This window comes from Peromyscus maniculatus, chromosome 11, assembly GCF_049852395.1.
Source record: "Peromyscus maniculatus bairdii isolate BWxNUB_F1_BW_parent chromosome 11, HU_Pman_BW_mat_3.1, whole genome shotgun sequence".
In the NCBI taxonomy this organism is placed as follows: domain Eukaryota; kingdom Metazoa; phylum Chordata; class Mammalia; order Rodentia; family Cricetidae; genus Peromyscus; species Peromyscus maniculatus.
The window spans coordinates 89,206,402-89,267,349 of record NC_134862.1 but is presented as its reverse complement, the minus strand read 5'-3'; the positions used below and the strand labels follow the sequence as shown (position 1 = coordinate 89,267,349).

General features: G+C 48.8%; 1 protein-coding gene across 1 annotated transcript; it reads right to left on the bottom strand.

Moving 5' to 3' along the window:
* Positions 1 to 2,887: 2,887 nt before the first annotated feature.
* Parp1 (poly(ADP-ribose) polymerase 1) lies at positions 2,888 to 39,222 on the bottom strand. The gene is made up of 23 exons (XM_006974189.4): positions 38,954 to 39,222; positions 34,446 to 34,611; positions 30,673 to 30,788; positions 29,009 to 29,223; positions 27,525 to 27,624; positions 23,810 to 23,926; positions 23,113 to 23,289; positions 20,330 to 20,477; positions 19,174 to 19,314; positions 18,452 to 18,691; positions 17,969 to 18,037; positions 17,595 to 17,727; positions 16,323 to 16,518; positions 12,626 to 12,754; positions 11,013 to 11,096; positions 9,990 to 10,112; positions 9,442 to 9,570; positions 6,755 to 6,853; positions 5,722 to 5,874; positions 4,969 to 5,096; positions 4,315 to 4,376; positions 3,691 to 3,805; positions 2,888 to 3,436 (listed from the first exon to the last, which is right to left on the bottom strand). Exons 1-23 carry the CDS (start codon positions 39,071 to 39,073, stop codon positions 3,355 to 3,357), a joined length of 3,042 nt encoding a protein of 1,013 aa, XP_006974251.1. The 5' UTR covers positions 39,074 to 39,222; the 3' UTR covers positions 2,888 to 3,354.
* Between the last annotated feature and the right edge of the window lie 21,726 nt (positions 39,223 to 60,948).

Here is a 60,948-nt window from a genome sequence, read left to right as displayed (position 1 = left end):
TGACATGCATGTGTGGTGTTGGAGCCCACTAGGTTTCCTCATGGCCATACCCAGCAGGACTGCCTAAGAGGATGATTGGACCACGGGCCTGGGTACCAGGTGACTGACTATATCTAGCAAGGGCGAGGTCTTTTGCTCCACCCCTTGGCATTGTTATAAACAGACCTTTGGAATAAAGTTCTGGGCCGGTGGATAAGGATGCAGGCCCACCCGAGTCTATCCTGTGTCTTCTCCGTTTCTCTCGTAACTTAAGTCTCTTATCCCTCATTCCTCAGGAGATCCTAGGGTAAATATGTGTGGGGGCTGGTTCCCTACAGTGCAGCACTTTCCCATGAAGTCATTGCCCCAGCCCCAAATCAGCTTTTTCATGAGACAAGTGTCTCAATAACTTAGTCCAGGTTGGCCCTGAGAAACAAAGCCCACTGCCTGTGTCCAGTGCTGGAATTATAGGCACCAGCTAACCGCCAATAAAGTCACTGCTAATGTGCACACTCTAATAGAGGAGACCCAGCTTTTGTAGGCTAGGAAGTCACCCCACAAAAGCTCAATGTGACTAGCTTATTTTATTTTTAAATTAAAGAAAAACTGAGACCAACTCATGTAGCCCTGACACTTCCAAGTGCTAGGATTACAGGCATGTGCCACCAGTGTACCCTGTGCACACATCCGGGCCCGTGTCACCCCTGTACCTCAGCTGTCCTAACCTCATTCCTAAAACCCAGGTCATAATGTTTACACCAAAATCAAGTTCCAGGCAGACGACTCTACAGCAGCTCTGAAGTGTGCTGTGGGATGTTAGAGCTGTTCTCACCTCCCCAAGAGTATAGGTAGACAACAGAAGCCTGCTGGCCAACAGTACACTGGAGGACTGGACAGCGCCTCTCAGGCCCTCTGAACACAGGCGTGTGCTGCACTGCAACAGTGTGGTCTGACACAGCTAAGGGATGGTGCTGAACGGATACCGTCCATGGGATGCTCATCAGACACAGGCTGCGGGCAGCTCACCAGGGAGGCAGGGTGCGCCTCTTTTGTGGAGCACTCAGTTTTGGAGCAAGGTTGTTGTTGGTTCTGTGGACACACAAGCATGTGCCCTACAACTGAGCTGGGCCTGCGCCCTGACTTTTAATTTATAGACCGGCTGATCGCTTCTTTGGTTGCTGTGGGAGTCTACCACGGCCCCGTAGGCTCACTGGGAGTGGCACTGTGAGGAGTCTGGCTTTGCTGGAGGAAGTGTGTCACGGGGGTGGGCTAGCCAGGTCTAGTGGCTCATTGTCCCCTCCTGCTGCCTGATGATCAGGATGCAGAACTCTCAGCTACCTCTCCAGTACCATGTGTACCCGCACGCCGCCATGCTAGTTAACGGAATAAACCCCTCAACCTGTAGACCAGCCCATTATTAAATGTTTTCTTTTATAAAAGCAGCTGTGGTGGCACAAGCCTTTAATGCCAGTACTGAGGAGGCAGAGCTGGTCTAAGGGCGAGTTCCAAGACAGCCAGGGGTACACAGAGAAACCCTGTCTGGAAAAAGCAGGCAAAGAAACAAACAATAGAGTTGCTATGGTTACGGTGTCACTTCACAGTGGTAGAAACCCTAAGACAGTTGTTCTCAGGTAAGACTTGAATTTCTTCCCTTCGCCCCATTCCCCCAAGACAGGGTTTCTGTGTAGCCCGGATGTCCTAGAACTCAGAGATCCGCCTGCCTCTGCCTCTGAGTGCTGGGATTAAAGGTGTGTCACCACCAACCGGTCAGACTTGACTTTCTTAAACATGGAGAACAGTAGCAAGTGAACACTGCAACGTGTCATGAATGCCCCTTCTTGAAATAAAATAGAAATGGGACTCTGGGCTTTAGAAACCAGTCTTGATTACAGGGAATCCATTAAGCACCATCCCCAAATTAAAAATACCGTGTCTAGTCAGGGACTGGAGGGTAACTGCTTTTCTCTGCCGTTAAGGGTGACTGGTAGCTGATGAGCTTTACCGAGTGACGTGGGTGCAGATACAGCAAAGGCAAGAACTTCCCTGCCATGCAACCAATCCCCGTGTTCTCACCAGACACCTGACACCTCCCCACGCCCCTGGGCTCCCCAGGACACAACTGCAGATCACAATGGACACTAACTGCTCAAGTCAGAAAATTTTAAGTCCCCCGCCCCCATCCTGCCTTGAGTAAGTTCTGCTTTTTGTTTTTCTCACCAAAAATAAAACCATCACCACCACCACCAAAACAACTCCAAGTTTGAAGTCCTTGGGGTTGGGGGATGCTGGGAGTCCTCTCAGCCTCTGGTGGCTATGATATTGGGCCTGTGCCTCCTGCCTTTGGCCTGCCAGTCCTGGCCCCTCTGTAAAGGATCAAAAGAAGTTCTGACTTTCAGAGTTGAATGTAACATTCAACTATGACTTTCAAATTCCAGAAAGCTCTAGGATGGACGCCCTGTGGCTTTGGGACAGTATAGTGAGACATACTGCCTTGCCAAGTTTTAGTAATTTGAAGGGATCCTTCCCTATGGGTATGACAGTCTTAGGGTTCAGGGCCTCTGTAGATCTCTCACCGTGAAGATAACCATATCCCTGTCAGAGGAGAGGAGCCACACAACACAGGACAGATAACCATTTGCATTTTAATTGAGAACTATTAGCCCTTTGGGTGGCTGTACTGATTACAGGTGCTTTAATTTGGAAGACAAAATTGCTCATGGATGAAGCAAGAATCCCAAATGCAACTTTGAACTGACCACATTACAAATTCATTTTCCCCACTTCAGTGCTTCAGGAAGCCCCTTCTTTTCTGGTTACCCCACATGTGTGACTGAAAACCAAAGCAAAACAACAGAAAAGCCCAGAAGGCTAAGAAGGGGACAGGAGGTACAACATAAAAGAAAATCTATATAGTATGAAATTAGCTTTTATTTTTAGCTTAAAATAAATGCTTAACATTTTGCCAAAATCAAAACCAAAGACAAACCTTTGAAAAAAAGGAGGAAGCACATTTTCCTTCCCTGGGGAAACCAGTAAGGCAGACATTGTGACTGTGACGTGGCTTGTTTTTTCCTCAGGACTAGTCTAGGCAAACAAAACAAAAACCTCTCCCCAGCTTCTCCTCTACCGCCAGCTGTGTCTATCAGGGCTGTGCCTGGAAGGCTAAAACCCCAACAACCCTCCCACCGAGTCAGCGTGGACAAGGGACTTGAACTCGTAGCCCTTTAGCCCGTCTCTAAATCCTAAGGAGATTCGGTGAGGGTGCCACCCTTAGGCATCGGTGTGGCTGAGGTTTTGTGGTGTCTGTGGTGCAGAGGCGCCGGGGGCCTTCCCCTGCCGGGCTCTGGGTGCTGGGTGCAGCACACCCCTCACACTTTACCACAGGGACGTCTTAAAATTGAACTTCAGTTTCAGCAGGTATTTCAGATGCACCTGAGCAATGTCGTAGACAATGTACCTGGGGAGAGCCGTGGTCAAGGAGCCAACCATTGAATCCTGTGGCCCTCTTCACACTGAATCCCCTCACAGCGGGGAAGGCTGGAGCCCAGAGCCAAGTTTACCCATACAGCACGGAGTCAGACCTCAAGTGCACACAGGAGACCATGCAGGGGAAAAGTTGTCACCATCCCCATATAGGCTGCCCCGGGCGGTGCGAGCACACACACCTGCTGGTATAGTTCCAGAACACACAGCACGGCCATGAAAGGATACTCGTTATACAGTAGGCAGGTGTCATTAACACCCGATGGGATCCCTGTCCCCAGGGGAACCTCTACACCCTCCAGGGTGATGCTGGCCGAAGGGTCAGGGGTGGTTTTGCCCAAACCTGTAAAGTAGAAAGGTCAAGTGCTAGGTGTGACAAGGGATGTGTAATAGGGCGTGTGAAAACGTCCTGGCTACATGACATCTACTTTATGCAAGATGTGTGCGTTCACTTTAAACATCCTTCGGATGCAAACATGGAAGCTATAAATGTTCCAAGGCACCAGTCTAAACCAGTGAAGTCATAGAGGCCTTGGAGTAATAACCGGCGAACACCCCAAGGCCTTGGTCATGTGCTACCCACTCAACAGTTCCAGGTGCACCAGAGGTTCCTCCAGGCCCGACACAACTGGTCAAGATGTCGAGCCACCAGGGCCCTCTCTGGTTTGGTTCCTGGTGTCCGAGTTCCTATGGCATTTATGGTACTAGCTACAGCCACAGGAACAAAACAGTTTTGGTTTTAAATGAGCCTCCAGCAGCCCGCTCCAAGAGTCCAGCCTTGGAGGAAAGGTCAGTTGTCCCCTCCCCCACCCCACCCCTCACCATCTGCACATCATGCTGGAGGGACAGTACCTTTGACACTGTGCTTGCCCTTGGGTAACTTGCTGATATGTGAGGCATGCTTGAGTTCGTACCTGTTCAAAAGAGGACAGTCTCGGGCCAGCCCCTGGTCACGGGCTCCCAAACCAACATTCCCCAGCATCCTCACCGTCAGGTCAACTGCACGCCCACAGAACCCTGCCCTTGACTGGAGCCTCCCTCCCCAGCTCCTGGACTCTTCAGAACCCAGAGTGTTAAGCAGAGTGCCTGCAACAACTGCCGCTGCTAGGGCTTATTTCCAAAGGAAGGGCCTGCTTGGGGCCATGGACGGTTGTTCGAGGGTTCCTGTCTAGTCTACCCTATGACCAGCTCACCGTCTCCTCTTCTGGTCACAGCTCACAGGACCAGGAGGTTGCCGGAGGAAGCTCTCTTTGAAGAATGGCCTCCCTGCTTTGCTTCCCTGTTCTGCGGCAGGACTCATGCTGCTGGTCCCCGGCCTCCTGCACTCTCCTTCCCCTGGGTTTTCACAGCACCTCTGGATCCCCCTCCATCCACTGTCTACTGTTCTAACAAGAACCCTGACTTCCGAGTCCACTAACTGGCGGGAGATTTCCATGGTTGTTGACGGCCAAGGAGACTCCTTCGGGTCCACTCTACCCACCCTGGCCTCAGAGCCAGGATACTCACATGTTTCCAAGGGCAACTTCTCCCAGCAGGATTAAGCCGATCGGGTCTCCCTGAGAGGTGTGGCAGTAGTTCGCACTTTTGGATACCATGTCGGCAAAGTAGATCCCTTTTCCAAACATGTAGCCTGTCTGGAGAGTTGGAAGAGGGACAGCTGAAAACCTCCCCAGAGCAAGTCAGTGAGGCAGTGCAGGGAGGACCTACACGTGCCACTGGGGGAGGTCACATAACAGCTTAGGATGCCACTCTCTCCTATCCAAGAAGTCTCATGAGGGTAATGTGACGATTTAATGAGTTAATAATCACTACTTAGACTAAGCCAGACACAGGTATACATCCAGCAAGCACTGGCTACTCCTAATCCCTGGGTAAGTGCAGTGGGAGTCTTTGGAACAGCAGGTGAGGGGCTGAGATGGCCATCCCAGGCCTGTGCAGCTGCTCCCTTCTATAACCCAGCAGGTGACCTATCTATTCCTCGTCCTGTTCATTTTATTGGTGGAAATACAGGAGCTCATAGAGCTGCATGCCTGGGCTCCAAAGCCTGTTCTTTGCATGTCAACATGGCCAATCAGTCTTCAGAGCATCCTGGTCTAGACACTTCTGTTCCAGAAGCTGTCTCCAACATGCACAGCTGTGCTCCTGACGGGCAGCTGCAGGGTCAGAGGCTCTCCCCACAGCACCCAGGGCTCTTTAAGGAGGAAATTACTGCAGGAACAAGTACTTCCTAAGCCCCCATGCCCGAGGTCAGCCACCTACCACAGGTGCTTCAGGCGGGGCTATCCGCAGACCCTGCGACAAGATGCCAGCGAAGTTGGTGGTCCTGGACCCGTGCCACAGCAACCTCCGGTTGTGAAGCTGCTTGAAGGGCTTGTAGCGCTGGCCCTCTCCCTCTCGCTCTATCTTAAAGATCTGGACAGACAGCAAAAGGGAGGCAGAAATACTGTGACTCAGCTTACCCGAAGAGATGAATGGACTGACACTGACCACCTGTCCCAAGACTGAAAACTTCAGCTTTGTGGCATTATCCGCAGGCTAGGATGCGATGATCCAATGCCCACGTCCCAAGGCTCCCCTCAACAGGGACTAGCCATCAAAAACACTGGTGCTAATAGGCAGCAGACATGCACCTAAGGAACTTTTGCTTTGAGACTAGTCTATGTAGCCCAGGCTTACCAGGAACTGACTATGCAGCCCAGGTTGGCCCTGGCCCTTTGAGTCTCCAGCCTCAGCCTCCCAAGTGATAAGATTAGAGATGTGTACTACATCTGGCCCGAGGAACTTTATCATGAGTTTCTGGTAACCATATTTTCTTATCCTAAGGATTAGAGATGTGTACTACATCTGGCCCGAGGAACTTTATCATGAGCTTCTGGTAACCATATTTTCTTATCCTAAAACCAAATCTGGGGCACTTTAAATACACCATTAAAGGGCACAGCCAACTGCACAATACCACTAATTCTCTAGCTCCACAAACAAGTCACTTCTGCTTACTTAAAACAGAGCAGGGATGGCTGTGGTGGCATACCCCTTTACTCCCAGAACTCAGGAGGCACAGGCAGAGGCCAGTGGATCTCTATAAATTCAAACCCAGCCTGGTCTAATAGTGAGCTTCAGGACAGCCAGGACTATAGACCCTGTCTCAAAAAAAAAAAAAAAAAAAAAAAAAAAAAAAAAAAAAAAAAAAAAAAAGCAGAGCAAACAAAACAGCCCACTCTTTCTGAGCCAGGACCCGGAAAGTAGGGGACGGGGAGACCTGGCAGGACAGAAATGGGGAGAGGATTCTTACATCTATCACTTCCAGGTCATAGGCATTGTGTGTGGTCGCATGAGTGTTCTTAACGTACTTCCTGATGACCTCAGCTTCCTCAGAATCTCTGTCAACCACCTGGAAAATAGGCATCTGGAATCAGCAGGGAGACCCCAGCGAGCCCCGTGAAGAATATCGATATACAAGCCCAGAGGATGCCGGAACAGTCCATGCTACCCAAGAGTGACACCTACGGCCTAGGCCAGGGTCCCATGTGCCCAAACACCACTCCTTCATCCACTTGGACTGCTAGAGGAGTTAAGAGTTCTTGTCTACACACTAGAGCGTAAGATTAGTGAGGTGGAATAAGGAAATTACTCTGGACCAGGAACTCAGCTCACTGTGGAACACAAGGTGATATCATTCTATTTCCTTGTCCCTCCCCCAGTCCTAAGGATGGACAAAAGGGCCTTGCACATGCCCAGCAAGTGCTCTACCACTGCACTGTCCCCCAGCCCCACTGCAGGGCGCTGAGGATAGTCTCTCACTGCACTGTCCCCCAGCCCCACTGCAGGGCGCTGAGGATAGTCTCTCACTGCACTGTTCCCCAGCCCCACTGCAGGGCGCTGAGGATAGTCTCTCACTGCACTGTCCCCCAGCCCCACTGCAGGGCTCTGAGGATAGTCCCTCACTGCACTGTCCCCCAGCCCCACTGCAGGGCGCTGAGGATAGTCTCTCACTGCACTGTCAGCCAGTCTCACTGCAGGGTGCTGAGGATAGTCTCTCACTGCACTGTCCCCCAGCCCACTGCAGGGCGCTGAGGATAGTCCCTCACTGCACTGTCCCCCAGCCCCACTGCAGGGCGCTGAGGATAGTCCCTCACTGCACTGTCCCCCAGCCCCACTGCAGGGCGCTGAGGATAGTCTCTCACTGCACTGTCAGCCAGTCTCACTGCAGGGCGCTGAGGATAGTCCCTCACTGCACTGTCCCCCAGCCCACTGCAGGGAGCTGAGGATAGTCCCTCTCTTCCATGTGTTGGCTCAGCACACGCCCAATTATGTGACGTCAATGGAATTCACACTAAACAAACTGAGCTAATGCAGGAGGCTATGGATGGTCTTTATGTTTTCTTATTCTAAGTTTGGAAAACCTAGGAATTCTAGTTGTCTTTGCTGCTTCTTTACCAAGAACCTATAGCTTTCCCATTGAATGTACACTTGGCACGATATCCTGCTTGGGAGGCGGGAGGCATAGGGAACAGCTGAGCTCCCTGGGACTCCACTTGGCTCGGGCCATGCAAGCACCCTTCCTCTAAGGCTGTTAGCCTGAGACCCTCACTCTCACTCTGTGCACATTCTCCTCCATCTGCACAGAGCTGGCACACCAACCTCCAAACAACGCAGTGAGTGTCTCCTCTTAATATCCACAAAATTTAGATAGCTTCAATCAGTTATGTTCTAGCTATGTCCGGGTGTGAGGAGGAAGGCTGATCAAGCTTCAGTTGGTCTTAGGCATAAACACAACAACCTTTAAGTGAACTTCTGCAGAAAATCTTGTGCTGGCTAGTTTTATGTCAACTTGACGCAGGCTAGAGTCACTGGAGGGAGCCTCACTTGAGAAAATGCCTACATTAGACTGGGCGTAGGCAAGTCTGTTAGGCATTTTCTTTTCTTTTTTTTTTTTTTTTTTTTTTTTTTTTGGTTTTTCGAGACAGGGTTTCTCTGTGTAGCTTTGCGCCTTTCCTGGAGCTCACTTGGTAGCCCAGGCTGGCCTCGAACTCACAGAGATCCGCCTGGCTCTGCCTCCCGAGTGCTGGGATTAAAGGCGTGCGCCACCAACGCCCGGCCATTTTCTTAATTAGAGCAAGCAGTCAGCAGCAGCCCTCCGTGGCCTCTGCAGCAGCTCCTGCCTCCAGGAGCCTGCCCTGTGTGAGTTCCCATCCTGACTTCTTTGATGATGAACTCTGATGTGCAGTGAAAGCACTCCCTTTTCTTCCCAAGTCATGGTGTTTCATCACAGCAACAGTAAGTAACCCTGACCAGGACAAATCCTCTCTCTACCATTTTATGCCTATATAAAATTGGGTACCCCATTATTAAAACCAGAGGCATTATGGGAAGAACATGCACAGGAGGCAAAAGGCATGCATATCAATCAAGTCTGTCAATCAAAATAGAGGATCAACCGGCCTACGCTACTTCTGTAATCCTGTGAGCCTTTTTATCCTTTGACTAAGAGGCCAAGAATCTGGAAACACCTGGTCCAGCCTCCAAGCCTCAGTACTACTTGGACTGACGGGTCCACGCTGCCTGGCAGAAACAGGTGCTGGCTCATTAGACTCTTGCATACCCTAATCCTGCCACAGGCAGAAGTAGGCACGTCAGGCCAGGAGCAGAGGAACACAGCCCAGGCAGGGCAATTCCCACATGCCTGGGCCTTCAACACACGCAAGTTCAATGGACTGCTTGTACCCAAAATAGAAGAAAAGGAACTTTTGGCAGGACCCTCAAAATCCAGTCTCCACACCAACCTGAGGCACTGGCTAGCTCAGAAGACCCTTGCAGGGGGTCTCAAGGACCATCATCACCACCTGGATTTGTGAGAGGCAGGTTCAAGGCCTGGCTGCACATTTAAGGAGCAGTCACGATGGCCCGAGTGCAGATGCAGGCTGGAGAGCACTGCTCTTGGGTGAACTCCTGATTACCTGGGAAGGGGAGGCCTCTCACCTTAATGTCGGTTTTGAGTTTCTCGTAGTTGACATCAATGGGGTCCTTACTGCCGTCATCAGACCCACCCCTGAGAAGACTGTAGGCTACCTCGATGTCCAGGAGGTTGTCCAGCATCTCCACCTTGGCCTGGGGACAAAACAAAGACCTGGGAGTTAAGTCCACAGGGAAGGAGACAAACTGTCAAGCCTTGACAGAAGTCAGTATGTAGATGACCTCCCACATAGTGGGGGAGCGGGAGGGAATCTCTTGGCTGGCCAGAGCCTGCCACCACATCTCACTTAACAGTTGACAATCATAGGCATTTCCTGACATGCTGATGAGACTGATGCCTGGGGAAGTGAGGGGCAGATGTCACATACTGATCTCAGTCAGGACTCACGGGGGCCTTTATGTGGGGACAGAGAAAAGGTCTTCTTGGCTAGTGACGATTTCCTAGACTTACTTGGTAAAGCAAGGGAAGAAACCGTAGATCCTGCTCTCAAAGAACACAGTAAGGAGGGCATCCCCAGGGGGAAGCCCAGCCCAGCCCAGCCCAGCGCCACTACCTGCACACTGTCTGCGTTGTTCAGGAGGGGGGGCTTCTTCATTCCGAAGTCATGGGGGATCAGGGTGTAGAAGCGATTAGAGAGATCCAGGATCTGGGAGTCACTGCTGCCTTGGGACACTGCCTGGAAGGGGACAGGAGGAACACAGGGCTGGATTGACTGCTGGGTGCACAAGCAGGGAAATGGTCATTACAGCTCCTTCTCACTGGATGAGCAGGGCGGGCCGTGGTTCTGGAACAACAGCACAGCTTAACCACACCAACAACTACGTTACCATACACGCCACACAAAGTGCCTTTGCAAACTCTATGTGCTGGGCTCATGGCTACTGCTGTAAAATTCCTTTGGTTTTTATGTTTGAAAACTGTAGAGCTGGGCATGGTGGCACACGTCTCTAACCTCAGCACTCAAAGGCAGGTGGATCTGAGTTCAAGGCCAGCCAGGCCTATACAGTTTCAGGCCATCAAGGGTCACATAGAGAGACCCTGTCTCAAAGAAACAAAAAGAAAACTTCATAATGTTGGGGAGTATGAGTTGAAAAGAGCTTGAACTGGGAAGCCCAGACAGTGTCAGTGGAGGTGGGGACACAAGGTCACTGCTCAGAGGCACCCGGATTCCACAGCTCACTCCAGGCTTAGTGTTCCAGCAGCAGGAAGTCTACTTTGCTGGGTGCTTCCTTTTCTTCTCACAAGAGGCTGCACCCCACCCTCAAATACAAGCAGAGCCTTCTGGTCTCTTGAGATGTCACTAGAAAGCCCCAGGGCTGTGAACACACTAAATAAAATTCTCCACCAGATTTCTAGAGTTTATTACATATGTGCTAACTAAAAGCATTATTACTTGTATGTATATTTTGTTAACAATCTTTGGCCAGTGACAGGGACTGTAACATTTACTGAACTGATGGAAACAAACAAACAAATCCACACAAACCACCGTCACCGTTACCACACAGTAGATGTGGCTACTGCCTCTCGCTGCAAGAGAAGCTGGCCTGCTGGAAACCCCGAGGTGCTTGTTTACCTGCTGGACCTCACTGAGGATGGAGTAGGCAGCCTGGATCTGCCTTCTGCTCAGCTTCCCCAAGGGCATCTTCTGAAGGTCAATCTGGGGAGACAGGGGAAGTAAAGGCTGGGCATTCTGTAGAGCGGTGACAGGACACGGTCCCCTCATAGATCAGCGGACCACCTGCACAGAAGTTACTCCAACCTGTACGGCGTGTGACAGCAGCCCAACGCGTACAGCTCAGCACTTCTGAAGGACGAGGCAACATAATTCCTAGCAATCCCACAGGACCAGCGTGATGGGTGAAGCCCCCCACTGCAGGCTGCATTACCCAGGACTCCAGAGGGAGGCAGGGCACCCTTACTGCCATCCAGTTCAGAAACAAGAGCCTCCAATTTCCAAGTGGGAAGCATTATTTTTCAAGAACACACACCTGATTCAACACTTCCTTTACAAGTCAGCCACCCCAAAAGGCTACACATTTGTTCTCAACAACACTGCGACTAACCACTGTTAATCAGGATCTTGAGCAGAGAAGGCCGAGGTATGGTCATTTTGCTATAGTGATGAAAAGCCAACAGTTCCCCACTCAAAAACCAGATTACGTGTTTCAAGGGACACCTACTCCCTCCTGAGTGAACCGGCCTGTGCTGTTCACTAAGTGCTTGAGTGAGACACCCGCGTGCCACGAGATCCTACTCTTTGCTGTAAGACCGTGGCACTGGACACATCCACCAGAGCCACTTGATCTGCACGCAGCCCACACCTTCTGGACTCACGGCTGGCCAAGCAGAGGTCTCCTCCTCCTGCCTCAGCTGCTGGGTAGACTGGAGGTGAGATGCGTGACTTAGCCCGTGGGGGGACTGGAGGTGAGATGCGTGACTTAGCCTGTGGTTCTTGCCATGCAGGCCCAAGCGGGAGCACTCCGGTCTCAACTGCCCTCACCTCACCTCCAGCCCCTCCTTTCTCTTTCTGCCTCATGCATGGGAGGCAAGCACTCTACCACAGCTATGCCCAACTCCAGCTTTTAAGAAAGAGTTGATTGAGTTTGACTGACTGACTGGAGCATGGGTCAAGTCAGTGGTGGTCACATTTTTTTATAGTTTAAAACCTTTGAAAATTATTTTCTATCTGTGACTGTTTTGTTTACATGCAGGCCTGTGTACCACTTGGGTACCTAGTGCCTGTGGAGGCCAAAAGACAGGTCCAGATTCCCTTGAACTGGAGTTACAGAGGGTTGTGGCCGCCATGCAGGTGCTGGATATTGACCCCAGGTCCTCTGGTAGAGCAGCCAGTGCTCTCATCCACTAAGCAATCTCTCTCCAGTCCAGTTTTCTTTTTCTACCAGTGAACAAAGTCTTGGACTTCCACTGACATCAGCTAGCTGGTATGTTTGAGCACCAAAGAACCAGACCTACTCACCCTAATACAGAAACAAACCGGAAAAGGCCCAAGAGGCCCAGGGCCAGCCCTCTGCGGTACACTAATGTTCCACAGCACAGTGATGCTTGGCAAGCAGGAGCAGGGATGAGGATGTGCATCACTTTTTTCCTTCTTTTTTAAGAGAGGAAAAATAATAGCGGAGAGCTCGCCAGGCTCAGCAAATGAGCAGACCCAGCTGCGGTACCCACCTCGTACTCCACCAAGGCTTTCTTCATGCTCTCCACGTCGAAGATCATCCCTACGAGCTCCTGCACTGGCTTTGGGAGCTTCGACTTAGTGCCAGGCTTTACCGTCAGCTTCTTTACCGCCTCTTCATCCTTCAGGATGGCAGGGAACCCAGAAGAGGACAAAGGGCTGTGTCATCAGGGTTTACCTACAGGTAACTAGGATGCAGGATACTTGCGAGCAAAAGCCAAATGTTCACGAAAACTCTCCAGACAATGGTGGCCAGGAGTTCTGCACCGGCAAAATAATTCCCATGCATTCCCAAGCTGTTCTGACAATGTCTGTCCCTCTCTGGGTATGCTAGTGCCCCGTGGAAGAAGCTGCCCATGCACACCCATGCCCACCTTAGAAGGGATGGCTGCTATGAAAATGAAGATCAGACAGTCTTCCCTTTCCCTGTGCCAGCTACCCAGGGCCAGCTGCAGGACCCTGTCTACATGGTTTTCCCTACAATCTCTCTCCTCGGTCTCATTTTCTGCCAGCCAGCTTGACAGAGATGTGGCACCTCTTAGAAACTGCCGTCCCTCCTCGACCTCCCTCCTCTGTTCTCTGAGACGGTACTACCTAACGAACTAGTAGTATATGAGATTTTACTCCTGCCTCTTGGAGACTTGGGCTAGGTCAAGACCAAGCGCTTTGTGATTGCTGCCTCTGGCTTTCCTACCTAAGCCCTGAGCAGGCAGGAGCTGTGCTGGTCCCTGTCACGAATGCGGTGTATGGGATGGTATTTGCGATGGGCAATGAGCTGGGTTGTGGGCCTGGATTCTCCCTGGCTAAGCTGCAGTCATCTGCGCCACCATGGCTCCCAGGTACTGCTGTCGTTTCCCAATGGACCTACTCTGCACACAGAACTCTAGAGGTGCTTTTCCGGGGATGACCTTGCTGGAGTGCAAACTGTCTACGGGTTTTAAAATGACGTACTAAGCACATTATTTATGACCCAGGGATTCCACCTGGGGTGACCCTCTGAGAGGCACTCACACATCTGTATGCCTACCTGAATCACCACAGCAGGTACCCGAAAAGATCTCAATGTCTAACCAGGGGGAGGGAGTTGCTTTGTTTTGATCAGCTAGCTATAATTTCTAGCTCAGCCCAAGATGGAGTTCTAAAGAGTCTGAAGAAATTATGTCTTAATTGTGCAAGAGGGTACACGTCTTTAATCCTAGCACTAGAGGCAGGCAGATCTCTGCCTGTGAGTTTAAGGCTAGCCTCCTCTACATAGTGAATTCAGGTCAGCAAGACCCTGTCAAAAATTTTAAAAAAAGATGCATTAGCTGAACGTTAAAACCAACACTCAAGAGGGTTAGTAAAGGTGCCCATTGCCAAGCCTCATGACCTGAGTCCAATGAAAAACTAATGGACGCCAACCTGAAAAACAAATACAAACCCCAAACAAAAACCGACTACAAAACTAACCAACCCACACAACCCCAACATTCCAAAAGGAAACAGTACCTTCAGGCAGGCGTTAGTTTACTATGGCAGCTGCGGGCTACACGGCAAGCCACTGAGGTTTCGAAATTGCCACTCTAAATTAAGCCCAGTGCTAGGTGAGCAACACACCACATGTCATAGCACAAACAGGATATGCTCACGGTTCTGTTGGTGTCAATCACAATACAGTGGGACCATTTTGCATAATGCTGGGCTAAATTACTAAGGTTAGCTTCATGGTTTCTGCTTTTAAAATGCTAAACTACTTATCTGTCTCACATTGTGTTCCTACGGAAAGTGGTGTCTGGACATATGGTGTGTGGTGATCCTGGGCCGTGAGGGAAGAGATGGGTGGGTACCACATGGTACCTAAGGCAGGATTCCACTATTATGGCAGGAAAATGACACCAAAGGTGACAGCTGCCAGATGCAGACATACGCCACAACTTTACTGTGGCTAACCCTGGGTAGTTAATGTCTGTCTGTGTCTGTCTCAAAAATTCTGAACTAGTGAAGATATTTAATTCAATGGAGGGAACTACTAAGCCAGACCAAGCCTGTCTGTCCACCTAAAGTCCAAGGTCTCAAGATTTCAGCCTCAGCATTATGTAAGAGCTAAATTCTATTTGAAAAGCAAACAAACAACCCCCCTCCAGGGTCTCACTAGGTAACCCTGGCTGCCTTGGAGCATTCGATGATGCAGACCAGAGTGACCTCAAGCTCATAGAGATCCACCTACTCTGCTCTCTGCGCACTGGAATCAAAGGTGGGAGCCACCACACTGGCCTCTGAATTCTATGTTTTAAAAATAATTCATTCTTATTTTATGTGCATTGGTGTTTTGCCTTCATGTGTGTCTGTGTGAGGGTGTCGGGTCACCTAGAACTGGAGCTGCAGACAGTTGTGAGCTGCCATGTGGGTGCTGGGAATTGAACCTGGTCCTCTGGAAGAACAGCCAGTGCTCTTAACCACTAAGCCATCTCTCCAGCCTCCTCTAAATTCTATTTTTAATGCAGAGCTCACACACACCACTCTACAACAGGAAGAATTTCTCCTCTGTGGCATGCTAGACCCTGAAGGCTTGGAATCAAAATCTGCATCCATTTGTAAATCTCTTTTCTTTTAGAAAACCAACATGTACAAGCCCTTGACAAGAGTACTAACATTGCAAGAGTCTATGTGGCCTTAAGAAGGTACGGTGCACATGCTGCAATCCCAGCATTTCCGGTGCTGAAGCCAGATGACGGCCAGTGTGACTTGCTAACAGCAAGCCCCTGACTCAACCAAATGTAAACATCCAGTCATAAAAATATCACCTAAGAAAGCCGGGCGTTGGTGGCGCACGCCTTTAATCCCAGCACTCGGGAGGCAGAGCCAGGCGGATCTCTGTGAGTTCGAGGCCAGCCTGGGCTACCAAGTGAGCTCCAGGAAAGGCGCAAAGCTACACAGAGAAACCCTGTCTCGAAAAACCAAAAAAAAAAAAAAATATCACCTAAGAGGTAACCAAATGCTGTCTGGTACCACAAAGGAAGAATTTCAGAGTAGATATGGATAACACTGGGACTAATCTACTCCCAGGCAGGATACATACACTGTCCAATTTTCCTGACGCTGGATCATTTCACATCTACAGTTGACACAGGGGTTCCAGTAAAGTCTTCCAGAAGCTAAGCATTACAATGAAGAGGCCCCAGAGCAACTTCAGAAACTTCTCTTCCTCCATGTCTGAGTCTCTACTGCACAAACCTATAATCCTGGCACCCAGGAGGCTAAGTGGGAGGATGAGTTCAAAGCCAGCTTGAGCTCCCCTGACCCTGTTCTTATCTAAGTCTTATTTGATGCTTTATGGCACAGAGCTAAAGAAATTTTTTTCTTTTAGCTGAGATGGTCATGTGACTCATTCATAGAGTGCACTGAAATGTCAACCAACCTCATACTCTGGGGTTTTGTTGCCCTCCAGCTTGGTGTACATTCTCACACACCGTTTGATTTGCTATTGGGGATTTTGCATTACAGGGATGGTATTTAACAGTTTTCTTCTGATGTTCTTGGGTAACACTGGCCTCATGGAATGAGCCAGATAGCTTTCTTCTATGTGGGGAGAAGAATCTGTCACACTGCTATCATTAACTCTTATCACCAGTGACACCATTAGGGCCACACCGTGGAGTTAAGGGCTTTTCTGTACTAGGAACAGACGCTAGAAGAACTCGGTAAGATTACCTGGCCGTAGTCAATCTCCAGAGGGTAGAACTTCTTGGGATACTTTGTGAAGTTTGTAGAGTGCCAGGCATTTCCGGTCTTCTCTTCATACAATTTCAGGAAGTGTTCAACAGCATCCTCTTTAGATGGCATCTGCTCAAGTTTGTTGCTGCCGATGACTGTGCCTACCCGGCCCCAGGACCGGAAGATCCAGTACCTGTAAGAGGGCAGGAAGGAGGCAGAGACCCAGGATGAGCGTCCGTTCTGTCCAGGGTCTCCTCAGTAAGGGACAGTTGGTTTCTTTTCCCCTCTGTGTAGCCCTGGCTGTCCTGGAACTCACTCTGTAGCCCAGGCTGGCCTCAAACTCAGAGATCCACCTGCCCGTGCCTCCTGAGTGCTGGGATTAAAGGCATGCACCACCACTGCCCTCCCAAGGGGCAGTTTTAAAAGCACTCTTAGGGCTGGAGAGATGGCTCAGCAGATAAGAGCACTGGCTGGTCTTCCAAAGGACCTGGGTTCAATCCCTAGCACCCACGTGGGATTTCACAGTTCACAACTGTCTATAACTCCAGTTCTAGGGGATCTGGCATCTTCACACAGATGTGTGTGTGTGTGTGTGTGTGTGTATATATATGTGTATATATATGTATGTACACACACACACACACACACACATATATATATATACACACACACACACACACCCCACTGTACATAAAAAAAAAACAAAACAACGCAACAATCTCTCCCACTCATTTGTTTACCTAGTGAGGCTGCAGATGAAACCCAGGGCCTAGAACACACTAGGCAAGCACATTACAACCAAGAGAAATTAACATACCAGAATAATCAATCACCTTTGTTCTAGTAACCAGCTAGTGTGGGGTAGCATTAAGGAATAATTTAAAGCCAGGTGGTGGTGGCACACACATCTTTAATCCCAGCACTTGGGAGGCAGAGGTAGATGGATCTCAAGAATTTGAGGCCAGTTTGGTCTACAAAGCAAGTTCCAGGACAGCCAGGGCTACATAGAGAAACCCTGATTTGAAAAATAGATGAACAGAAAGAATAAAATTTAATTTTAATATGTGCACAAAAAAAAAAAAAATCATGAATCTTTTTTTTTAAATGGCTGAAAGAATCACCCAGTGGTAGGTGCGGAGCCAAGCACAGCACCATGACTGACGGCCAGCAGCAGCTGCTGTTTTACGGAGACCTCACACACCGTCGGCCTTTCCTGACTTCCCACGGTGGGCAGCACACACTAACCTGGAGGGATTTGTCCCCGCTCACCTGCTCTCCTTGTCATCCTCCAGAAGCTGCAGCTTGTAATAGGAGTTGGTGCCTTTCACAATGTCCACCAGGCCAAGCGTGGCACTGAACACCTTCCCGCCTTTCTCCAGGACATGTGCAGAGTGTTCCAGACCTGCCCCAGAGGCAAACCTCCTAGAGTTCGTTCCCTTCAAGGGTTAGGGTACAAACAGGGTCTGTGGGCCTCCGAGTCCCCAGTTAGCTGCGTGTTACACCACTACCTTTAGAGGTCCCCACCGACCCACATGCTCTCCGGACTGGCCGGCAGGCAAAGGATGCCTGCTCCCCTCTGGTACTCTCTGAACTGCAGACATCTCCTAGTCACCGGGGCCTGTGGGTGGCTCCTCCTCACTCACCCGAGTCAGGATCAACAGCCGCTCCTCCCTTCAGAGTTAATTTCATCCTTTTTTCAGACTTGCTGACACCTTGGGAGGGGACAGAGGAACATAAAGATAACAAAGGCAGAACAGTTTCCAGGTGCACCTATCACGGGGCCTGCTGCCCTGTGCCCACTAACACTGAACTGAGGATACTACCTTGTGCCCACTAACACTGAACTGAGGATACCGCTCTGTGCCCACTAACACTGAACTGAGGATACCGCTCTGTGCCCACTAACACTGAACTGAGGATACCGCCCTGTGTCCATAACACTGAACTGAGGATACTGCCCTGTGCCCACTAACACTGAACTGAGGATACTGCCCTGTGCCCACTAACACTGAACTGAGGATACCGCTCTGTGTCCACTAACACTGAACTGAGGATACCGCTCAGAGAGCTTCCGGGCCACAGAAGCACACAGAGGTGAGGTCACAGAGAGCGCAGCTGGGCCTCACCTTCCTCCTTGACAGGGCCCTTGCTCTTCTTGGAGGGTGCAGCTGACTTCCCCTTGGGGGCCGCCGCTTCAACAGGCTCTGCCTTCACCTCAGCCCCCCAAGAGGACAAGCTGTGGGCTGAGAGCAGCTCTGGGAGGCTCTTAGTGGAGGCAGACACGTCCTGGAGGAAGTCCTCACACACAACTCGAACGTTGGCAGCTTTCACTTCTTCCATCTTCTTACTCATCTTTTCCACCTCCTCTGTTTAAAACCAGAAAAGAAAAAAAAAAAAAAAAAAGCCGAACAACCCATAAGCCGGAAAGTAAGCCTGGACCTGCAGCTACTCCAGCCCCAGAATGCTAACGACCTCAGCACCAACACTTCTTTCTTCCCTTCCCAACTACCGCCCGAGCCTCTCATCAGACGGCCATGTTCCGGCGGCACCGGAATGCCAAGGGAACCCACCCTCTCCAGACCCTCGTGTGGTGTCGGCAGGTACCTGAAGTAGGAGGAACCGACTCCTCTCCATTTTCACAGCCTTTGTCTGGCAGTGAACACGGGGACATCCCGTGGAGCCCTCAACGCTGGCAAGCTCACGGTCTGTGGCTGGGAGTGCCAGCCACATGACCACGCACGACACGGTACACACACTAGTTTACCCTCAGCGATGAGTCTGAACCTCAGCTGTGCCACACACTGACCCCTCACCACACGTGCAAGAGGCACAAGTCTGTTAAACTCACTTTTGGTGCTGATACACAAAGAGGCCTTGTTGGCCGATCCTGTCAACTTGCCCCCGAGCTTCTCGATCGTGGCCTTTGCTTCGTCTTTGCTCTGGGAGAGTTTCCCGAGGGTCAGGATCTTCATGTTGGACAGAGGCTTATCTGGGACGGGGACAGAAGCGTCAGGCCAGGCCCCCTCTGCTCCACTCCCCAGAAGGACAAAACCAACAAGACAAAACAGCAGGCTCCCCGGGAGAAAACCACAAAGCCACGCGCGTGGCCAGCCTTGGCGGTCCGTCACTCTCTCTCTGGGAAAGTCTCATGAAGACAAGAGCTAACAGCCAGCGTGAGGACCCATGAGGTCCACCACCGAGAAACTGGGTAGGGATGAGCCACCAACAGGGTGGTCCAGGCTGGCTACCAGGTCAGACTGCACCTGGAGATGGGAAGAGGGTAGATGACGAGACCCAACTCCTGAGTAACAAAGTGCAGATCAGACTTCTCGGTGGTAAAGCTGAAGGCGTCCACCAGTGCGACCACACTGAGCCCGGCTGCTGCAGGCAAAGCAGAGCAAGCTGCACCCCGTACCCTGCACTGACTGTCAGAAGGCGTGGATGGGGACAAGGCAGGAACGCAGCACTGGTCACAGCCAGGCCACAGGCCACAGCTGGGGGAGATCTAGCCTGTCCTCTCTAGGGGGGACCAGGAAGCAGACCCTAACTGACCCCCACGTGCACATGGAGACCCCAGGCTTCAAGCAGCAGAGAGGACTTGGGGTAACCACTGTTCACACTGGGGGAACAGGTGCAGCTGGGCTAGCCTTCAGAAGCACACGGCCTCCACCTTTATGGTTCAGGAGTGTCCACATGCCTGAAGGAGCACACAGCATTTCTCCTTGCCAACAAACACAGATCTCACTGCTTGTGACGGCCAAGGACATGGCTAGTCATGACAGATCTCCTCAGGATCTGGATGGCTGGGGGTGCAGGGAGGGTAATGGTCCTGGAGACTGGGGTGTGCTTTGCAGTACATTGTGTAGTGCATTTTGAACATGTCTCAAGGAACTTTGTCCACATGGCAAACAGACCACAGAATACTGCTCACTTTATTACTCTATGCCCTTGCGTGGCATGGCTCCTAGGTCAAACCCAGCCCCCAATCCTCCCCAGAGTCATACCTGCTGGGGCAGAGGAGTTCACAGCTGGGGGTGCTGAGGTGACGGAGAGCAGAGGTGCCAGCGGTGCTGGGGCACTGGTCTCTGGAGGGAATATCCGGTCCTGTTTTTTGACCTTTAATTTCTTGAGGTAGGATATTTCTCGGAATTCCTAAACAAAGTTAAGTTTAGTTTTAAAGACATCCAATGTCTCTTGAAATAAACTTGCAATAGACTAAGAGGGATTTGTCCTATGCAAATTAAATTATCTTTTTAAAATCTCTACAATAAATAGGGAAGTGGTGAAGTTCCAGGAAGAAAGCTTGTTCTTGTTACTATTTACAGCCTTATTTCCTGTATCTACGATGAACCAGTTACTATAGGGGCCCTAAGAGGAAAACCTTCTTACCCTTCGGAAAAACAAAACAAGGCCAGTGAGATGGCCCAGTGCGTACTGCCAAGCCAAGGCTCTGAGTTCGACTCCCAGAACCCACATGGAGGAAGAAACTCCCACAAGTTATCCCCTGACCTCTATCTGTACATCACGGTACACATGCACCTAAAAACTAAAGTACTATTCCAGACAGAACAAAAGAACAGCAGACAGCTCAGTGAGAGAAGACTCACCAGGACACCCTCGGAACCTCCCTGTCCCCGAGTCACTCCTCTCTAGAGTCCACAGGTGCCTATCTCAAAAAAACTCAGTTCCGTAAGACTGACAGACACACCTAGGCAGAGGGGGCGGGGGTGGCAATGCGACAGCACACGTCTTTAATCCCAGCTCTTGGGAGGCAGAGGCAGGCGGACTTCTGTGGGTTTGAAGCCAGTGTGGTCTACAGTGAGTCCCAGGACAGCCAAGGCTATGTGGAGACAACTAATTACCCAGCCACAGGGAACCGTGACTGCACATTCCCCAGCGAGGGACGCTAACACTAGGGCTGTACAGCATCCACAAGGAGTTCCAGAAAAGGAAAAACATGGAGTTGATAAAAAAGACCAGTTGTTTCCGGAGGCTGTGAGAAGACAAATGGAACACCGAGTCTTGGGGCAATAAATGTTCTAAATGATACTTTCTACTAATGGGTACATTTCAGTCTAAACTTATCAACCCCCACAGGCTGTACTCCACCAAGAGTGGGCCCTAATGTAAACTATGGACTGTGGGTGATGGTGTATGCTCACTGGTTTTAAGGGATGCACCACTCTGGTGCAGGGTACCGATAGTGTGGAGGCTGTGAGGGATCAAAAACAAACACCTCACACATTCAGTGACAGATTTAAAAGTTTTCCAAAGGAGACCCATATGGTGGTATTTTATTTGTGCTGAAATGTGATTTTATTTGTATGTTAATAAAGTTGCCTGGGGGTCAGAGCTCATAGCAAGCCATTTAGCAGAAGTCTGGCAGTGGTAGCACACACCCTTAATCTGATCACATGGCAGGCAAAGTCTCTGTGTGTTCAAGGATACAGCCAGCATGGAGACACACGCCTTTAATCCCAGTACCAACCGCAGAGACCTGGAGGTCTGTATAGACGAGGAAGTCATGTGGTTGGGTTTAGAACCAATGAGAAGGCAGAACAGAAAAGCAATAAAAAGACAGGTCACACAGAAGAAGGTCTCTCTCAGGGGAAGGACAGGAGCGACTGGTAAGCTAAAGGCTATTCTCGCTAGTGCTCTGACCTCTTGGGCTTTTAACTCTTTATTTGGCTCTGTGTTTCTTATTTAATAAGACTGTTTAGAATTACATCTACAGACCCACTTAAGTCCCCCTGCTTGTTAGGGAGGAAGGTATGGAGTGAGCCCTTCTTGCATTCACCAGGAATTATTTAGCTGGCACAGTTCTTTCAGCATCCCAAGTGACTTACAGCAGCAGGCCTTGCACTAGGGGAGGGTGGTCACTTAATGACGTCACAAACAAGCGGCTATGGTGAAGAGCACAGACTCTGTGCTCCCAAGTCTCTCTTCAGAAAGGAACCTAGTTGTGCCAGTTCAGTGAGTGCCAAGTGAGATGCCAGACGCCTTCGGATGCACACTCATCAATGGCACGGGGCACAGAAAGGTTCCACGGAGGACTTTCACCCTCAAGGAAGCACTCCTGTCTGGATGAGCACAGCACACAAATGCCAGGGGTGGGCTGGGGTGGGGCAGACGGGTATGCAGGTAGATATGCAGGCAGTACCTGGACAGGTCTGCCGAGAGCCCAAGAGCAGAGCTGGCTGGGCGCAGGCACCTGGTGACACCCAGGAGCCCGTGGGAACCCTGGAAGCAGACTCAGACAGGAAGGACCACGAGGGTTCTGAAGGACACTAAGGGGCTGCCTTTCAGCGTGAGATAAGCACCCAGGGGAGTAACATAGTCATGAACTCCACGATGCTTGGACAGCAAGCATCGCCAGACTGGATTTTGCACACTCCCTGCAAAAGATGTAAGTGCACACTCTGCATCTAATGGCCGACCCTGCTCACCGTCACCTTACAACTGGCCCACCAAAGGCAGGAAAAAGGACACAAACACTATATAAAATGAGTGTACAATTTGCGTATTAGAAAGCTGAGCAAGTTGAGGTTTTAATGGTGAGGAAATGATGAAGTCAGCTGGGCTGCAGGGTGGTTACTGAGGCCAGGGAAGGCAGAAGAGACTGGGAAGGAGAGTGTGATCACACCAGTGAACACAGGAAGAGAACCAACTCTATTTAGAATTGATTATGAGGAAGGGCGAGGAACACGGACTGTCATCTTAAGAGCTGGGTGCACAAGTCCGTCCAGAAGGTGGAGGAAGTCATGCTTTCCTGCCAACAAACCCTTACCTTTGGAGTTACCCACTCCTTTCGGCTGGGAGTCTGAGTCTTGACCATGCACTTGGTCCAGGCAGTGACATCCCCAGTGCAGTAGTAAGCATCACTCTTAAAGACCAGTTGGCCGGAACACTCTTTGCAGGGGAGAAGGGCCCCAAACGCCATGCCATCAGCCACACGGTCCAAGATCTGAAGAAACATGCCAGAGACCAGAGGCTCAGGAAAGGACAGCTACCAATAATGCAGATGGAGGAACTCTCAAACAGGCCCTGTTCCCAGAAAGAGGCTGTCTCCGGGGCTCTACCATAGCTCACGTGCCAGCTTACAATGCAGTCCAGGCTTTGCACTTGTGAAGGATTCCTGCAGCAACCCCACCTCACCACGGGAGGCCTACAGCGGCCACTCTACCACACAGGAGTGGCCCAAGCAGGTGCAGGGTGGGCTTAGCAAGCCTGGGACACACGGCAGGAGGCAGCAGGGGTCCTCAGGCCAGTGTGATATGAACACACAGGCAGAAATACCTGCTCACCTTGGGATCTCATCAGTTCTAGACCAGGACAAAGGTGGCAATGTATGGTAGAGCTGGGGAAGCCTCCTGACCGAAGGAGACGGTGCTCATGACCATACAACACTACCCCAGAGCTGTAACATCTTCAGGGACCTTCTATGTCCCCTCCCCCCCCCCCCCCCCAAAACACAGGCAGCTCACCGCGGACTCTCCAGATGGTACTTGCTGCTGGTTGAAGATAAGCAACTCCTTCAGGTCGTTGGTGGAACACGCCTTCTTCAGTTCATCTTTGATGTTCCAGATCAGGTCATTCTGGGCCTGAGGACGAGACCCCACAACTGAGATCAGGTCTTTGTTTTTGTTTTAAATCTTAATATTGTTTTCTTATCTTAAACTTAAAAAAAAACTACATTTGTTTATTAATGTGAGCATGCTCGAATGTTCTACAGCACATGTATGTAGGTCAGAGAATAACTTCTGGGAGTTGGTTCTCTCCTTCCATAATTTAAATTTTTTGACAAAAGATCTATTATATAGCCCTGGCTGTCCTGGAACTTGCTCTGTAGACCAGGCTGGCCTCGAACTCACAGAGATCCACCTGACTCTGCCTCTCAGGTGTTGGAATTAAAGGTGTGTGTTACCACGCCTAGACCCTATAATGTAGCTTTTATAGATCAAACTCAGAGGACTGGGGGTCAAGTAAGGGGCTGGTGGATGCTGCCTTGGTCCTGGGGCTGGCTACAGGGCATCTGGAGAGGTGGTTGGCTGCCACTGAGGCAGGGGGTATGGGCCTTCTTTGGATTAATGAAAGGTCTGGGCTGTACACTTCAAAAGTTCAAGTGGTAACTTTTAGGGAGACGGGTAAGACAGGATCTCATTCATGAACCCAGGCTGGCCTGAAATTCATGATGAAGCCCAGGCTGGCCTCAAACTCATGGTAATTCTCCTGCCTCAGCCTTTGCTGGACTAATGAGTTAATCAATCAAGGGCTACCTTGATTAACAAAATGGCTCAGTGGGTAAGGCCACCCGAGTGATCCCTGGAATCCACTGCAGAGTGGCTGCTGTAGAGAACTGAATCCTACAAGTTGTCCTCTATCCTCCAAATGCATACCATGTACACATGCACACATGCAAAGCAATTCATATAAAAGTAATAAAAATCGGGCTGGAGACATGGCTTAGAGGTTAAGAGCACTGGCTGCTCTTCCAGAGGTCTTGAGTCCAGTTCCCAGCACTCACATCGTGGCTCACAACCATCTAGAATAAGATCTGATGCCCTCTTCTGGCTTGCAGGCATGCATGCAGACAGAATACTGTATATACAATAAATAAATCTTTAAAAAAAAAATCAAACGGGGCTAGAGGGAGCAGGAGAGATGGCTCAGTGGTTAAGAGCATTTACTGCTTTTACAAAGGACATAGGTTTGGTTCCCATAACCCACATGGTGGTTCACAACCATCTCCTCGGGCACCAGGCAAGCATGTAGTACACAAACATACACACAGGTAGGTAAAACACTCAGACACAAAAACTTACAAAACCCCAACTCAGGTTACTAGAGTAGGTGGAAACTCTCTTTATTGGCTAAGCAAAATCACCAGAGTGGCAGGCCCCATCCCTGAACCTTCCACTGTACCCTCTTGATGGAGCTGGGCTGTTCCTCCAAACCCAGCCTGACCAACTCCAGCCTCAGCCAGGGTTTAACCCTCAGCCAAACTCATCAAGATAAACCTGCGCAATGCTCTTAGAAAACATTCTGGAAAGTGTAGAGGAGACCACTTGTAAGACTGAATCCCTGTTGCGGGGGGGGGGGGGGGGGGGGGGGGCACGAGGCACAAGTCTTTAATCCCAGCACTCGAGAGGCAGAGGTGGGAGGATCTGAGTTCAAGGCCAGCCTGGTCTACAGAGTGAGCTCCAGGACAGCCGGGGCTGCACAGAGAAACCCTGTCTTGAGAAACTAGAAGACTGACTGACTCCTTAACGGCACGGGGTCCTGGTGTCAGTCCTCAGAAACCTGTTCCAAGAGACACAGAAAAGCGACTACAAGTTCTGGGTAGGGCTTAGGGCCCAGTCATCTTTCCCAACACCCATTTAGATTCCCCAGAGTCTCCTACACACTTAAGCTCAAGCAGGAATGTATGTGATCTCTTCTGGAACTGGTACTTTGGGTCTCAATTTCAACGTCTACTCAGTGCCCACTCTTTGCTGGTGCTTCTAAGTCCCACCTTGTTTATTCTCACAACTACCTAGCAAGGAGGTAGGCCAAGACGCCGAGCCTCCACCTTCCCTGGGGCAGCAGGCAAGCTGGGTGCTGCACACCAGGCGGCACCCCCTAAGATGGGAAGGAGAATGCCGGTCCTACTGAACCATGCTATCAATGCCAAGGAAGGCATCCAACTCCACTGCCTGAGGCTATCCCCACACTCACTCCCGGCTCCCCAGTTCCAGTGCGAGGCTCTCAATGATATCCTTTTCATATTCCTGTGGTGGAGCACAGTGGGACACCAGCAGCAGCAGCAGTCTATGAACACAGGTTTCAGGGAAATGGCAGGCCCACCTCTCTTTTATAGCTGAGGAAGGATAGAGACCTATGGAAGCAGACTGGGGTAGAAGGAGCTAGGAGGGTAATGCAAACTTCTGGTAACACTGGGGAGAGAGCATCAGCACACCCACTGAAGGGGATGCAAAGACATGAAAGCAAAAAGGAACGAAAATCAAATGTGGGGATGGCTAGAGAGACGACTCAGGTAAGGGCACTAGCTGCAGCCGGGCGGGGGTGGTGCAAGCCTTTAATCCCAGCACTCAGGAGGCAGAGCCAGGAGGATCTCTGTGAGTTCGAGGCCAGCCTGGGCTACAGAGTGAGTTCCAGGAAAGGTGCAAAGCTACACAGAGAAACCCTGTCTCAAAAAAAAAAAAAAAAAAAAAAAAAAAAAGAAAAAACCAAAAACAACAACAAAAAACAAAACACAAAAAACAAAAAAGAGCACTAGCTGCTCTTGCAGAGGATGCGGGTTTAATTCCACGTGGCGGCTCACAACCTCCTCTAGCCCTAGTTCCAAAGAATCCAGTACCCTCTTCTGGCCTCTGCAGGTAGCAGACAGACATGAGATGTAGACACACAGGCAGCCAACACCCAGCCCCCCAAAAAGGAAAAAGGAAGCGGCTGGACAGCACAGCCACTCAGGCAGAGGGCCCTAGCAGTGGGTCAGAACTGGATCACCTATTACTTCTCATTACCGAGCCACTAACAAGAGCTGAAAACCACAAATTCCAACAGACGGCCCAGAAAAGTCATGTTCCCAAAAGAGACCGACTGTCCCCTGCCCAAGCAGCATTCTCAGGGCAACGACCGCTGCTCGGCTCCAACACAGCACAGGTGACAGTGATGAGCCCCTCTGGCTGAGGGCACTGATTTAATGGGGGAAGATTCCTTTTTTGCTACATGCTTTCCAGTCCTTTGTTAAAGGAGACCTTCATTTTAAAAACTGGGAAAGCTTTCTCCTTACGCCCCCAAGGTGTCTACACTAAGAACCCTGAGAACCGCTGGCATCTGTGGACTCAACTCCCAGTCCCCAGTACTTAGGAGCAAGCCTGCAGGTGTAGGCTGGTCAGTTGATGCCTGGGTTGGACTGGAGCATCACTTGGTGTCACCCAGCAAGTCTGGGAGACATCGGATATTCCACACTGCTTGGTCCTGGCTGCAGGCCTGGCACCTGGTCTAATTTGAGTATCCCGTCACCCAAATGAAGATGACTTCTGTGAGGGGGGAGGAGAACAAGTTGGGGGAAAAGCTTCGTGGCTCAACAGCAGCCATACACTTACACTTGAGAATTCATACTGGTCCTGGTAAGCAGGACAGCCGACGTCCTCCTGCACAAGAAGGGACAGGAAGGAGACACTGCCCAGGACTCACCTTGAGGGCCTTTTCCAGCTTACTGTCCTTGTCCTTTCCTTTTTTAGATTTCTTTTTGGCTACCTCATCTGCTCCATCCACCTCGTCGCCTTTTCTCTTTCTGAAAGAGACACAGGACTTCACAGGAACCAGACCTCCAGACTGATGCCCAATGCGACCAGGCTGACATCCCCATTAGCTGCCTCTTCCATCTGCCTTCTTTCTCACTCTGCTCTTAGGGAGCTGTGTAAGATGTCCCCTCCACCAGGTGGTAGGAGCTATGACTTTCAGAACATCTGCCAATGAGGGGCCTGGAGTGCACCTTAGTGTCCAGAGCCAGAGCTCAGGTCACACCTAATGTTAAACCCCACATTTCACTTACACACAAAGTGACGGGGAATTGTGGAAAAGCCAAACACAGCTTCAAGAACTGAGCCTAGCCGGGTGGCAGTGGTGGTGCATGCTTTTAGTCCCAGCACTCGGGAGGCAGAGGCAGGCAGATCTCTGTGAGTTTCAAGGCCAGCCTGGGCTACAGAGCGCGATCCAGGACAGCCAGGGCTGTTGTTACACAAAGAAACCCTGTCTTGAAAAACAAAACAGAAGCAAGCCTGGAGTGAGACACAGGGCTGTTCCCCAGGCCACCACGCAGCCTGAGTTCACCCTGGTACCTTCCGAAGCCGTGTGCTAGGGGAGGAGCAGCAGGCACCATGCAGGACTAAGGTGAAAACAAATGAAACAGCTCCGGCAGAGGGCTGGAGGAGGGGCTGGCACACCAATCATGCTCAACACGCTCGCTCCAGTTCTCCAGGCATAATGGTAGCCAGAGAATCCCAACACCCCGTGCTCTAAGGGTCAAGGGCATCCTAACCACTGGCCTGACTTGCTAGCTTCACATTCCAGAACCACTGGTGCTGTTCTACAAGCTTGGGTGAGGATCCAAGATTGCACAAGCTTCTTGTTGGCAACAGTGGTGTAGACACTGTTCATGAACACAGTACATAGCTCTACGGCCCTCAGCATGCTAACAAGCCACCTAGACGCTAATCCATGTGTGGGCCCATCGGTTCTGATTCCAGGCCCTTCCCACTGTCCACCCATTTTTGAATGGCCACGATTCTCCCAGGGATCCAGACACAGAAACATCGTTGCTGCATGACCGCAGTGACGTGAAAGAGACACAAAGGAGGCCCTTCACAGTGTGGTAAACTGGCTATTCACTCATGCCAGGGAACTACCTGGCTGGTCCAGTAGGGTGGTCTTTAGCTATCTGAAGGCTCTATGAGAAAGTGGTATAGTCTGCTCTATGCTTCCACAGGCCTGAGGGAAGGAGCTGGGGAGGTTCAGAGTGCCCAGCGAGCTGCGGGGTGAAGAGGGGGTGCTGAGGTAGCAGATGTTCCAGTCTCTCTGTCCCCTGCTAACTAACACAGGCCCACAGCTCCTGGCTTTCTGATCATCAGCAGAGGAACGGACGGACCCCACAGGCTCTGTACTCACAGTCCACCTACCCTTCACTCTTGACCCCGGGGAGCTGCTTCTTCAGGGCTTCTTTGTCCTCCGCAGAGAGCAGGCCAAAGCCCTTGAGCTGGCTGGCATTATACTCAGGCCGGAACCCCAGCTCCTCCCGGTTCTTGACAAAGCAAGATGGATGGTACCAGCGGTCGATCATACCCAGCTGTGGCTTCTCTGGGTCCAGCATCTTCTTGGACAGGCGCACCTGGCCCTGTAGGGAAAACCATGTGGTATCTAAGGAAGGACTACGCAGGACAGGGAACAGCTAGCCTATGGCCTTGAGTCCAAACCAAGGCACAGGTAGCAACTTGGAAAAATTTGGCTCTTATGCCATCAAGGATTGTGGGGTACCTGCAAGCCCAGCACTCACATTCTATGAGACTGACATACTACCTACTGCATTAAAAGGACACCTTGCACTTACATTTTAGATGACTACCTACCCACCTGCTTAGACAAGTTAACAAGTACTAACACTTCCCCTGGGGGTGAGTTAAGATGCTGACATTGTGTGCTGGCCAGCACTGTTCTGTGACGGCCTCAGCGTGGCAACTTCCCAACGGGACTTTTCAGCCATCCTCACCCTCCCATGGACTCTGCGGTTGCTGTACTCAAGGGTCCAATTAAGCTGCAGTGATAGGCAAGAGCTGGGTCCTGCCAGCCTGCCAGGTGTACATTCCTATGACTGACATTCCCAGGAGTTTCCCACCTAAGAGTGGACGGGGCTCCTTCCTGACAATGCAGAAAACTCCATCTGGGGCCGAGGAATACTCAAGAGCACAGAGCAGGCTGGTGCTCCCTTGGAAGCAAGAGCACCATACTTTTTGCCACCAATTTTTAATGGTGGAAGGTGAGGGCATTTAGCAATTACATTTCCTCAGTTTCGCGTCTGCTACATTTGGCTCTTGAACTATTCCCAAAGGCCCCTGTGATGCTCTTGGGAGGCGGTGGAAAGCCGACTAGAAGGTTAGAGTTTTGGGCTGATATTGAGATGTTGGTCTTTCTCCTTTGCACCCACTAGTTGAACAGGCCTCCCTTGCCACATGCTCCTGCCACGTGTGATGCCACCACAGGCCCCTCTCTCTCTTTAGGTGGACTATCTCTGGCACTTTTACCACACAGATACTGTGGTAAACTATCTCATACCTCACAACACTCCAAGGACAGAAAGCCCTCAACTAGCACAAATGAATCACGGCACCAGAGAAGACGATGCTGGCGAGCACAGGCACTTCTTTCTCTCGCGCTCTCAGAACAGCCAGCCGGCCACTCCACCTGACCGGCTGCCAGCCTTCAGGGACAAGAACTGGTGGCAGGGAGGCTGGCCTGTGAAGTTTCTCAGATGAAACAGGAGTGCTGGAGGCCCACACAGCCCTCCTAGCCTCACACCCACCACACAAGACCCCCCTCATGCCTGCTGACTTGTGGAGACCTATGCTGGCGCTTTCCAAGAAGACCTTTCCTCCAGGGCCCCTACCCAGGAGCGCGGGATTGGCCTGCCCAGCAGAAGAAACTCATTCTCATTTCTGCAAGGATCGCCGCTGTATTTCTACCCACGGGTGCTGAGCCAGAACGTAATGGCTGCATGATCTTTTCTCCCGAGACGGCCACTGACCCCCACCTAAGGGGAGAACCCCGAAGTGCAGACCCCGGACCCCACCTTCTCTATCTTCTCCATACAGCCCTTGCATGTACTCCTGTTGGACTTGGCATACTCGGCTGCAAAGTCACCCAGTGTCTTCTCCGCCTTGCCGCCGCTTCCATCCTGGCCTTTGCCTGAAAACCAAACACAGGTCACTGCTCAGCTCTGCAGCCTCACAATGCCGCCCCCCCCCCCCCCCCCCCCCCGGAGGCCCGCGTCTGTATTCCTCCTCCCACAAGGACACCGTGTTTTGAGTGACCACTATCAGTCTAGGGCATCTCTTCTGGCAACAACAGTGGTTACTTTGTGTTATAATTTCCAACTCAGACTTCTCATTGCTATTGTGCTTTTATGATTCAAAGTTAAGTGTTGAACTGAAAAGGGCATTTAAATACAGATCAAACATAAGCCTATATAAGAACTGAACACATGGCGAAGGGCTTGGGGGAGACAAAAACGGGATTTAAAGTTGATTTCAGTTTATGTGTATGGGGATTTTGCTTGCTTGTGTTCCAGGTGCAGTAGCTGGTGCCTGTAGGGGATACAAGAGGGTGTTGGATCTTCTGGAACTAGAGCTATGGACACTGTGAGCACCGTGTAGGTTCTGGGACTCAAAGTCAGGTCTTCTAGAAGAGTTCCCAGTGCTCTTAACCACTGAGCCATCTCTACACTCCTAGATTCATGCTGGGTGGGGTGGCACATGCCTTTTATCCCAGCATTCAGGAGGCAGGGGATGCCTGGTCTATGTAAGGAGTTCCAGGACACCCAGGGCTGAAGAGTGAGACCTCCATCTAAAGAATAAACAGGTGGTGAGATGTCTGAGGGCAAACACCTGACAACTTTCATTGTCTCCCAGGACTCATGCTGGAAGGACAACGTTGTTGACTCCCACAAATTGTCTTCTGGCCTCCACATGTGACCCTTTGGCCCACATGTGAACATAACAAGTAAGTCAGAAGATGGTAATATTCACAGGATAGCCTCAGGATTCTACAGAAAAGCTACTAATAAGTATACTTGGAAAATTTATAGGAAATGAGGCCAACATGCAAATATGAAAGCCATTTCCACATGTTAGAAATAAAAATAGAGCAAGAATTAAAGCACACAGCTATTTAAATACGTAAAATACTTCAGAGAGTATAATTTAATTTTAATACATAAACTATTTCACAGAGCCCAACCCTGTCATGATGGACTCTTAGCCCTCTGGAACCGTAAGCCCAAATAAACGCTTCCTTCTCTCAGTTGCTCTGGTCACGCTGCTTTACCACAGCAACAGAGAAGCAGCTGATACGGATCCTTTCCCTGTAACAACAGGAAACCTGACATTTCTCCCTTATAGCTAACACAAGAAAACGTAAGCCCCCACACACCATGTGTTGTGGGCTATCTGTACACTGTGAAATTGTATTGCTGTGACTGGTGGAATAAAAAGCTGATTCTGGAGGACAGAAAGGAAGAGGAGGAGGAATCCAGGCAGGCAGGATATGCCAAAAGACAGAGAGGAAACAGGAGGCGCAAGATGGAAGAGAGGTAACACCACGAGACAGATGCAGATTAATATAAGTGGGTTAATTTAAGTTATAAGAGTTAGTTAGGAACAAGCCTAAGCTAATGGTCAAGCTTTCATCATTAATAAGAAGACTCCGTGTCATTATTTGTGAGCCGGCAGCGCAAAGGAAAGTCTGACTACACCCGAGTTCCATCCTTGGGGTTAGGAAAGAATTACCATGGCATGCATGCAATCTCCCTCCCTACAAATAAACAAATAAATAAATAAATAAATGTAATAATAAAAATTATAATTAAATTGAAAGGTGAGCCACAGACAGTCAGGTCACAATACTTGTGTCTGGCCAGAGACCTGCACCTAGAATTAAGCCGTTCAGGAATAGAGTAGACAATGAAATCATGAGAAGCGGGCTGGGGAGACGGACGGCTCAGAGTATTTGTTGCTCTTGTAGATGATCCAGGTTCAACTCCCAGGATCCACACATGGTGGTTTATAACTGTCCAGAACTCTAGCTCCAGGGGATCCAAAGTTCTTTTCTGACCTCCTCGGGAACCAGGCAGACACGTGGTGGGCATGCATACACACAGGCAAAACATTCATACACATAAAATAAAGTTAAGCCGGGCGGTGGTGGCACACACCTTTAATCCCAGCACTTGGGAGGCAGAGCCAGGCGGATCTCTGTGAGTTCGAGGCCAGCCTGGACTACCAAGTGAGTTCCAGGAAAAGGCACAAAGCTACACAGAGAAACCCTGTCTCGAAAAACCAAAAAAAAAAAAAAAAAAAAAAAAAAAACCAAAAAAAAAAAAAAAAAGAAACAAGGGACCATAACAAACTACAGGCTGAGTCTCTCCATCCAAAAGGCTTGGCATCTGTTCTGGAATTCAGATTTTTTGTTTCGACTTTTGGAATAATTACAGATACACGAAACATCCTAGAGGCAGGGTGGTTGCAGGTCCACACATGAAATCCATCTGTTTCCCAGAGACATCATACACAGAGCCTGAAGGTAAATACACACACTATTTCTAGGTGCGAATTTCCCACCTGTGGTGGTGTGCTGCTGCTCAAAGTTTCGAGTGTTGGAGCACTTCATATTTGTGGATGAAGGGACACTCAAACCTTGTCAATATTCCAAAGTCTGCTGGGGTCAACAGTCAACAACCCAGAGCCCCCAACAGAGAACTGGATAAGGAAAATATGGTGTTCAAACAAGGAGCACAGCTCAGTAACAGGAAAGACCCAAGCACACGTCACGCTGAATGAAGAAACAGAGAAGAAAGTACAGCCATTTACTTCCTTTCCTCACTGAAACTAGACCAGGCAAACCTAACCTACGAGGCTAGAAATCAGAATAGACGCCAGTGTGAGTGCATACCTGTCATCCCAGCACCCAGGAAGCCAGGGCAAAGGACTGCCGACTGTGAGGGTTTTTTTGTTTTTTTGAGACAGCGTTTCTCTGTGTAGTCTTGATGCCCTGGAGCTTCCTATGTAGACCAGACTGGCTTCGAACTCTCAGAGATCCGCCTGTCTCTGCCAGTGCTGGGAGTAAAGGCGAGAGCCAACATATCTGTTTTGAGACAGGATCTCCCTATATACCCCTGGGTGTCCTTGAACTCAGAGATCTACCTGACTCTGCCTGAGGTCTGTTTTTTTTTTTTTTTGGGGGGGGGGGCTGGTTTTTTTGTTGTTTTTTGTTTTTTTAGGAAAGAATTAGCAGGTTTCCCGAGTATGAGGAAGAAAAGGTGTAGAAATCTCCTCTTGGGTAACTTCTGTGCATAGGACCGGGAAGGCAGTGATTCTGCCTCACAGTGGGAGGTAAGGCATCCATCCATCCAAGCCCATCTAATGCATAACAGCAAAAAATAACGATGTGTTAATCTCAAGTTTCATCAACTGCTGTAATGCACTGACGGAGGGACGGACCCAGGGGTCTGTGGGAGCCCTCGCTCTTGTGTTTCTCATGTTTCCTAAAACTGTTCAAAAAATCAAAGCCGGGCTGTTGAGACGGCTCGGCTGTGAAGGCACATGCCGTGCAAGCCTGGCAACCCAAGTTCGATTCCTGGAGCCCATGTAAATAAAGGAGAAACCCAACTTAGTGAAGCTGTCCATTGACCTCTGTGTGTGTGCACGCGTAACAATAAAAAATTTAAAACCTATTAAAAGCTCCATTTCCAGTGTCTGGAAAAACAAACACCAAACCTCGTGCAATAGACCATGTGGCCCAATGGGGAGCCGAGACAGGGCTGTATTCCTGTCCCCCCGCCATACACACCTGCCACGCCCCCAGCCTCCGCTGTCTTCTTGACCTTCTGCTGGTCATCCCATCGCAGCTCAGAGAACCCGTCCACCTCGACGTCAGGCTGCCGGATGGAGTGGCCCACCTTCCAGAAGCAGGAGAAGTGGTACCAGTGTGGGACCTTTCCGTCGAACATGGGCGACTGAAGTCACAAAGCAGAGAGGTAAGGGAGACGTTAATCTCTGTAGGCACAAGCCCACCCTGTCCCCAGCCCAGGCGGCCTGCCTGGTGTTCGCTCATGTCACACAATGGCTTACAAATGGATGAGAAACAGCTTTCCACTTCTCACCTCAAGTATTTTCCTAAAAGTAATTTCTTAAATAATTATGGCTGGCCACCCCCAAACCCACCGACTCAGGAGGAGATGCTGGCCCCAGGTTCCTTTAGGGTATGAGCTGCACTTCTGACCTGCTGCACAGCCTCGTGAGAAACAGTACACCTTCTCAGTATCCTGGCGACCCCAGCACCCATTAGAAAAGCCAGGCAGCGGCACTTGAGCTCAAGGGTCTGGGCGGCCCAGAAATGGCTCTTAAGTGCCCCTGCAGTTAAAAATACTGAAGGACAGGCAGAGGAAGTGGGTCAGGAGCAACAAGGTTTGCATGTGAGTACAATGAACAGCTTCTGTGAGGGATGAAGAAGAGCCTGAGGGAAGGCCTCAGGGCCTGGGGCTAGGCTGACCACTGGCTTCAGAGGCACCGATGGGCCTGAGGTAAAGGTACTGTGTGACACTTCAGGTGCTTTCCTTCCCCATGACGCTCCGGCCCGGCACTGCCTGTTTTAGAGATGGCGACAGTGCCCGCGATGAGGGAGACGCAGGCGCTCCCCCAGTTTCCTGGCGCTCTCCCTTCACAAGCCATTGCCTCTGCCAACAGCAGCCCTGTCTCACAGAACGGAGGCAGACGGGACACGGATGCCTTCTGACCTAAGTAAGGTGGCCCATGATGACTGCCTTCAAGGAACAGAGAGGTAAAGGCCAATGAAATAAAAATATCACACCACGTCGGCGCTTTAGGATGGAGTTGTAGAGGAGAGTGATATTTGGAAAAAGCACGACAAGCCAAGCATTCCAATTAACTACGCCCACTCCATGAGTGGCCTCCTTTACAGATGCATCAAAACATACGGCCAACGAATGCAGAGATGGCTCCAGGGTTAAGCCGCTCTTTCAGAGGGCCGAGGTTCAATTCCTAGCACCCACGTGGTAACTCACACCACCTGTAACCTTAGTTCCAGGGGATCTGAGGTCTTCTTCTGGCCTCTGTGGGCACATGGTACACAGATACACATGCAGGCAAAACACCCACACAAATTATTAAATTTATTAATTAAATTAATTAAAAATTAAATAAGTAAATAAAAATTTAAAAATCTAAGGCCAAGTCCTGCCTAGGTGACCCAATTAATGGTACCAGGGCCTGCAAAGCTCCTGAAAGCTTCTCAGAGCTCTTCAGACTTCCTCAGGTGCCTCAAGGCCCTGCGTCCTTCAGAGATGTAACTCACTGTGTCAGAATCCACCCCAATTTCACTGCTGGGGCAGGCATAATGCTTACTGAACCTTTCAAACCTTCAGAGGAAAGATGGGGGAACTGCAAAAGATGGCCTCTAAACCAGACAAGAAACGGCATTTCTGAGTGGACCCAGCTCGGATCACACCAGGCAGCGGGGTCAGATCCTGGAGCCCTATGACAGGGCGCTTCTGCCTTCCTTGGCCTTTGTATTTCCGCTATCCCACAACACTCCTCCTAATATAGGAGGGCCTCCACAGAAAAACAAACAAAAACTCTTGACCACTGCAAGGACTAGGAGGCAGGAAACAGGCAAGGTACAGAAGCTAGGACATGGAGCTGTCAAGAACACAGCACCAGCCATGGACCAAGCAAGCGCCTCACCCAATCCTCAGCAGCCATAGAGGAAGCCAAGAACATCGCCAGCCAGGAAGATGGCCTTGCTACGCCACAGAATGCTCAAATCCTTCCTGGGTCATCCCTCTGTTTCCCAGACAAGTGGCTTCTCCCTCCCTCAGGGGCTCTGAAAAATCAGGTTAGTGAGTGCTCAGAGAACAATTCTCCCACACAAATGTAAAAGACATTTAAATTCCAGCACACAAATGTAAAAGGCATTTAAATTCCAGCACCAGAAGAAAGGTTTCTCTCTTGCAGGCCTGCCCAGGCTCAGCCTACAGGACCAGTTTTAAATTCAGAATTAAGCTGGTGGGTGTGTGTGGGGGTGGTGGCACACTCCTTTAATCCCAGCACTCTGGAGGCGGAGGCAGAGGCAGGAGGATCTCTGAGTTCCAGACCAGCCTGGTCTACAGAGCGAGATCCAGGACAGGCTCCAAAACTACAGAGAAACCCTGTCTTGGAGGAAAAAAAAAATTAAATTCAGAACTAAACTCCTAACTACAACTGAGGAAGAGTCCCCCTTACTTTGAATAATAGTTTCTTTCACAATCCGGAAGAGGGCCTGGAATGCGGAATTATCCATGGCAGCCCTAGCCTCCCCTCTTCCTAAACGGTAGGTAGCAGGGTCATGCTTTTGAATAAGGACTATTCTCTGGTTCACACAGTAAACCCTAAAACACCTAATAACATATGTAAGGTGTGGAAAGAAACTGATTATTTGAAAGGCTGGGTGTGGTGGCGCACACCTTTAATCTCAGCACTGGGGGAGGCAGAGGCAGGCGGATCTCTGTGAGTTCAAGGCCAGCAGGAAGACGTAGTGAGCCCATGTCTCCAAACAAAACATCTGAAAGGCAGGCAGGCCTGTATGTTAAGTCCCAGCACTCCAGAGATGGAGGCCAGAGGATCTCGGGAAGATCAGTCTTGAAACCTTGTCTCAAAACCAACCAAACAATGGGCAGACCACCCAACCAAGCTACTTCGGGGGAAGTACCATTACTTCAAATTTTACTAATACCACTCTAATAGCTGCTGTAATTAGGTTGAGGGATCCCCAACCACAAAGCGATAGGAAAAACGTAAGTCCACAACACCTTTGCTATTCTGCTTAGAGTAATCTAAACGCTGGCAAGGATGTGGATGCCGTTCTCTCTTAAGCCCAGAGAGCCTTGAGTTCTATTTATCACCTCAGAGGGTAAAGTTCAAAGCCCTCAGTGGGAAACAGGGCTCTGGACTGCTCTTCAAATTTTAGGCCCTTCCCTCTTAGCTACCTCCACCTTCCTGTCCTACTTCTGTGAATAAAGACTCTTAATCAAGTTCCCACACCAGACTGGGGCATCTTGGGTGCCTCCTCTTCTAGCGCCCAGCTGCTCCATCACATGTAAGACTTATCAAATCCTCCCCACACTCCCTTAACCAAGCAGAAAGGGCCCAGAGTGGGTGTCCTGTCCAGTCATGAATGCAAGCAACAAAGATGTGCCTGGCAGGACTTGTGATTTTTGTCACCAATGATAATTATAGCCACTGACCCAGAGCCTGGGGGACCCAGCTGCTACTTAATAAATGTATACAGAATGAATGGGAACCGTGTGCCAGGCATGCTGAACCAGGCAGTCTCTCAGCTTCCGTTCTTGCCATATGTGAAATAACAGAAGAAAGGGGTCCTTGGTACCCACTGGGTGAAGGTCCCCCAGTAAGGACCAAACCCCGTTGAAGCCTATTCTGAAACCCATTACAGCAGCTGGGCAGCAAGGGAAAACAATTACCCTGACCATTAGCAGTGAGCTTGGGTAACCTGAAAGTATGGGGGAGGTAGAACAGGGCGCCTGAGAACCACTCTTGCAAAGACAGGCGTCAGAAAACCCTGGAACTGTTAAGGACCCTTTAACCCACCACCTCACAGTACATCCCACCTCTTCCCTGACCATCATGGAAGCGCCAGTGAACAGACCCAGATACGCAGAAAGCGCCGAGAAGTCGGTGACCTCGGGAAGTTTGGAGAAAATGTTATCTCCAACTAGAAATCAGGCCCAAAGCGGAGGTACTGTAAAGGAACGGTACTGCTTTGCATAATTAAAACAGAAATGCCGAGAGTGAACGGGTGTTGAAAGGATAACCAAAAATAGGCTTTTTAAAAAAAAAAACAAACCCAAAACCCTCCCAAGACTCCAAACCCCTCACATGCCAGGCCTCTTTATTCATGTAGGGAAAAAAAAAATCTTCCAGGACAAGGTAGGCCCAAATCAGGGCAGGTTCAAAGACCGCGCGCACATCCTCCACCCCCACCCACCCCAAGAGAAGGCAGTGAAATAAACAAGAACTCTGCGACCATCCGGACCCAGCGAAGAGGCCCCTTGTTTTTACAAAGCCAGGGGCACCGCCAGAAGCTCTCACTTCCCGGGCTTTTCTTGCAGGGTCAGCGCAATCTCCCGGAAGGGGTCGGCCCGGTGGGCCTCAAGGACCGCGGCGGCGGCGCGGCGGGCCTTTCCCGCCCTCCTCCCCGGGTTCCAGTGAGCCGCAGCGGGAGCGCGGCGGCCCCGAGCCCACACAGCGCCGTCCTGCGCCCCCGGCCCGGCCCCGCCGCACCTGCACCATGATGGCCATGCGGAGCGAGTCCTTGGGGATACTCTCGCTGCATTTCTTGCAAGAGGCGCGCCCGCTCTTAGCGTACTCCACTCGGTAGAGCCTCTCCGAGGCCTCCGCCATCCTTCTGCTCGTGCCGCAGCGGCCGCCGCCAGACGCCGCCGCCGCCGGTCCGCCCCGATAGCTAACGTGTCGGTTCCCCGCAAGCGTGCGGCGCCGCCTCCGCTCGGGATAGATTGCTGATGCCTGGCGGCGGGACCGCCCCCAGGCCCGCGCGTGGGGGGCGGGGCCTCTGCTCATGGGGCGGGGCTTCGACACGCGTCTTGGGGGCGGCGGCGGCGGCGGCGGGTGGGTTGCGTTCCGGCGCGACTGCGCCTGTGCGCGCTCGTCTCGCTGCCTCCAGGAAGGGGCAGGGGCCGGGAGCCCGAAGAACCTGACGAGCGCCATCCCTTTTGTCGGTTTGTCCCAGAAAGGCTTCCTTGCTCTCTAAACGACTTCCACTTCACCCCCTCCCTCCTGTTTTTTCTAGGTCTGTCTGAGAGCATTCTGGTCTGCAGCCTCCAGACTGCTGGCACAGAAAACCAACCAAAGCCTAACTTTTCATTCTTCGTATACTGAAAATGCATAACTGTAAATTCCAAGAGAATGAACAGTGCCTGTGACTGTTGGCAATAACTGCAGCAGAATTTTTCAAATCATACATTCGGGGAGACCTCAAAATATTTGCCGGGCGGTGGTGGCGCACGCCTTTAATCCCAGCACTCGGGAGGCAGAGGCAGGCGGATCTTTGTGAGTTCGAGGCCAGCCTGGGCTACCAAGTGAGTTCCAGGAAAGGCGCAAATCTACACAGAGAAACCCTGTCTCGAAAAAAAAAAAAAAAAAAATATTTAAGGTTATCGCCAATTGAAGTTATGATGATTGTTAAACTTGCTGCTGTTAGATCTTGTTATTTAATGTAGCACTACGATTTTTAACATAATTGGGTCTTTTTTTTTTTTTTTTTTTAAATAATTGTATGTGTGTGACGCAGGGTCTCATTATATAGCCCTGGCTGGCCTGGGACTTGCCATGAAGATGAAGTTGGCTTCAAACTCACAGAGATCCCCTTACCTCTGCCCTAAAGCGTGGGTAAACTCTGCCTGGCAGCAAACTGGTTGGTGAGCTGTGGCCTGCTTGCCCATGAGTCGTTCTGACTCAGTAGGTATGGATTGGCTCCAGGTGCCTTCTGTGAGCTGCCTCTGATCTTCTAACCTGTTATCAGTGAGACCCTGCTGTGGCAGAGATAGGTCACATGGCTGTTCCCTAACCTAGTCCAGGTGGTAGTCCACCCTCCACCCCTTTGCCTTGCACCCAGTCCTACGTTTATTCACCCCAGCAAATGTCTCCAAACCAGGCAGGCTAGGCTATCCCAGACTTAAAAAACAAAGTCTCACAGACCAAATTACAACGTGTGGATTACAGGGGATGTTTTGCCTGTATGAATGTGTCATGCATGTGCATTGCTTTTGGAGGCCAGATGAGTTAAACTGAAGTTACAGATGAGTGTGAGCGGCCATGCAGGTACTGGGAATCGAACCCAGGTCCTTTGAAAGAACAGCTAGTGCTTTTAATCACCGAGTTCTCTCTACCACCTCCCCCTTGTAGTAGATTTTAAAAAACTTACAAACAATTGCATTTACTTGGAAATATTCAGAATGTCTACAAAACAGCTGCAGCTTTCCCATTACAAAGAGATACTCAGTGAACAGCGCAAATACTTCATTTGTTCATTTGTTATGGATGATGGTGGTGGTTGATTCATCATCAGCTCTGTCTGCAGAAATGCAGAATTTGATGTGACAGCTGCTGCCTTGACTTCCCCACTGTGGTGGACTAATTCGGTGATATTTTATCTGTGTACCCCAGTAAAGCTTATCTGAGGATCAGAGGAAAAAGCCAGCCACTATAGTAAACATAGAGGTCAGGCAACGGTAGCACATGTCTTTAATCCTAGCATTCGGCAGGCAGAGATCCATCAGGATCTCTGTGAGTTCAAGGCCACACTGGGAACAGAGCCAGGCATGGTAGCACACGCCTTTAATTCCAACATTAGTTAACCGTCAAGGTTTGGAGGTCCGGACAGACAGACAGGAAGTGACCGAGCTGGACAGAAAGAGGAAGTGATGTAGCTGGGCGGAGAGAGGAAGCGAGATTGCAGGGCACAGAAAGGCATATAGTCGTGGGTATATACATAAAGTAGCTCACTCTGGAGGTTGAGGACCAGGAACTAGATGCTTTTAAGCTTTTTTTTTTTTTTTTTTGGTTTTGGTTTTTCGAGACAGGGTTTTTCTGTGTAGCTTTATGTTTTTCCTGGAACTCACTCTGTAGCCCAGGCTGGCCTCGAACTCACAGAGATCTGCCTGGCTCTGCCTCCCGAGTACTGGGGATTAAAGGCGTGTGCCACCACTGCCTGGCAAGCTTTTAGGCTTTTTAGCAGCAGTTCAGCAGAGATGCTTTTGGGTGAGGACTCAGAGGCTTCCAGTCTAAGGAAACAGGATCAGCTGAGAAGTTGGTAAGGTGAGGTTGGCTGTGGCTTGTTCTGTCTCTCTGATCTTTCAGAATTTACCCCAATATCTGGCTCTGGGTTTTTGTTTTTTTTTTTTATTTTTATTTACAAATAAGACAGTTTAGAAATTCGTCTTATAGACTAACAGTGAATAAAATTAGCCCTTCTCCATAATATGCTTCTGTCACATTGTCGTATCATAGTGATGAGGCACGAAACCAAGACAATTAGCTTAAATTTTTTCTAAATTATATATTACACATATGTATACACATGTGTACTAGACAAATTTTATTGTTGAGCGATGGCCGAGGCCAACAGCCTTATTGTCTTTCTAAAAATTATTCTATTACTATTATTTTGTGTGTGTGTATGTATATGTCATGGTGTGTACATAGGGGTTAGAAGATAATTTGTAGGACTTGGTTCACCCCTTCTGTCATGTGGGTCCTGGGGATTGAACTCAGATCATCAGGCTTGGCTGTAAGAGTCTTAACTTACTGAGACATCTCACTGGCTAGTCATACAGGAGTATTTTAATATATGAATTACCTTGTGTTCTTAGCCCTTAGCCTAGTACCTGGCATGTGATAGATCGTCAATGAAAATTTACTGCATGAACAAATGATGCATATATAACTATGTACAAAGAAGGTACACGTATTTTTTTTCATAGAAGAAAAAAATCAGGACAGATCCCCAAAGGCATGCCGAAGAGTGGGGACCACTGTGTGGTGCCATTGTTAGCTAGTTAATTCCATTTATCCCGGGCAGGCAGAGCCCAGCCCTGTTCCAAGGGCTCTACCCACGTGGACCAGTATCTACTGAGCACATTTCTCACAGAGCAAATAAACCTAGTTATTTTAAAACACAAGGCCAACATCATGAAACTCACAATTGCCTCTGAAAATTATGTTCCCTTCTAAGCCTACGCAGAAGTCCTGGCTGCTGATTTTCTGTTAAGAGTGGAGCTTGGTTGTGTGGGCATAACCACCCCAGGAAGAAGTAACCAGGGCCCACAGCCCATCTGAAGGCTGATGGATGAGGGGACCTACCTGGTCACAGTGAGTCCTTCCCCTCTAGTCCCTCCAGTGATCTTGAAGCTAGAGAAGGGAGACGCACATCCTCCTAGCTAGTTGGAAAACCTTCCTTCTCATTTGCTCAGCACTGGCAGGGGTCATATAAAAATAAGACCCTCTTGTCTTTTTGACAGCCACACATATAGGAGGATGGGAAAGAAAATGCAGACAGTGCCCCAATCCAAGAGGGAAATAGTTTCACCAAACCGAAGTTACATTACAGCCCGGCTGGGAACCCTTGTGTTTATGAAGCCAAGTTCCTTTGTTAATGGTTACATAAGTCTAATCAGGGTGTAGATTTCTTAACTGTATTCACACACAGATGCTTTTCAATCACTGTGATTTATTTTTCAATAACACTTCCTTTTTTTAAAAAAAGAAAAGCTTCAAAATTCTGTCATCCTCCTCTCTATGTAATTTCCAAGGGCAGAAAATTTCAACTAGAATTAAGTAAACACATGTAATTTCATATTTTAAGACTTGATTTTTTTTTGAATTACAGTTGAATGTTATTGCAGTATGATTTATTTGACATATTGAGAAATAATTGAGTCAGATCTTGTTCCCTGGAAGACAATTACATGCAGCGAAATCTCCAGGATTTTAAAGCAGAGATGGATTGTGGAGGTATGGTGGGGGGTGGGAGTGGGAGGCACACAGCTAGAGCGGCCTGGGATGACCGCCAAGTGCCTGTGCCATCCTCAGCGACCCTGTGAGGACATGATTCATTCATGAGCTGTCGTCAGTGTTCTGAAAGGTATATTCTACAGCCCTTAGGTGAGGAGGCAGACGGGGTAAGACAGGGTGTATGTAGTGGTCAGCAAGCCCTGAAATTACTCATACTTGGGAAGCTGGATCACTCAAGACAGGCTTGGTCACCTCGACTGTTCCGTAGATGGTGCCCAGAGTACCATGTCCCTCTCCAGGGTCAGGAGAGGGTAATATTTGGGGGATTTTGGCCCATGAGGACCTTTGTACAAACCTGACTGGTGAACTATAGTTAAGAACCCAAGGCAGGAAATTGATACCTGCCACAGCCCAGTCTAAGGTGTGTGGATTTTCTTCCACCATGTATTAGAACCTGTGTTATGATAATCTCCTCATGTATCTGGCTTTTTCATTTGTCTAAGTCTGTTCAGACTGCTATAACAAAATCCCACAGACCCACTGGATGGCTTATAAACAACAGCAGTTTGTTTTTCACAGTCTATGAGCTGGGAAGTCCAAAACCAGGGTACTGGGAAAGGTGGCATCTGCTCCTCACAATGGATGCTTTTTATTGTAACTTCTCATGGCAGAAGGGATGAGGAAATCTCTAGGGCCTCTGCATGAGAGCGTGGTGTGTGGTGTGTGGTGTGTGGTGTGTGGTGTGTGGTGTGTGGTGTGTGTGTGTGTGTGTGTGTGTGTGTGTGTGTGTGTGTGTTGTACTTGTATGTGTGTATGTGTGTTCCCATATACATGGTATATGCATACACGTGTATGTAGAGTCCAGAGAGGACATCAAGTGTCCGACTCTTATCACTCACCACCTTGTTCCTTTGAGACACCATTTTTCACTGCAATCCCCACGCCCCCCACGCCCTCACTCCCCCCCACCCCTGCTTTTTCTGCCCTGAACAGTGATGGGGCTACAGGCTCATGTGGCTGAGCCCTGTGTCTGACACGGGATTTGAACTCAGGGCCTTGTGCTTGCACAGTACACGCATACTGGCTGAGCCATTCCCTCCAGTCCCTGGGGCCTCTTTTGTAAGGGCACCAGTCACCTCTCAAAGGTCTCATGCTCAGACACCTTCAGAGCTAAGAATTCAGTAAGTGGAGCTGGAGAGACGGCTCAGTAGTCAAGAGCTCTTGTTGCTCTTCAGAGGCCCCAAGTTCAGTCCCTAGTGATGTGAGTAGGTGGCTCCTAACAGCCTGTGACTCCAGTTCCAGGGGATCCAATACCTCTGGCATCTGTGTATATCCGTGTGTGTGTGCCTAATAAATCTAAACTTGGTCGTCCCCTTTGATTACATTTGTAGGTGTGCGCTAGGAAAACTTGTGACTGAGCAATGGGAAGACAAGAAGATTACGAAGATGTTTGTAGATTTTCATAAGAGCACCCAGGGGAACTACTATAAATATCCACAGAAGGTAAAATAAATGCATACATTACAGTGTTCTCACCCAGTAGAATCCCAATGCAGCAGTATAAATGAACAAACAAATTACAGCTCATGTATCCATACATGAGTCTTGAAAACAGTGCTAAGTGAAAAAAACTGAATCAGAGTTACTAAGCTCATTTAGTTGGGTAGGTACATTTGTATAAAACTCAAAACCCCCTCATATATATATATATATATATATATATATATATATATATAATTTAAGTTTCTTACACACACTACATTCCTTAAAGAAATACAAAAAAATGTGGTGATACAATGTTCTGAAACTCTCTCTTAACGTTTCTAGGAGACTGGAATTTTTGCTGGACCTCACAGCCAGAGTTAATAAATAATACACTTTACAAATCACGTAAGACTGCTCTCCTACTGTGTACTCAGCCTGTTGGTTTAACTTGCCTGTAAGAGAACAAGCAATTTTACTTGCCTTGGGTTTTCCCCAAGTAATCAACGTTTACAACCTAAGCTAATTGTATAGCTGTAGTCATAAGTTAAAAACTCTTCCATGCCCTGACCCATATAATGTATGTGTATCATCTTTCAAAAGCAGCAAATACAGAGGGTGAAAGTCACCATTTATGGATATTGGTTGATAAACAATGATATCTGGAGGACTGTTTGTTGTCTGGGTCAGCTGGGGCCAGTTGGAGCCAGCGACTTAGTCCCTTATAAAATTCTGTTTGTAAAGTGTTCCATTCCTTCCTTGTGTGATGCTTTTTATGCTCGTCAATAAATACAGAGTGAAGCCCTTTGTTAGAGACAGAAACACACAGCTCACACAACACACCAACACAGAGACACACACAGATACAGAAACAGACAGACACACAAAGACAACAGATAGAGACCAGACGACACAGGGGGCTTGAAGCAGATAATTCAAAATCTGGATGTATGTACTCTTGGTTAAACAATTCCAAGGGGAAGTGTTTTTCTTTCTGTCTTCAATGTGATATTACCTATGCATTATTGGTGACTTGGGGTTAAACAATAAGGTGTATGCCAGGCGGTGGTGGTGCACGCCTTTAATCCCAGCACTCGGGAGGCAGAGGCAGGTGGGTCTCTGTGAGTTCGAGGCCAGCCTGGTCTCCAAAGTGAGTTCCAGGAAAGGCGCAAAGCTATGCAGAGAAACCCTGTCTCGAAAAAAAAAACAAAAAAAAAAAAACCAACAACAATAAGGTGTATAATCTGTGCAAAACTGTTGACATTTGAAGTAGTGGTTATTTTAGGGGGATAGGTGAAATAAAACAGAGACAGAAACTCAAGGAGCTTCAAAGTCATTTTTTTTTCAGCTAGCAGATAAATATATGACTATTTCATTTTGATTCTTTTGAAATGTTATATATAATGTACATGTTTCTGAATTTCACAACAAAAATTTTCAAATAGCATCAATACCATGGAGCCTCTCCTGAGCACTTAGGACAGGACTCTGACCTTGGTGGAAAGCAGCATTCCAAGAGCCCAAGGCTGACTGCAGGGAACAAGGTCTGGCTGGAGTTTGTGACAGTGGCCTGCCTCACTGTGCCGGTCTAAGAAGCGCTGTCCTGACTGAAGGAGTCTGCCTGCAGAGCAAACGGACCAGCTAGGGTGGGGTCCCTAGTCTCCTGACAGGCTCAGTCTTCCTAAGCATCATTAAAGGGAGAATGGTTGAAAACCCTCCCATCCCCAAATTATAGTTCACCAATGAACTGAGCCCAGGGAACACCGTATGCCTGCTAGTGGATGGGTCCCACAGGTCCTTGCCTCAGGGGAACACTTGCCCCTTAGCAAGTCCAGAATATAGTTTTCTGGGAAGGGACTAGTGAGATAGGTAAAATGCTTGCCTCTCAAACCCGACCACCTGAGTTCAGCCAGATGTGGCAGCATCTGTAACCCTACCGTAACTCCTGCTGTGAGTGAGATCGGAGGAGGAGGAGGAGGAGGAGGAGGAGGAGGAGGAGGAGGAGGAGGAGGAGGAGGAGGAGACAGAACCACTGGGGAGCTCAGTAAGTCAGGTAGCCTGGAGAACACACAAAGGCAAGAGAGATCCTGGCTCACCAAGGTGCAAAGAAAACTGACTCCTGAAAGCTGTTCTCTCCCACGTGTGCTGAGGCGTGCGTGCGTGCGTGCGTGCGTGCGTGCGTGCGTGCGTGCGTGCGTGCGTGCGTGCATGCGTGCGTGTGCCTGCACTCATAATACACATGCCACACCCCCAACAATAATCACAGGAATAAATGCAGTAAAGAAAAGAAAGCAAAGGAGAAGGAAGAAAAATTTCCTTGGTCTCTCCCAGGTAGTCTATGTCCCTTTTCCAGGGCCATGCAAAACTCCATCATTAATCACCCACGTTGGGGTGGGAGACGGCTCAGTGGTTAAGAGAGCTTGCCAGTCTTGCAGAGAACCCAGATTTGATTCTCAGCTCCCACATGGTGGCTCACAACCATTTGGAACTCCAGTTTCAGGGGATCCAGTGACCTCTTCTGACCTCCATGGGCACCAGACACACACGCACGCACGCACGCACGCACGCAAAATACTCATACACATAAAATAAGTAAATCTGAAAACAACAACAAAACAAAACAGCCTTATTTCAATCACCTAGGTTGTGAAGTCCCAGAAAGACTTGAACTTGCCCTTTGGGAGCTTTGTGCTGTGAGCAAGGCTTTTGGCTTCCCAAGAGCTGTCTGTTGATGGTAGTAATGGGTAGATGAGGTCAGTGTGAAAACTAAGAAAGATGATGCGTGTTAAGCCCCTCATCTTTCCCGCAGAAGGAGGTCAGTCAATTTTTGTTGAATGAATGTCCACTGTCCAGAGCTCGCTAGTCTTCTTTAAAGGCTCTGGATCTGACTGTGGTGGTGACAACCGCCATTCCACAGGGAGGCCAGCTGGCTGGTGCTGGGAAAGAATATGCAAGGTGACCTCACCTTGATGGGCTCACTGTGTTCCAGGCTCTGGTCCTTGGCTTGGTCTTATAATTCAGCTTTGTCCATGTATTCGGAGAGAACCAGTTGGGGACTGATTGGTGCATTGATATGAAAATCATGACATGACGTCCTTAGTTTGCTATGGGAAATAGCAATGCTTGGCAGACTTGAATGTACAATCTATAGGGCCCGTGGTGGTGTCCCTTTTGGAAAGTGATGGAAGTCAATTGAGACTCTGAAGAGTCTCAGGTATTACAGCTTAGACTGAGAATAACCCCAGGATGTTGAAGGGTCAGGTTCCAGCTTGGTGCTACTGGGAAGTTGTATGACAAACCGTGTTCTGGGAAGATGCAACACACAGTCTGCTTACCCCAGATAGGGCCCCACAGCAGACCAAAGTACCGATACCACCAAAGTCCAGCTTGGTGCATCAATAAGGTTTATATTAGATTACTAATAGGAACGTGGATGGTTACTTACAGGAGCAGAAATGACTCACAGACAGCTACATCACCAGAGCCCACCAAAGCTAGGAAACCTGGAGCATACCATACAGCCAGCAGGACCCTTGGTAGGCTGGAGCATGCTCTTCCCAAGCAAACCTCTTCCAGGCAGCCCTGCTGGTTTCTGTTTCTTCCAGGCAGCTGGTCTGATCTCAAGAGTCGTCTTTACCGACTTAGCCTGAAAGGGACTCTCAGCTTTCAATCCTTACTCTGGCAGGCAGGGCTCTGGTGGATCTAGTCCATCTCAGGGACTTCCTGGAGCTAGTTGGAATTGCTTATCTCTCTGCTTAAAGAGCTTCCCTGCAGGATGGACTATTGCAGTCTCCAAGGAAACTGGTATACACCAGAGGTGGTGCATACCTTCAAGAAGCAGGGGCCCCTAGCAGGAGGTTGTAGGTCATATGGACATGCCCTTGAAGGTGTAGCAGGACTCCAGGCCCTTCCTCCCTTTCACTTCCTGGTGGTGATCTGAATGGTTCCGCTCTGCCATGTGATCTCTACCATGAAGTTACTGCCTCACCACAGGCCCAAAAGTAGCAGTGCCAACTGATAGTGGATTAAACCCCCGCCCCCCAAGCCATTGAAGTAATCCCCCTTTTCTCTATAAGTTATCTCAAGTATTTGTCAGAGTACTGGAAAGCTGACTTACAACCTGGAGCCAGCACCAGGCACAGATGAAAGACTGTTGGAGGTAAGGCAGCCCTCACTATCATACTGTCTGCCCTCCCCCACATCTGGCCTCTGAATCATGCTGTACCTTTGACACACTGATCATGTAATGAAGTCTAATCAAAATGCTCCTAAAATATGGCTCATTTGTTAAATCTTTGAAATTAGGAAGATTGACTTGCAGTCTTCAGCGATTCTTCCATAGCTTGGAAATAAATTGCTCTACTGTCCACTAGATGGTGTCCAATATATATCCAAGTCCTGCCTCACGCCTCTGGAAAGGCACAGGGGAGCCTGACTGTGAAGCTGATGAGGGAAACCTGTATGGTGTGACACACCTGCTTTGGTTGCAATGTTTTGCGTTCTGGTAGCTGGCAGGGAAGTGCCTTCCAGACTGGAGAAGAAAGAACAGCTCCTGGGCTGTGGGCTGAGAAACTCAGGGGCTGGTGGAGGCATCCCAGGGAGAGGTGATGGATCTGAGCCTGGGCCAGGACTGGGCAGTGGAGCCAGAGGTGGGGGTAGATAGGGGTCAGAGAGAGAGGTCCTGGGGGCAGAATTTGGTTGTTTCAATCTTTCTTTTTGTCTTCGTTTTCCTTTATAGGCTGTAAGCTACAGGAGTGTAGGGGAGTGGTCTTATTCATGCAGCTGCTTTTCAGGACCACACAGAATAGATATGCAATATATTTATGATGAAAATATTAACATAGTTCAATGGTTAGTGTTCATCAATTTGTCTGGATTTGGAGTCACCTAGGAAACACACCCTGGGTGTGTCTCTGAGGGCTTTTCCACAGAGGTTTAGCTGAAGAGGGAAGACCTGCTCTGAATGTGGACAGCACCGCCCCGTGAGCAGGGCTCCCAGACTGAATAAAATGAAGAAAGTGAGCTGGGTACCAGCATTAACCTCCCTCCACTCTGTGACTGCAGATGCTATGTGACCTGCCACCTCGCACGCCCACCACCTTGTCATGAACTACGTCCCCTCAAATGGTGGACCTTCCTTCCTGAAGTTGCTTTTGTCAGATGTTTCCACACTAAAACGAGAAAAGTAACAAACAGAAACTCTTCTGTGAGACTTCTGAAATACTTGGATTTACTTCTGTCCATTTCTGTAGTGACTCCCAAATACTTAATTTGTAGGTTTGTCCTGGTCAGTATTCCTGGGGCAGATGTATTTCAGCCAGGGCACTTTGAAGACTCCTCTCAGGCAATCCATATGCAGAGTTGAGATCAGAAGTACCCTCCTCCAGGGTACTCCAAATTGTGTAAAACAGGGGCTTTTCAGGCCCGGTTTTACTCCGAGAGACTCCATTATACAAGCAGCATTTGACTCCATTTTGAAGATAGAGGATGACTGTACCTGGGTGGACACACAGACGGCTCTGTCTGTCCTGCACCATCCATGTGGCCCAGATGGGTAACTCGCTTATAAAAGAAGAAAGGATACCATCCTACACATTTACCAACATAAATTGGGCCTGCAGAGCATTTATCTTATTAAAGCTGTATCAGGAGAAGCAGGCCTGAGAACTTACTGGAGACACCAGACTGAGGCAAGGGGGCAACTCCCTCACCTGGATCTGATGAAGATGAAGATGGTGGTGATAGTCTATTGACTTGTCATCTGACCAACCATTGTGTGTGTCAATGGACCAACAGGCAGAGAACTCGAAACTGTCTAAGGGCTTCAGCTCACCTTAGTCCCCACTATTGATGAGGCCTGCTTGAATTGCCATCCAACCACCCATCCATCCATCCATCCATCCATCCACCCACCCACCCACCCATCCATCCATCCATCCATCCATCCACCCACCCACCCACCCACCCATCCATCCATCCATCCATCCATCCATCCATCCATCCATCCATCCATCCATACACCCACCCACTCATCCATCCATCCATCCATCCATCCATCCATCCACCCACCCACTCATCCATCCATCCATCCATCCATCCATCCATCCATCCATCCATCCATCCATCCATCCACTCATCCATCCATCCATCCATCCATCCCCCATCCTGCCTTCCTTCCTTCCAATCTTTTATCCCACCCATCTGTCTGCCCATTCATTCCTTTGTTTGTCTAGAGCCCTTCTCCTCTACAGTCTCCAGCTAAGCTTAAGCCTTGAGGCTACAGCAACATCTCTAGCAGAACTCTTGATGCAGTAGTTACCTGACCTCCTATGGAGATTCCTTTCACATCCCTGTCAGCTTCCCATTTCTGCCTCTGTCTGGCCTCTCTGAGGCTTCTTGAACTCATCGTAGCCATTCTTTAACCTAAACATCTGTCTGTCTACTGATTGTGTGATGTGTTATGTGTGATCTGAGAGTTAATATTAGTAGTTAAGATCAGAACAAAAGGACCCGTACTTTCCATGGCTAGATTGCAAGGGAATAAGAGCTTCTTGGCAAACTACTGCCAACAAAACTGCCATAGCTTGTGAGTTTATTATGACATGGTGGGAAGACACAAATGTATTCATCTATGTTCCTGACAGTGAAATCATGACATATGGCTTCAGGATTGAAGCGTGCTTCTCATCCTCTCCTTTGCAGAACGTCTCTAGCATTGTTTATTCACTCTCTGCATCCGTCATATCTCTGGGGATGTACATCTGTGGTGCTGGTCCCTCATGCGCAGAATCCTGTCCACTAGCTCTGTCTTTCAGGGTATCCTAGGCGTTCCAGCTCCTAGCGCTCCTTGAGAGGTTGGTGCCTTGATTTTTGTCTCACCTCACACAAAATCCTGGGCTCGTGGCTGTGCAATCATCAACCTGATGTTGGCATCTCAGCTCCCTTTGTTCTGTCTGTCTATCAGTGCCTAGGAGCACATGCAGATGTAGAGCCCAGACCACAATGGCAGGTGCAGGGCCCTGAGCATGGCTTTTGCTTCTTCTGTTTCTTCCCCAACAAAAGCACAAAACACCATTGTATTTTATTCTGTTCAACACCCACTTATGGGGGAATCTATGTTTATCGGTCATTGTCCTAGGCCCTGGCTTGCCACGGGCGATAAGACATCCTTCCAGCATGAGAACCTCACTGCCCATTGCAGCGACGCACAGTCCCCTGCAGAGAGGAGCTGAGGTATACTCAGGGACGCTGAAGAGATGAAGGGAGGCCGCGAGAGTCTGAGAGCTCCAGGGAGCCTCAGTTCAGAGGCCACTTTCTTCTGGACAACCTGGGAGTTCCTCGTAGGTAGACCCTGGGCTGATTAAAAGCATCATCGCTGGGCTTTTAGCTACCCCCCCCTCCCCCCCCCCCCCCCCCCCGTCACTTCCCGTACTATATAAAGAGAATGACTGGAGGCTCACCCTCTGTGAGCAGTGAGGGGTGGCACCCTGGAGGTCTTCACCGCCTATTCTGAGAGCACACAGCAGGCACTCTGCTTTTGCCTGTGGAATGACTAGGAGTTGTCACTCATGCGGGGTCTTTGTGATCACGGGGGACTTGGAGGGCTAGGATCATGGAGGTGACACCAGGAAAGCAGATGGTAACGGCACCAGCCTGTGGAGGTGTCCCGCTCTCTGGGTGCTCAGCGGGGCCATGAGCAGCAGCCCCCCAGAATCCTAGCATTCTGGCATGACGTCTCCACCCCTTCAGAACCAAGTGACCTCCCCCAGGGTGAACACCACAGTTTTCTCATTCTCTGGCACTGGCTATTTGCATGGCCTCGAAGGGAGATGTGTGGTCGCCTCACAGGTCTTTGCCCGAGAACTGTCTGTCCTTTCTCTCCCCATAGCTCTGCAGCTGAGCCTGTCTGCGGTCCCGAGTAACCTCTAGAATCATCAGGGGAGCTGTTTAGAAATGCCAGGCTTTATGTAATGGGCAGGAATGCAAGGGTTGGGGGCAGCCTCATTTCTCCAGCGTCTCTGATGATAGCTGCAGCCCTGTCTGGAACAGGGCTTCCTGCCCCCACAGCCGGCACTCAGCTCCGCGCTTTGATCTGCTCCCAGCGGCAGCCCTGGCCCCTTTCTCCCCAGCAGTGTCCCTGCGGTCCTTGATGTCCCTCTGCTCTCCGGTGTTGAGCACATCTCAGAGCCCTCGCAGCACTGATTTCATACACGTCCCAGCGGACGGTTGTCGTGTGAATTACAGAGAGCAGAGTCGTAAAGACAGCTCCTGGGAAATAAATGAACAACAATCATTCAGCCAAGACAGAGAACAGCGCTAGAGAGACTCTCGGCCACACACACACACACACACACACACACACACACACACACACACACGCCCCCAGAGAGGGGTTAGGGAGGGAGCCCAGAGGGGAGAGAGAGGCTGGATCCCGAGATGATGGTTATGAAAAAAAGCCACCGAGGCAGAGGTAGGGAGCAATGCAGGGAGCATGCTGGCAGTCACCTGACGGAAGGGTCCCAGTAACGATTGCCAACCTGACAGGCTCTCCAGTCACCCCGGAGACAAGTCTCTGGCCATGCTTATGAGGGGGTTTCTAGATTAGGTTAATTAACTGCCAGACTGAATGAAAGAAGAAAAGCAGGCTGGGTTAACAGCATTTAGCCCTCTCTACTTCCTGACTGGACACAATGTCACAGCTGCTTCCGCACCTGCTACCAAATCTTCCCTGCCAGGGGGGACTTCACTCCTCGGAATTTAGCCAAGCAAACTTTTTTTTTTAAAACCCCCAGATGGGGTCTCACAATATGGCCCTGACTGACCTGGAACTCACTATAGACTGACCCTAAACTCAGAGATCCACTTGCTTCTGCCTCTCAAGTTCTGGGATGAAAGGCATTTGCCTCTGTGGCCTGTAGACCGTCCTTTGTCTCACATAAAGATGGTCAGGTGTGTGGCCAAGGCAATGAGACCGTTTACTACACAGTGCTCCTTCCTGATGACCACCTCTGAGGAAGGGTAGGACAGAAGCTTCCTGTCAAGAAGGGTCCAGTACACCCACTGTTTGGAGCTTGTGCCAACCGGGCATGAATGATGCTAGCCGGATAAAAGTGGGGTGTCAGGGGGTTGGAGAGATGGCTCAGCAGTTAAAGTGAAGCATAAGGCCTGGGGTTTAGATTCCTAGGACCCACGCAGATGTTGAGTGGATGGGGCGGCTGCCTGTAATCCCAGCCTCAGAAGGCTGAGACGGGATTCTCCCGGGGAAATTGGCTAGGGAGACTAGTCATCTTGGTGAGCTCTGGGTTTGACTGTCAGGAATGTCACCTTCCTGGCTGTAGCCCAGTGGTTCTCAGTCTTCCTAATGCTGCGACCCCTTAATACAGTTCCTTATGTTGAGGTGACCCCCAACCATAAAATTATTTTCGTTGCTATTTCATAACTGTAATTTTGCTACTGTTATGAATTGCAATATAAATACTTGATTTGCAGGATATCTGATATGTGACTCCTGTGAGAAGGTCGTTCGAACCCCCAAATGGGTTGTAACCCTCAGGTTAAGACCACCAGTGTGTAGCCCTTTGGGGCCTGAGCCCAGTATTCCTTCCCTGAGGAACTAGACTCTTGCCTCACATTCTTGGGACTAGACATTTAGGACTTCTTTCTTTCTTTTTCATTTTTTGTTTCTTTGTTTGTTTGTTTTTTTGTTTTTTGAGACAGGGTTTCTCTGTGTAGTTTTGGTGCCTGTCCTGGATCTCACTCTGTAAACTAGGCTGGCCTTGAACTCACAGAGATCTGCCTGCCTCTGCCTCCCTGTGAGTGCTGGGATTAAAGGCAAGTGCACCACCACCGCCCAGCACATTTAGGACTTCTATAGGCAAGGGCTCCTTAGGCTTACCAATCAACTTTACTTTCATACAGTGCTAAGTGACATCCCATCAGCACCCCCAGCTCTGGACAGAGGCCTGGGATCTGAGCGGAAAGATTCCGCATCTTACCTGGGGAGCCAAGTGCCCTTGCTGGAGGTTCAGTGCATATACTTGAGGTTTTAGTTACCTTCCTATCTCATAAAACATCATGCCCAAAGCAGCTTATAAAGGAAAGCGTTTAGTTTTGGAGGGCGAGAGTCCATGATGGTAGAGCAAAGGTGTGGTGGCAGGAAGAGCTGAAAGCTCACATCCTGATCCACAGGCGGGAGGCAGAGAAAGCTAACTCTAGGAGAGGGAACACCGCGAATGGCCAGAGCAGTGATTCTCAGCTTGTGGCTTGTGATCCATCGGGAGGGGGGGCGTCAAATGACTCTTCCACAGGGGTCACCTGAGACCATCAGAAAACGTAGACATTTACATTACAATTCATAACAGTCGCAAAATCACACTTATGAAGTAGCAACAAAAATAATTTTATGGTTGGGGTCACTGCAACATGACGAATCACAGCATTAGGGAGGTTGGGAACCACTGGGCTAGAATCTTTTGAAACCTCAAAGCCAGCCCCCAGTGACGTACTTCCTTCAGCAAGGCCATACTTCTTAGTCCTTCACAAACAGCCACCAAAACTAAAGACTAAGTGTTGAGACATATGAGCCTATGGGGTCATTCTCACTCAAACCACCAAACCTGGCCTGGCAGAATCACAGCCCCCTGACCTGACAGCTATGAGGTTCTCACAGCGCTCTGAGCGCTCAGGGAATCTGGTGGGAACATACTCTTCTTATTGGGACACATCTTTAGAGTAAGTCTCTGGGAATTTATCCAGGAGCTGCCACTGGAAAAGCCAGGAACTGGCCATAGATCCAGTCCACATGGAGCTGTCTGTGGAGTTTCTTTGACCATGTGGTGGGAGAGTGTTGTGGGATATTTGTGTGAAGATGTATTGCTGTGATTGGTGTAATTAAAAAAAAAAAAAACCTGAACAGCCAATAGCTAAGCAGGAGATTTCTGGGGAGAAAAAGGAAGAGGAGGAGGAATCTAGGCATGGAGGAGATGCCAGGAGACCTGGAGGATAACTGGAGGTGCAAGATGGAAGACAGATAAAGCCACATGGCAGAATGTAGATTAACAAAAATATGGGTTAATTTAAGTTATAAGAGCTAGTTAGGAACAAGCCTAAGTGTAACTGGAGAGTTTCTCTCTGGGTCCCGCCAAGCCCCCACAATCCTGCAGCCCACTTATAAAATAATCACTCAGACTATTATAAACTGTATGGCCATGGCAGGCTTCTTGCTATCTAGTTCTTATATCTTAAATTAACCCATTTCTATAAATCTATATCTTGCCACGTTGCTCATGACTTACCGGTATCTTACATGTTGCATGTCATGTTGGTGGCTGGCAGCATCTCCTGACCCAGCCTTCCTGTTCCCAGAATTCTCCTCTCTCTTTGTCCCACCTATACTTCCTGCCTGGCTACTGGCCAATCAGCACTTTATTTATTAACCAATCAGAGCAACACATTTATAGCATAGAGAACATCCCACAGCAGATAAGCTACAGGCTGAGCTTTCACAATGAATAAGAAGTCTCTGTGTCATTATTTGTGGGCTGGCTGGTGGGACAGAAAAGGACTCATTACATATGATGTCCAACATGAGGGCACATATTTCCACGTAGGAACCGAGAATCTTAAAAAAAAAAAAAAAGACTTCCAAAACCATAAACACAGAGCCAAACATGGCTTTCTAGTCCTGCAGTCTCTCAGGTGGGCGTACAGAGTCACAGTTCCTGGCTGTTTCCTGTGGGCTTGAGCCAGTCAGTGTCATGTACAAAGCCATGTGGATTAAGGCTTGGCTCACTTGGTCAGAGAAGGCAGGCCCACCATACAGTGGTCCAGACAAAAAAAACCCTTTAAACAGATACAGTAGGAAATGGGTATAGACAGTCATAGAAAAAAATAAAAGGTCGCTCTTTAAAGAGAGTAAAGTAATACAAAAAGCCACATCAGGATGGTAAATACACAGGGCATTGATTGGATCCTGTATGGTGCTTTGTTGACTTTGAATTTTTTTTTTTCTTCAGAGCTGAGGACCGAACCCAGGACCTTGTGCTTGCTAGGCAAGCTTCTACCACTGAGCTAAATCCCCAACCCCTGACTTTGAATTTTTTGAATGCTGATGTATGGTGATATTTTAATTGTACTGAAATGTGATTTTATTTGTATGTTAATAAATAAAGTTGCCTGGGGTTAGAGCTAATAGCAAGCCATAACAGAAGCTGGGTGGTGGTGGTGCACGCCTTTAATCCCAGCTCTTGGAAGGCAGAGCTAAGCGGATCTCTGTGTGTTCAAGGATACAGCCAGCATGGAGACACACGCCTTTAATCTCAATACCAACCATAGAAGATCTGGAGGTCTGTACAGACAGGCAGTGATGAGGCGGTCATGTGGTTGGGCTTACAACCAGTGAGAAGGCAGAATAGAAAGTCTATAAAAAAGACAGACAGGAAGTGGCTTCTTGCTGAGAAGGACAGAAGCGACAGTGAAGGGTACGGTTTTAGCTCTTAGTTATTGCTCTGACCTCTTGGGTTTTCATCTTTGGATTAGCTCTGTGTTTCTTATTTAATAAAATGGTTACAACTACATTGATGAGCAAATGCCAGCTGTTGAGAGACATGGGATTATGAAAGGGACTGCTGAATTAAACCAGCCTATACACTTTAAAGATGTCTTGGCTTCAGAATGGAAGTCAGGAAATGTGTTGCATTGGGAGAGTGGGTTATACCTTTGTTTCCACAGGAAACAAAAAGTTATGGTTCTCCTCAAAATTAATAAAGATCAAATTTGACCCAGGGAGATCTCTGGAAAATCTTGGCTACAGACATAAAGAAAGAAACCAAGAAAGATGACAGGACAGGTGACGTATATGCAGATCCCTCAAATATGGGAACAGCTCTGAGACTGGATGAGACATGATAGATCTTGGTGGCTACAGAGTCCTCATAACTTATTATTACATGCCATCCTTTCAAATGGCATGATAGAGGTTTGGTTATACAGCCCAAACGGACTTATAAAGTTAACAGATGACTTTTACCAGCTCAAACAGAAAACAGAAAATCATCTTTAGCTGACTTGTGCACATTGCACATTCTATACTTGTGTTAATGCAGGTATATATGTTTCCTTTAAAAATTGTGTGTTTTTCACATGAACTATGAACCAAAGGTTGAGGGGCCCCCAGCTGGATCAGGTCCTCTGAATAGGTGAGACAGTTGATTGGCTTGATCAGTTTGGGAGGCAACTAGGCAGTGGGACCAAGTCCTGTGCTCATTGCATGAGTTGGCTGTTTGAAACCTGGAGCTTATGCAGGGACACTTGGCTCAGTCTGGGAGGAAGGGACTGGACCTGCCTGGACTGAGTCTACCAGGTTGATCGCAGTCCTCGGGGGAGGACTTGTCCTGGAGGAGGTGGGAATGGGGGGTAGGCTGGGGGTAAGGAGAGGGGGTGGGAGGGGGGAGAATAGGGGAACCCATGGCTGATATGTAGAACTGAATGGTATTGTAAAATTATATATATATATACACACACACACACACATATATATATATATATATATATATATATATATATATATATATATATATATATATATAGTGTGTTTTCAGAACAAAAGAACCAGACACCAATAAAGACAAGTAGCCCAGGTGATCCAGCCTCCCAGAATGCCTCTATTGCAGTTTCTTGAAAATTCTGCATCCACAACAGCTTCAAAGCTGTTAGCCTAGATGGTCTAGTCTCACAGATTATCCAGCCAAGACTTCAGATAAGCCCTGCACTTTCCCATCACACAGAGCCTGGACAACCAATGTAAGAGCTAGTTTTCCCAGGACTTGATCATTATCTCAAATCTTTCAGGGTCCCCTAAAGATCTTGTCACCCCCAGACAACAGGAAGTAATTTTAAGAACACAAAGCCCACATTCATTCCCGAGAGGTGAAGTGAATATTTTTTGGTTATTTGGTGGTTATAGATGTTTGTCATCATTTGGGGGGTTGGTTACAAATTGTTACTGGTCATGGTAAGGGAGAAAACTAAGTAAGGGAGGTTGGATTCAAGGATCTCTTTCTGAAAGGAAAAAGGAGGGGTATGGGAATGATAGGATAAATGGGTAGATTATTGAATCTACTTGTAGACTTAAAAAGCAACTACTAATCTCAAATATTTTAGACTGGTATGGATTTTTGTATATTGATACAAATTTAAGATTATTTTTGTTACAATTTGCTATATATATGTATATATATGTTTTTACTCTTGTTTAAGGTATTGTACCTATGCAGATCATTTAAAAATGTAATATAAAGTTCTAGTCCTTGAAAGCTATTATTATAAACCATTTAGGATAATTAAATAAATTAGTAGTTAGTCATCTATAACAATAAAACTTTTAGTCATGTTAGGTATGTTTTCAAGGTCATGCAGAGATATATTTTAGATAGATAGATGATCTTCGAATATTTCAGAGACTTACAGAATATGGCATTTAAGATGCTTTAATAACACAAGATTTTTCATGACAGTGAGATATGTCTGCTCCTGGTAGTACCAATCTACTTCAAAAACAAAAGATGATGAGCATCAAAAAAAACCTCCATATGGTGTTTGCTTTTATTGTGGTAAAGTTAGCCACTGCACAAGAAACTGCCCTTGCCTTGACTGCTGACAGTATGCTGTCCAAATTGGATAGGCAGGACACAAAAGAAAGTGACTGCTGAACTTTACCAAGACAAGGTAGGAGAGTCCTTCAAAATTCTTCCTTCACAGAAAAGTCTATCAGATATTCTAGGTTTGTAAGCTGAAGATAGATGCTCCAACATTGTAGAGGAACCTTGGGTGACTGTCCAGGAAGCCAGCTATTTCTATCATTTCTATACTTTTGGAAGTTGCTTGTTCTACACTTCCTGTTTACTCAGGTAATATATCCTTCTTGGGGTCTTTGATGGGGTTGAAGACTAGACAGTTATAGTTACAGTTTCCCTTATTACCAAATTCAGAAGAGAAATTCACAAAAAGGATGTAAAGTCTATAAGAATGAGAGACATAAAAGCTTAAATTGTTTATCTAAGAAAATGTTTTGAGATCTAAAAGAATAGTTTTGGGTTTGTAATACAAGTTAGGATAGAAAGTCAATTAGGTAAAAAACTTTGGACTCACCAATATAGGATAGATAGTGGAGTATTTTTTTCTGAATTTGCCAAATGCAAATGGACTGGACATTGTGAATGTAATTCTTACCTGATAATTGTTTTTATTGTATATAGTTTTACTATGTTAGAGTTAAAACTTTTCCTTTTTATTTAGACAAAAAGGGGGAAATGTTGTGGGATATTTGTACACTGTGAAGAGGTATTGTTGTGATTGGTGTAATAAAAAGCTGAACAGCCAATAGCTAGGCAGGAGAGATAGGCTGGACTTCCAGGCAGAGAGAGGAAGAGGAAAATTGAGGTGTACAGGAGATGCCATTGAGATGTAGAATGAGTCGGACACACGGAATGGGAGAGAGGTTAAAGCCCCATGGTAGGACACAGATTAATAAAAATATGGGTTAATTTAAGTCATAAGCTAGTGGAAAAAAGCCTAAGCTAAGGCCAAGATTTCATACTTAATACTAAGTCTCCAGCGTTCTTATTTGGGAGTTGGTGATCCAAAGATAGTCTGACATGAAAACCTGCTACAGGAGAGAGCTGGTTAGGAGTGGAGACAGTGAGCGAGGCCTTGGGAATGGTGTTACAGGTGGTGTTAATGGTGTTACTTGTTCCTTGACCATGATGATGGGTTGGTCAGCAGGTACCCTCGGGCCTTTCCCACTGATTAGCCCATTGGTTCTCAACCTTCCTAATGCTGTGACCCCTTAATACAGTTCTTCATGCTGTGGTGACCCCAACTATAAAATAATCTTTGTTGCTACTTCGTAACTGTACTTTTGCTGCGGTTATGAATGGCAATGTAAATAGCTTTTTAGAGATAGAGGCTTAGATTTGTGCCACTGCACCCAGCTTTTACATGGGTGCTGGGGATTTGAACCCAGGTCTTTATACTTGCACGGCAGGTACTCTATTGACTGGATCACCACTCCAGCCTCCTGGCTAAGAATTTAGTGTTGGGCTGACAGGATGGTTCAGGGAGTGAAGGTTCTTGCCGCTAAGACTGATGACATGAGTTTGATCCCTGGGACCCACATGGTGGAAGGAGAGAAATGACTCCCACAAGTTGTCCTCTGTGTGAGTGCATGCCCCCACCCCCCCACCCCCATAAATAAAATGTTCAAAGTA

Coding starts and splice junctions, on each gene's coding strand:
- Parp1 (XM_006974189.4), bottom strand. CDS start 39,073: ATGGCGGAGGCCTCGGAGAGGCTCTACCGAGTGGAGTACGCTAAGAGC. Junction 34,612..38,953: donor GCATGGCCATCATGGTGCAG/GTGCGGCGGGGC, acceptor TTGTGACTTCAG/TCGCCCATGTTCGACGGAAA. Junction 16,519..17,594: donor GAGGATGACAAGGAGAGCAG/GTGAGCGGGGAC, acceptor GCCCTCTTACAG/GTACTGGATCTTCCGGTCCT.